This window comes from Cavia porcellus, unplaced genomic scaffold, assembly GCF_034190915.1.
Source record: "Cavia porcellus strain 051 isolate PalLab524CR breed Dunkin Hartley unplaced genomic scaffold, mCavPor4.1 scaffold_8, whole genome shotgun sequence".
Lineage (NCBI taxonomy): Eukaryota > Metazoa > Chordata > Mammalia > Rodentia > Caviidae > Cavia > Cavia porcellus.
Window position 1 is genome coordinate 20738926 of NW_026947491.1, and position 72089 is coordinate 20811014.

The 72089-nt window shown below is 39.0% G+C and overlaps 1 pseudogene; it reads right to left on the reverse strand.

Annotated features, from left to right (window-relative positions):
- Positions 1–41417: 41417 nt before the first annotated feature.
- Positions 41418–47420, reverse strand: LOC134477450 (UDP-N-acetylhexosamine pyrophosphorylase-like; annotated as a pseudogene).
- Positions 47421–72089: the final 24669 nt, after the last annotated feature.

Here is a 72089-nt window from a genome sequence, read left to right on the forward strand (position 1 = left end):
TGGGAACAAGAAGGGAGCAGAACTGGCAGAATCTGGGGTGGAATCAGGAAAGAGAGGTCATGGCTCTGTTTCCTCCACTCCAGGGAACACAGCTTCCCACCTCTCACAGACATGGATGCTATGCGATGGCAAAACAGGAGATTCCTTTCTGCAGCATGAGGATCAGAAACAACTTGGCCTGTGCCTCACCATCCTAAAGGAAAGGGACCTCCCTCACACAAATCTGTCTCCCAAATCCAGACTCAAATTCCTCTCTTGGGATGTTGGAGCTGAAAACTCCTTCCTCAAACACCTCTAAGATCGCTGCAGAAGGTAAAGATGTGGCATAGAACATAAAATTTCTGGGTCTTCTCCTGTGCCTGGTTACAGGTCCAAACGGTGAGTGTCCTCAATGTCAGACATGGGTCCATGAGAAGGTTAAGAAAGCAGTTGGATGATAGGAATTTCAGCCTTGTTTCCAGGTGTCCTGTCCCAGGTACAGCTCCTGGAGTTGGGTCCTGGCTTGGTGAATCCCTTGCAAACCCTGTCCCTCACCTGCACAGTCACTATAGCACAACCAACAACTATGTATGGAGCTGGATCCATCATCTCCAGGAAAGACCCTGGAATGGAGAGGGGTCATTGGAAGGAGTGGTGACACTGGCTACAGCCTTTCCCTCCAGAGCTGCATCTCCATCTCCAGAATCACAGTTGAAAACAAGTTTTCTATTTCGTTGAACTCTGTCACTGAGGAAGACACAGCCACTTATTACTGCACAAGAGAAACAGTGCATTGATGCAAGTGTGAAGCCATACATAATCTCGCTGCAGGGAAACTCAGGACCACTGGTGGTGCATAGAACAGATTGCTTTAAGGAGCCAGCTTCCCAGCAAGTGAGGAGAAAATGTTTGAGTTTTCTCTCCAGTTGATTCAAATGCCCATCAGAGGCCCCAGGCACAGAGCTCCTAAGAATCTTTTGACGTGCTCCATTTCCAACCTGAGCCAGTTCACCCCACCATAGGTAACCTGGTGGGCCCCAGCTCCATGTAGTTCACCATACTGGTGCTGAACTTAGTGAGGACACCTGATAGAGCAATGCAGCCCAGAACTCCTGCACTCACGCCAGCCTCCCACCTCAGCCTCCCAAATAGCTGGGACTATAGGTACGCACCACCACACCTGGCTCCCAAGAATCTCTTATATCTCTGGTCAGACGGTGTTATGTTTACATGGACTGAGGTTTCTTTCTTCCTTTTTTTTTCTGACATCTATGTCCTAATGGATTGCACAGTAATTTTTTTTCAATAAAACTATTGATTATAACTTAATGGCAGGTACATTCTCTTTAATTTTTAAGGTAAGTTTATTTTAGCTGTTAAATTATTTTTTAAAGAGTTTAATGCTTGATAAAATAAAACAAGCTTTTAGTATACTAGAAAAGTTCTAGCGAGTACAATGCATATGGTTACTATGTACAAGTTCACAATGAAAAGCTTCGACTTCCAAGGAAAATATTGTTGGACATCCTGACTATCTATTAACCTCTAAGAAATTTCCTAGATGTCAAATGTTTTCCTTGACTTGGAAATAAATCAGACAATTGAAAAATATAAATCAAACTTTCAGTGTGCTGAGAAACATGAAAATACTGTCAGAAGCTCAGTCATCTGGACTTTGGGAGTCATTAGTAGCTGTAAGAGTTCAACAAGCAGCATGAAACATTGTGGCTATTTACACTTCAGTCTTCCAGGACAGGTGCTGTAGGTTCCTAGTTGATCTTTCAATAAAAAGCTGTCCCTTGTAGTGTCAGAACATGGTAAGTGACTCACAAGGCACTTTTCACCAGCTCATGGTCTCCATTCCCAAAAATGATTAAAGCAGCATGGAATTCTTTACCTGCCACATAAATTTCCAGTCCTCTTCCAGGATAAGAAATAAGAGGAGAGGTTTCACACTGGATCAGTGCATCACTGGCATCCTTCAAGCAGGTACTCACTGGAAGGCAAAAACCATCTCCACCTTTGAGCACTTCACACCCAGCAATGGTGCAGGGCACCAAAGCACACGTGAGGTTGTTCTTCCCACTCTGACTGTCTGCATCCTTTAGCAGGGAAAATCTATCTTGCTGTAATCCTTCATACACTGCAAGCTTCTCTGTAATCTGGAATATATCAGTGGCTACTTTTGCATCTTTATTCCACTTGACTGGTCTGACATAATTAACTCCCTCCAGGAACCCACATACAGAATCTTCCTGTGAGCCAGATGGCATTGCAGCTGAGGGTCATCAACATCGATAGAATTTGTCAGACACTGCAGAGTGAAGACATGATTGGCAGTGCTGTGCACATGAAACATCACTCATCCATCTGAGCTTCGTATCTGAGCTGTTGCCAGGGGTATTTTGTTGTGCTCTACCATCCGGTATCTTTCATACAACAAGTAAACCGCTGGACCTGGCTGTGTAGTGTTCTCTCCTCTATCACTTTTGTTTCACAGTCTGCCCTGTCTGAGTGCGTAATCCAATGAACCATGGTGCCACTTTAACCAGTTCATTATCCACAGAGCAGACACTACTGTACCAGTGTACCTCTTTGTCCCACATCCCCCACTAATTTCTGAGCTGCAAGGGCCAGAGAAAGAGCCCCATTTCCATCTAGGACCACAGAAATTTTATGCTTCTCTTCCAAAATAATTTTCCCATCAAAACTCATAGCAGACAGCATGTTGTGATCAAAGTAGATTACATTTTCTTTCTTTTTTTTTTTTTTTTTACAGAAGTGCTTGTGCTTTGTGAATAATTCCTTTGTCTCTTCTATTGTTCTACTGCTAGCCCTTATATAGCATGGACTGATTCATTTGAGGCCATAACAGTTTCAGCTAACAGTTGTAGCTACAGGACATTCTCTGCTGGAATCCAAAAATGTGTCTTATGAGACGGTGAACTCACATCACACTTCCCCCAGGGATATGCAATTCCAGGTCTTTCCCTCTGCCCATTTGATAGAAAGAGAACTGCTCCTTTGTTCTGAGAAATCTGGAAAATTCCTTCACTGTCCCAGGCCTAGTGCTGGTCTTGGTCCCTGGTGGCACTTCCCATGCACCTCTCCAGGGACAGTTTTTATTGGTGCATCTGCTTTCTGTTGCTGAGAAGACCGGTTAAATCCTACAATTTGCATTTCATACATCTGTGCCACCCTGCCTCACCCAAACTGACTCAAGGCTGCCCCCAGACTACCAATAGCCTTCCTCAAAGCAGTGTGACCCAGATATGCACAGGGTGATATATCCCTGAAGCACAGGTAATTTGCAGGTAGAGAAATAGGAGCAAATTTCATTTTTATTGTTTTTTTTTAATTTAAAGAGCAAACAAAACCAAACAGTAAAAGGATACAAGTAATACAGAATTTCAAAAAATAAATAGTAAGTAATCACTAGTTAACAGATTACATATTGTCATCTTAGAAATAGTTGTTCAAGTTACAAATTTAAAGCATACAAAGTGGACATTCAAACAGTTGGATTGCAAACAGATCCAACAAAAACTTAGTAATATGGTTTTCTATCTTACACACTTAAATATACATGCAGTTATATCCTTTAGAGCAATTTCTTTTCCACTGTTTTTTACAATAACAATTACACATTTTGGGTTTTATTACTCCCATAGTTCTTACTACTTTTTTTTTTGAGGAGAGTAAAACCAAATGTGACAAAACACAATGGAGTCAGTCAAAAGAAAAGGATGGACAAAGTACATCAGTACTTTGGACGGTACATCAGGACATCAGCACAAAGTAAAAACAGAATACCAGGTGATCAACAACGGTTACCATAATGTTTCTTGTTGTCTTAAAAAGAGTTGCCTATACCATCAGGTATAACAAAATTGAACAAAACAGTACATAACAAAGGCAATAAAACCTAAACATTGGAAACCTGACAGGACTTCAAAAGAAGATAATAGTCAAACCAGAATGGGAATCATAGTGAATCTTATTGCCTTCAAAGTAGTTGCCTATCCCCTCAAACGTGAGACTATCAAACAAAAGAGAATACAGTAAAATCAGTCAAAACAAGATGGTGAGAGCAATACAGGGTTTCAAATCATGTTAATAGGAAAACAAAAAGTTACTATAATATAGCCTGCTATTTTTGATTTATTTTTCATTAAATTAAAAAAATAACAAATTAATTTAAGAAAAAAGGGGTAAAAAGGGGAGATTGAGATAAAAAAGGACATAACACCATAACAACACAGATCGTAATAAAACAGTTTAAGCAACACAGTGTTTCACCACCAGATAAAGTGACATAACAGTAGTTAACATAGTGTTTCTTTCCTTGAAATATTTGAGTATAACTTCATAAAGTATGGCATCAAAACATATCAAGAAATTGTGAATCCATTCAAGTGGATGAAAGTATTACAGTGTATTTAGAACCAGCTAATGGAAAACGAACAAGGGTTTCTATATTATCTCCTTGCCTATAAAAATTTTGTTTACACCATCACGTGTAATAAAGTCCAATAAGATACAACATGATAAAACCAATGGAGACAGAGGAACAACAGCTTTATGCGACTTCAAAACAAGATGATATTAAATCAGCACTAGCTATTATGATGTCTTGTTTTCTTCAAAATATCTGTTCATACTATCACAGAAAATAAAATCAAATAACCCATAATAAAAGCATTCCAATTAGTGAATGAAAACATAATAAAGATTCAAACCAATATAATGGGAATCCTGATTGCCATATACTTTTATGTATTTTCGTTTCTTATACTAGTGAAACTACTCAGTATTGATACATGTGAATTTGATTTATTTCACTTATGAGTATGGTCTCAAGCTGCGCCCATTTATTTATAACTATCTCAATGTGATCCTTATTTATAGCTGAGCAGTACTCCATTGTATAAAAATACTACAATTTTTTATCCATTCCTTAGTTGATGGACACTTAGGTTGTTTCCAAATCTGGCTATTACAAATTGTGCTGCTATAAACATGGGTGCACATATATCACTGTGGTATGATGTTTTCAGTTCTTCTGGAAATATGCCTAGAAGTGGAATAGCTGGGACAAATGAGACTTACAATCCAAGCCTTTGAGAAATCTCCAGACTGACCTCCACAATGGTTGCACCAGTCTACACTCCCACCAACAGTGCAGGAGAGTTCCTTTTTCCCCACAGACTCTCCAGCATTTGTTGTTGATGGTTTTCTTGATCCTGGCCATTCTTTCAGGAGTGAGATGAAATCTCAGTGTGGTTTTAATTTGCATTTCTCTAATGATTAATGATCATACTATCACAGAAAATAAACATTTTTTCACATATTTTTTTGCTATTTGTATTTCTTCATCTGAGAATTGTGTATTCATTTCAGATTCATTTCAGATGCCCATTTTTGAGTGAATCTTTGAATTTTGGAGTCTGAGATTTAAATCATCTATATATTTTAGACAGAAGTCCTTTGTCTGAGGGACAGTTCACTAAGATTTTTTCCAAGGCTTTCTTTTCACTATCGTGGAGAATTCTCTTGTCATGCAGAAACTTTTTAATAAGAGGTTATCTCAGTTATTGATTCTGGGAAGTATTTCCCATGCAGTTTGATTCCTGTTCAGGAATTATCTATCTACTCCTATGTCTTCAAGGTTTTTACTCAATTTGTCTTCAAATAGATTTAGCGTTTCTGTTTTAATATTCAGATCTTTGATTCATTTAGATTTTAATTTAGTACATGGTGATAGGCGTGGGGCTAGTTTTAGTTTTCGGCATACGGAGAGCCAGTTTTTCCAACACCATTTATTAGAGAGACTGTCGTTCTAACAGTGAACCTCTTTGGCCTCATTATCAAAGATAAGGTGGTTGAGTGCGTTTGTAGTTGTAGTTTTATGTTCTAATCTATTCCACTGATCTTTGGCTCTGTTTTGGTTTCAGTACCATGTTGATTTTACTACAGTTGCCTTGTAGTATAACTTCAAGTCAGGGATTGTGATGCCTCCTGCCTTGCCTTTGCTGCTTAGAACTGTCTTTGTTATTATTCTGGGTGTCTTCTCACTACAGATGAATTTTAGGAGTGATTTCTTGAGATCTATGATGTATGTTGATGGTATTTTTATTGGGATTGCATTGAAAATGTATAAGTTTTGGGAGAATGGCCATTTTCACAAAATTTATTCTTCCATGAGCAAGGGATGTCTTTACATTTTTTGAGATCATCTTCAATTTCTTTTTTCAGTGTATTATAATTTTCCTTATGGGTCTTTCACTTCTGTTGTGAGAGTAATGCCTAAATATTTATATTTTGGTTGCTAGTGTGATGGGTGTGGCTTCTCTTATTTCTCTCTCGGTGAATTTCTGGTTAATGTATAGAAATGCTCTTGAATTTTGAGTATTGATTTGGTATCCAGCTACACTGCTGAATTTATTATATCTAAAAGTCTTTCAATGAAGTTTGGGGTTCTTCTACATAGAATATCATGTCATCTGCAAATAATGATAATTTAGATTCTTCGTTTCCTATCTTTACCCCTTTTATTTCTCTCTCTTGTATAATTGTTCTGATAGTACTTCCAATACTATATTAAATAGGAATGGTAATAAGGGACATTCTTGTCTTGTGCCTGATTTTAAAGTAAAGGCCTTCAATTTTTGGCCATTTAGTATGATAATGGCTGTTGTTTTCCCATAGATGGCCTTTATTATAGTGTGGTAAAGACTATCTATTCCAATTTTCTGTAAGGTTCTTATCATAAATAAATGTTGGATCTTATCAAAAGCTTTTTCTGCATCTAAAGAAATGATCCTGTGATTCTTACTTTTGGCTTTTTTGATGTGGTGGATTACATTTATTGATTTACCCTATGTTGAAACATCCTTGCATGCCTGGGATGACTCCCACTTGGTCATGGTGAAAAATCTTCTTGATGATTTGCTACATCCTATTTGCCAATATTTTAGTGAAGATTTTTGCATCTGTGTTCATTAGGGAGATAGGTCTGTAGTTCTATTTTCTAATTGGGTCTTTCTCAGGTTTTGGTACTAGAGCAATATTTGCTTCCAGGACTGACTTAGGAAGGATTGCTTCCCTTTCAATTTCATTGAAGAGTTTGAAGAGTGTCAGCATTAGGTCTCCTTTGAATTTCTTGTAGAATTCTGCAGTGAACTGTCTAGGCCAGGGCTCTTCTTTGTAGGTCAGGACTTAATTACAGTTTCAATTACATTAATAGAAATTGGGTTATTCAGCAGTTTTACATCTTCTTGATCTAGCTTTGGTACTTCATATGCTTCTAGGAATCTGTCTATTTCTTCTGGGTTATCCAGCCTTTGAGAGTAGAGGTTTACAAAATAGGTGTTGATGAACTTCTGTATTTCTATAGAGTCTGTAGTGATTTCACCTTTTTCATTCCTTATTGCATGAATTTGATCTTTTTCTTCCCTTTTTTAAATAATGTTTGCTAGGGGCTTATCAATTTGATTTATTCTTTCAAAGAACCAAATCTTTGAATCATTGATTATTTGGATTATTTTCTTAGTCCCTATTGCATTGATTTATGCTCTGACATTTATAATTTCCTCTCTTCTTTTGGCTTTGGGCTTGACTCATTCTTCTTTTTCTAGATGTTTGAGGTGTAACATCAGGTTATTTATTTGCATTCACTCTGATTTCTTGATGTGGGAACTCAGTGCAATAAATTTTCCTCTGAGGACAGCTTTCATTGCATCTGACAGATTCCAGTATGTTGTATTTGTATTTTCAACTTCTTGTAGGTATTGCTTAATTTCTTCTTTAATTGCCCCTGTGAGTCACTGATTACTCAAGAGTGTGTTATTCAGTTTCTATGCGTTTGTGAGATTTTTGCAGTATCTTTTATCATTAATTTTTATTTCAAAATGCTATGATCCAAGAACATGCAAGGGATAATTTCAACTGTTTTGCATTTATTTAAATATGTTCAGTGAGCTAATATATGGTCTATTTTAGAAAATGACCCATGTACTGCTGAGAAGAATGTGTATTCCAATGATGTTGGATGGAACACTATGTATATGTCTATCAAGTACATTTTTTCACATGTGTGATTCAGTTCTGTTATTTCTTTGCTGATTTTCTGTCTGGTTGATCTGTCCCTTGGTGTCAATGGTGACTTTCTATTACAATTGGGTTACTGATAATTTGATTTTTCATTTCTCTTAATGCTTATTTTATAAAGCTGAGTGTCCTGGATTTTGAGGCAGATATATTTAAGATAGTAATCTCTTCCTCTTGAAGTTTTCCCCTAACAAGTATGTAATGACCTTATTTATCTCCTGTGATCATTATTGGCTTGAATTTCACATTGTCTGAAAACAGAATGGCAACTTCTGCTTTTTTACTGTTCCTGTTGCATGAAGTGTCATTTTCCATCCTTTAACTTTCAGTCTGTGAGTATCCTTTTGGGTTAGATGGGTTTCTTATAGACAGCATACAGTTGGATTTTGTTTCTCGACCCAGTCTGCAAGTCTGTTTCCTTTAATTGTTTTATTGATACTATTTACATTAATGGTTATAACTGTAATATGTTGGTTTATTGGTGACCTGTTATCTTTCTGCTGTTGCATCTTTATCTTTCTGTTCTCTTTAATTATCTGCTTCGCTTAGTGTTTTTTTTTCCTAAGTGTATCTAAACTGTCTTTCAATATTTTTTGCATGGGTGGCTTATTGATCATGTAGTTGTTCAGCTGTTCTTTGTTATGGAAGTATCTTATTCTATTTTGAAGGACAGTGTTTCAGGGTACATCAGTAGAGGTTGAAAATCATTTTCTTTTTAGATCTGGACTACTTCACCCCAAGCTCTTCTTGACTTTATTGTTTGTGCTGAGAAAGCTGCTGTGATTTTGATAGGTTTTCCTTTATAAACAATCTGTCTTTTCTCTTTGACAGCTTTTAATAATCTATTCTTGTATTGGATTTCTGGGATGGTGATTATTATATGTCTGGGTGTAGTTTTATTTTGGTTATGACTATTTGGAATTCTGTATGCTTCACTGAACCTGATGTAGGTTACGGATCTCATGTTTGGGAAATTTTCAGCTATTACTTCTCTAAATATTCTCTTGACGTCCTTTATGTCACCCCTTCTTTTTCATTAATCCCTATTAATATTATGTTGGGTTTCTTTGCAACATCTTGCAATTGCTGAATTGTTGTTTCCTGATTTTTTGTTGTTTTTAAAAATTTTTCCTTTCCTTTTCACTGGTTGCAATCTTGTCTTCGAAGTCTGAAATTCTATCTTCACTTTCATTGAGGCGATTTTTACAACTTTCAATGGAATTTTTTATTTCCTGTGTATCTGTTTGCATCTACTTTATGTATTCTGTTTGTTTCTTATATTGTTCATCTAGTGATTCTATCTATATTTTAGTTCCTGCAACTTTTTAAGTGTGTCTTTAGATATATTCAGCATCTCCTTCATTTCTTTTATCATTTCTTCTTTTACCTGGTAGATTATCTATAATTTGAATTCCTTTAAAGCTTCCTGGAGTTGCTTCTTTATTTTGGTTACTATTATTTCAAGCATATGGAATGTGTTTTCTTCCATGTACATGGCTCCTAGGTTTCCTTGGGATGGGATGGATGTTTGAGATTGCATTTTGGTTTTTATTTTGTCATTTTCCCATATTTCTGTGTTTCAGGTGTTGTTCCAAAGCTTCTCCTGGACACGTTTGAAATTGTCTCCTATGTCCTGGGCTCCTGGGATTTCTCTGGTAGCATAGCGCCCTCTTTGGGCAGAGAGATCCCCACATTAAAAAAAAGGTTCCCAGGCTCCTCTCAGGTAGGTCTAAAACCTCCTCAAGCTGCACAGCTCTCCCCTCTGCCAGAAAAGCTCCCCTAATGGAAAGAAGGCCACCCAGCATGGTCCAGGCAGGCCCAAATCCTGATAAGCCTAATCTAGTGTGGCCACAAGCCCAGCAGGCCCTCAACCCCCTACAGCAATGATCTCATACTCTCCCCAGGCTTGGAGGTTGTGTAACCATCCACCTCCTTTGATGGCAAAACTCCCTGCGTTGATTGAAGGTCACCCCTATGGCCTAGGTAGGCATCTGTCTTGGTCACTTTTTATTCATTGCTGAGACAAAATACCTGGAACCCAAAACTGGGAAAGGAAAAGTTTATTTCTTACAGTTTTTGGAGGTTTCAGTTCACACTCAGTTGGCTCCAAGACAGGCATGCATGGCTGGGCGGCCTTTCATGTTGGCTGCAAACAGCAAACAGGAACCGGCAAAGAGCAAGACACACCTTCTTCCTGCCATTACATCACACCCTGGCTCCACCCCTATGTGGGTGGAGCACTGACACCATCAATGCAAGCACTAGACAATGAAGCATCACAAATGCACAATGCAAACTCATGAGGCCAGGAGCACACAGACATAAACCATGACATTCCACCCCTGGCCCCAGGATTCATGTACATTGTTTATACAAAAGACATTTAGTCCACCTCTAAAAGTTGCCAAAGTCCAAAGTTTCAACATTGCTGAAAAATCTCCTCAAAGATTTATGGAAAAATCTTAACTGTAACCCCTGTACAAATGAAACAAGGTTAAACATTTCTGAAATGCAAAGGCACAAGATAAACATTACCATTCCAAAAGTTACAAACAGGGGAATATAAAGTATTGGAAATAAAACAAGTCCAACATCCAGCAGGGCAAACATTAAGTCCTAGAGTTCCACACTCAGCATCTGAAGCAATCTGGTTGCAAGTTCCAAAAGGCTTGGGGGATTCCACCCCTATGGCACTTCTGGCAATTTCAACTCCAGGAGCCTTTTTCTTAACTTCTCTCTGCTCACTTTTTGCAGCCTTCCTTGGATCATCTGCATTCCTGGCTTTTCCAAACTTCTGGGGCCTCCATTGCACCTTTGGTTTCATACTTACATCTTCACAAATTGCCCTCTCAGGAGCACACTGCTTGGCCAGCCAGGCCTTTTGCAATCAGGGTGGAAGCCATCTTGCCCTCAGAATTTGTGCATTTCCCTTGCACCTAAAATCAGCACCTTGTGGATACAACCAAGGTTTGCTGCTAGCTGAAGCAGTAGCCAGGCTTTTCTCTCTCTTGGCTGTAGGGGTCAGTTCCCTGGATCAAAGGGTTCTTTTTCCTGATTGTGAGAAAAAGCTACTCCACATTGCCACCATTCTGCAACCTCATGTGGCCGGTGTCACCATTCTAGAACATGGCGCTCTGGCACCTTTTCCCTCTGAGAAAATATTTTCACCTTTGCTGTGAGGCTGCAAAGGGTGGGAACCCGCTTCCTGGAATGCCCCAGGGCCATCTTTCTTATCTCTCTGTTTCTCTTCAGGAATCAAAATCTCAACTCTGTCTTTACAATCCATGGCCTTCCTGGAATTTTCCTTCCGGCCAAACTCACAGCATTGTGAATTATCCTGCTGGGCTCTTTGCTCTTGATTTGAAACACAAAGCTGACTGAAAGCCCCCAACAATAGCCATGCCACAGCCTCAATGTTTGATTGCTTTTTAATTTCTTTTTCAAGATTAATCAGTCCATTGCCCTTTGTCTAAGTCTCAGGCAAAGTCTCTGGACAGGAGCAAAATGCAGACAAACTTTCTGCCAAGCCATAAAGCACATCATGTGAAGGCCAATGACCAATGTAGTCCTTCCCAGTAGAAACCTCCCAAGCCTGGTCTTTACCATCCAGCTTTCTATCAGCCTTCTGGTCTGCTGAGCTCTGACCAGAATCTCCTCTACAGAACAGCCTTAGATGCTCTAGCTCTATGCATACAGGCAACATGTCCGAACCTTTCCAAATTCGGCCCACAAGATATTTCCAAAGCCCCTCGAGAAACATGGTCAGGTATAGTCACAGCAAACGACCCCACTCTTGGCACCAAATTCTGTCTTAGTCACTTTTTACTCATTGCTGAGACAAAGTACCTGGAGCCAAAAGTTGGTAAAGGAAAGGTTATTTCTTACAGTTTTTGGAGGTTTCAGTCCACACTCAATTGGCTCCAAGACAGGTGCGCGTGGCTGGGCTGCCTTTAATGTTGGCTGCAAACAGCAAACAGGAACCGGCAAAGAGCAAGACACACCTTCTTCCTGCCATTACATCACATCCTGCCTCCACCCCTATGTGGGTGGAGCACTGACACCATCAATCCAAGCACTAGACAATGAAGCATCACAAATGCACAATGCAAACTCATGAGGCCTGAGGGACACAGACATAAAATATGACAGCATCAAACTTCCTCAGCGGGCCTGCTCCCTCCTCCAGGCAGTGGCAGTAGTTCTGGTGCTCTCCAGGCCAAAAGAAGGTCACAGGCTAGGCTGGAGCAGGTTCCTGTGTCTCATTCCAGCTCCATTCTCTAGGCAGGGCAGCTGCAGTGTGCCCTGTGGGTAAGAGAAGGCAGTCAGCAAGGTCGGAGCAGGTTTCTGCATAGCTCTGACCCCAAATTTTAAGTACAGTAAAGAGGCTCTGTGAATCTCATTGCAGATGTCCAACAGTATCCTGCTGATCTCAAGGGAGTACCTGGGTCAACTAGATTTCTCTCACCGTGTATCAACTCTTGGTCACACTGAATTATTCACTTGTGCTGCAGTAAGGAATTCAGTATTTGTACAATGGAGTAAATAATGCCACCTGTATCATGTAAAGCTTAAATATGTAAAAATAAGTTAAAGCTATGAGTTACAAGTGCATATTTTATCACAGTTACATAAAATTCTTATTTTACATATTATTTTCATCAGACTTGACCTACAGACTCACATGTAATCTGCTGTTTAAGTTTTTCTGCTTCCTGGCCACGCAGCTCTATATATAGCAGGAGGCCATGCAAATAGGGCCTCCCTTTCCCAATCTAAAATAGCCCAGTACCCACCCTGAAGCTCTGCAGAGGAGCCCAGCCCTGGACACCCATGTGATTCCTCCTGGGAATTGGGACTGAGCACAGGCAGCGCACCATGGTATTTGTGCTGAACTATGTTTTCAGTGTTGCTGTTTTAAAATGCAATTAGTGAAGCATAAGAGATACGTAGTTGAAGAGAGTGGGATAAATGGAAGACATATATGACAGTTTCCTGAGCAGAATGTCTCTGTGTTTTCAGGTGTCCAAGCCGAGGTGCAGCTGCTGGAGTCCAGGGGAGGCTTGGTACAGCCTGAAGGATCCTGAGATCCTGTGTGACCTCGGGATTCACCTTCAGTGATTACCACATCAACTGAATCCAATAGGCTACAAAAAAGGGCCTAGAGCGTGTTGCTCTTATCAGAAACAAGCCTAATAGTTACACAACAGAGCATGCTACATCCGTCAAAGGCAGATTCACCATCTCCGGGGATGACTCCAAAACCACAATGTATGTGCAAATGAACAAACTGAAACCCAAGTACAGGGCCCTGTACTACTATGCAAGAGACACAATGAGTGGACATCAGGGTGATCCCAGACACAAATCTCTCTGCTGTGGTACTCAGAACCAGCAGGTGGCACAAAGAACAAAGGGAGTTCACTTCTGCCCAGTACATGTGAAGTGGGTGGCAGTCTGATTTCCTGTGGGGATGTGCAGCTTCTGGTCCCTGAAGAATCTGCACTTATGAGTTTGTGCTTACCCTTCATGCTCCTAAAGAGAAATTTGACTCAATAGTAAGATATATTCTCACCTGGATCCATGTTCAAGTGTCATTTTTGAAGACAAATACTTCTCTATTGTCACCAGGACTGGAACCTGAGGACATACAGATACAGGCAACATGTCAAAATTTTTTCCAATGTAGAAGACATCTTTGTAATATTCCCTTTTCACCACCAGTTCTGGTATTTATAACACAGGCACAAATGAGATAACCCTGCCTTGGTAATGAATAAAAATTTAAAAAATTCAATCTTGCATCACTTCCATGGATTATAACATTACTCAAACTCAGAACTCATATCATTATCATTGAAAATATTTTATGTACTTTTCCTTACTTTTTATTCTCCTATCTATTGTTTAAATCTCCTTCTTAAGTGGAAGACAAGGTCTCTGATTTTAATTCTGTGTTTTGGTTCCATTCACTGGAGTTCAAAAGAGGATCAGAAATGACTCCCATATATCCACTTAAGAGTTGAAGAGTCCTTCTGACTCATTCTTGTGCACAACACACACTTTATCCTCTCAATTTATAGTTATTTTAAATTATACATATTTAGCTTTTATTTTCAAATTTAAGGACAATAAAAAAGAAGATTAGTGGTGAAAAAGTAAAATAGATTTGTTATTACGGGATGTGACATCAGAACTGATTGTGCTCATCTGACTGTCACACAGTTCCCTACATCCTGAGTGTCCTAGGGAGTCACCAGGTGCACCACTGTGACAGGATATCTCAAAAAGGGAGATGGGGACTATGGTATCCAAGGCACATAGAGCAGGACATCAGAAATAGTAGACAGGAAATACCTGATGGAAGCCAAAGTTGCATCCACCACAGGATTTTGCCATTTCAAATTTTGGTATCTATGTATCAAATACATCCTCTTTGTCTGAGAAAATGATCCTGACAGCATAAACAGAGGAAATTATACTCTAACACCATGTACGCAATGTATCCACTGCATTACCATAACTTAAAACAGATCCATGCACACATGTGCAATTATTTGTTACTTTTTGGAAGAGAGTAGTTCACAAAGGATGTTTATTTCAACAAATAATGTCGTGATATCTGCTGCAATGACAAGATGAATAACAGCAAATGTTGTAAAGCATGTTGCAGAAATGGATTTCTAGTGCACTGTTGAAGGAATGTAAATTATTGTAGATAAAACTATATTTATATTATCTGTAAGGAGTTTCCTCCTGAAACTCCTGTGGAAATACTATGTGACACAGCTGCCTTAATTTCTTTCGTGCAGCTATGTTTTAACGTCAGCCTACAAAAATGGACAAACTCTTGAAATTAATCTGCCAACCATGGACCAAAAACAAGGAAAATCTTAACAGAGCTATGACTATTTGTGATAAAGACTTCAACATAAAGGCACACTGTCAAAAAAATGAAATAAATACTGAAATTTATCAAATAAATACAGAAAAAATAATTTCATTTCTTATCCATATATTACAAAAAATTGATTTTTTAAAACATTCATGTATGCATATTAATTTGAAATACAATATGCATATATATGAATTGTTTAGTAGATAAAAATTTGCATTTATTTTCTTAAACATATTTATAAGTGGAATAAAAATATTCCTTCCACACTCATTTTATGAAGCTATGATCCAGCTAATAAAAGGAATAACAAAAGAATTCTAGGCATAATATCTCTCATTAACATGGATGCAAAATTTCTCAAAACCTGATTTTAAAACAGAAAAAAATTTAAATATTTAAACACAATTAAGCCTGACCTGCTGCCACCTCTCACAGAATAGAAAGGAGACGTTTCTTGGGCTTTCACTTTCACAAAACTGTTACACATTTGGATATTATTTAATATTTTGTTTTCGTACACTTGGTCGACTATAAGACATCAATATATGTGACTTTGATTTAGTTCATTTATAAGTATGTTTTCAAGTTGCAAAAAAAATGAAAAACAAAAAGGAGTTCTCTGTGGGCAAATAATTAAAGATTTTTAAAAACACAAGTAGAATGCATAACAAAAAATATAGAATCATACCAAATAATGCTGAATAAAACATGGTTAAATCTAACATCTGTGGGTGATAAAATCTCTCAAAGAGATTTCTGTGAAAAAAAAAATATAACATTAATTATACTGAACCAAAAATCAGGTAACACAATATTGAATGGACAAAAGGGACACTTTTCTTTCCCAAAAATGAAGAACAGGAAAGGATGGCCAATTCTGTGACTTATATTAAATGTTCTCCTGCAAGTTCTCATCTGAAAAGTAAGGAAACACACAGTAACTTAAAGCCATGCACAATAGCGCCTGTTTCACTTCTCTCTACACTGACATCTCAGGAAAAAGTACACAAAAACCTTTATAATGAAATATAAAATTCTGCTATTGCAGATGAAGAGTTTTAGATTGCAAAGTAGCATGCTATACAGAGGGAAAAAAGTTGTAAAGAAATATACATGTGGGGGCTGGGGATTTAGCTCAGCGGCATAAGCGCCTGCTTTGCAAGCAGGCAGTCATGAGTTCGATCCCTGGTACCGATAAAAAGGAAAAAGACAAAAAAAAAATTATACATGTAGGCCATTTCTGGACCAGTGGGGTGGTTGGCAGTAGAGAGAAGACCACACCAGGAAGCAAGCCCACTCTGGTAAACAGGGCCAGTCTTCCACTGGACTAGAACAGCCACATCACAGCCCTACTAGCCCATGGGCTGATAAACAAGAAGTACCAAAACCCTCTCCTGCCCCCCCACTGTAAGCGACTGGCTGATCTGGAAGAACAGAGGCTGTAATGATTGCTATGGAGGTAAAATGCAGTTGGGTGCCTGTGATATTTGGTGCTTCAGTAACACTGCAGGTCTAGGGTCAGTGGTCTGATCATAGCTTCAGAGGATAGTGGTATGCAGTGTGGCATCTAGAGGGTATCTCCTTTTGAGGGTTGTAGCAATCATTGATTCCCTATGGTCTTGTTTTTAGGTCCAGTAATGTTTAGGTCCAGTAATGCTATTGTTTTGTTGGGTTGAGTTTTATTCTCTTTGTTTTGTTTGATTAGGTCAAATCCAAAGAAAGGGGAAAGGTTTCAAAGACAGCAAGATATATTATGGCAACAACTTTGGATTTACTGTAGGCTTGTTTAGATCCTTTATTGCAATCATTGTTTTGTTTTTATTGTTTCTATTCTATTCTCTTCTTTTTCATTTTCACTATGTCAGAAGTTATCTGCAAGTATTTTGAAGACATCAGAAAGCATTATGATAAATATTGGTGATTTTGTCATGTTTGGAATCCCTGTATCTTTAACTGGCTTGTTATGATTGGTTTTATTCTGCTTTATTCTCTTTAAAATAAAATTTAAAAAAAATTAAAGCCATACACATTGGGAAGATAGAATTCAAGCTTTGCATTTACACACGACATAAATATATATCCAGAAACTTTAAAGGGTCCACCACAAAAAAATAAAACTTGAAACAAATTCAGAAAAAATAAATAACATATAATCAAACTACAAAAATAAGCATTTCTGGATGCCATTAGTGAACATTTTGAAATAAATTAGAAGAGAATAAATCCAGGTGTGATGGTGTATGGCAGTAATCCCTGCATTCAAGAAGCTAAGGCAGGAGAATAGTTGCAAGTTGGAGACCAGCTTGCCCTACAGAGATATTTAGGCCAGGCTGAACTACATAGTGAGACCCTTACTCAAAAAGACAAGAAAACAGTAATAGAATTAAATTTCAATAACTGCATAAAATAAACTAGAAAAAATTTAATCAAAAAGTTGAAATATTGTTGCAATGAACAGTATAAAACATTGTTTAAATAAATGAAAACTTACACAAAATTAAAAGTAGATGCTCTTTTCAGTGAATGGAAAGCATAATATTGTCACATGTGAACACCTATTAAATCAGCCAGGTCTGTCTTGCTGAAAGAAATACAGTGATAAATCAGTTTCAAAGGAGAGTAGGTTTGTTAGTTCAGCATTCTGTAGTCTTTGTTCTGTTTTTACATTGTGTTGTTGCCTTGATCCTGTGGCAGCTCAGAGCATCATGGTGGGGTTAGTGGTGGAGTAAACATGATCATACCTTGATGTCTGTCTGTGAATCAAAGAGTGAGAAATAAAGTACTGAGGCCCAAATATTCTCATTGGCACCCCCTTCAAAACCTAAAATCCTTCCAACTTTTAGCTAAAATGACTTGTGCTGCTATATGGATATGTGTCAGTCAATGTGGTGTGATATTTTTAAACCTGGGGTGGGAATATCTGCATCAAATGGAATTTCTAGTTTCATGTTTTTGAGACATCACTACAACAGCTTCCACACTGGCTCTAGGTCCATTGCTATCAACATTGCAGAAACTTGTCTTTTGACCTGAACCCCTCAATGTCATTGTTTAAGTCCCAAATCTCCTCGGATGTGTAAACCTTGTACAAATAAAAAGTTAAATGCTTCTAACATCCAATGGAACAAGATAAACATTTTCATTCAAAGAGTTATAAACATAAGGATACAGAGGATTGGCTCCAAAGAAAGTCCAAAATCCACTATGGCAAATGTTAAGTCCTATAGTTGCATGTCCAGCATCTGAAGAAATCTGTGACAGTGAGCTCCAAAGGGCTTGAATGACTCCACCCCTGTGGCTCTTCTGGAGGTTGTAGCTTCCATGGTTTCTCTCTTAGTCCTGCTTTGTTCCATCCTTGCAGCTTTCCATAGATAATTCACCTCTCAGGCTTTTCCAAACTTCTGGGGTCTCCACTGCACCTTCAGCTTCATACTCACAGCTTCACACACTGACCTCTCGGGGCACACTTTCTGGCTCTGGGCCTTCAGAAATTGAGGTTCAAGCCTTGTTACCCATATAATTCTTGCATTCTGCCTGTGCCTAATGCCTGCAGTCCCACCATCTCAGTGCCCTACTCTTGCACAAGATGAGAATGTTTTCAAAGTGAAGATCCTGGCCCCTTGCTGAGATTTTGGCCCCCTACTGAGCCTCCTAGTTAACCTTCTAAGCCTATGAAATTAATATGGGGTATCCATCACTACTTATGCCATTACTGAACACAATGGATCACCATGGAGCTTGCACTGAGCTGGGTTTTCCTTGTTGCTCATTTATTTTAAAAATAATTAAATAAAATAAGCAATAAAATGATACAGAAGTTCTTGTTGCTCTTTTAAAATGTGATTTATGGAGAACAAGATATAAAAGGAAAAAGACAATAAAAAAGAAATGAGTAGAATAAACCATGGCATGTGTGACAGTTTCTTGAGCAGGATGTCTCTGTGTTTGAAGGTGTCCAAGCTGAGATACAGGGACTGGAGTTGAAGGAGGGTTGGTGCATGTTGCATGAGACCTGAGACTCTCCTGTACATCCTCTAGCTTCACCATCTATGATCACTATGTGTACTGGATTCAGTTCCATCGAAGGAGCTAGAGTGGATGCCATCTATTAATCTTGATAGTAGTTATCCATACTATGTTGACTCCACCCAGGGCCAAATCATAATATCAGAGACAATGCCAAGTACACAGTGTATCTGCAAATAAACAACCTGACAACCTGGGAATAGCCTTGTTATACTGTGCAAGAGAAACAATGTGGTACCCTTAAGGAATGCCTATACACAAACTTTCTGCAGAGGTACATGGAAAGAATAGAGAACAATCAGAGCATAGAGAGCTTGGTGTGCAGTACAGAGGCAGACTGAGAAGCAGGGAATTATAAAGGTTGGCTTTCCTCTCAGTGTGTGAAACTTCCTGCACATATAATAGAACTGTTTAGTGACTGTGTTCATGATTCTGCCCTTCTTTAAATTGTCCTGCCAGGCTCTTTGCATCTGACTGGCAACACATGTCTGGCAAAAAAGCCTCTACAGTAGCCATGCTATCTCATCAACATTCAATTGCCTTCAAATTTCTTTGGCCTGATTCATTAGTCCACCACACTTAACCTTAGTCTCAGGCAAAATCTCTGGACAATAGTAAAATGCACACTAACTTTTTGAAAATCTATAACACACATCATCTAGATTTCAAAAACCACTGCAATCCTTTTTCCTAGCAGAAATCTCCCAAGCCTGGTCTTTCCTGGCAGGATTTCTAGCAGCTTTCTGGTCTTCTGCCCCGAATTTCCCAACAGAAGTGTATAAGGGATTTCCGCGCTCCTCTTTCAGGTGACATCACTGAATCTTTCAACCTCTTCCAACAAGCCATTCATTCTCAAGGCTTGAACCACATAGTCAGATGCAGTCACAACAATGACCCACCTGTCTGGTACCAATTCAGTCTTCCTTGCTTTTCTCTCGTTGCTGGTGCAAAATATGCAACACTAGAAATGAAGCAAGGAAAGGTTTATGTAGCTTACCATTTATTGAAGTTTCAGTACATACTCAGCTGACTGCAAGGCAGGCTGGCCTGTTTTAAGGTGACCATGGTATCTTTAGTGGATACTAAAAGCAGCAAGCATGAAAAGGGTGGATCATGTCTCTTTCCCTCCCTTGTATTGTAAGCCATTTTCCAACCCAGGACCAGTGTAGCATTCACATCACCAAGCTCAGTATTAGATAATGAGTCAATCACAAATACTAAATTCAGCCACCTTTAAAGACCCACCCGCCATGATCACATGAAGCTTGGAGGCATATCAAGACACAAAGTATAACACTCTCACTTGTTCAGTCTCTGGATTTTCCATCAGCATTGGATACTGGTAGGATTGGATCTTCTAGGCCTAAAAAAGAGGCTGGAGTAGGTGTGATAAATAGGCTGTATCAGTAAAACCCATGTATCACTACCCACTTCTCCATCTACCCAGATGTGATCAAAAACCAGGTTTTCCTAAGATTGAACACAGTGACTCCTGAGGACAGGAACTTCTATTACTGTGTGACACACAGCGAGGTGTCCTCCATGTGAGGCCACCCAGAAAGATCCCAGCAGAAATGCTCCAGACCAGCAGGGTATGCCAGGGACACATGGAGAACAAAGGATCAACTTTAGAGCAACTGAGAACAATTGAATGATTCTCTTTCCACTAGACTGTCACCCCTCATAAGACACTGGAGCATGCAGTATCCACGAAACTCTCTTGCCTCTAATCCTAAAATATTTTGTGTTTGTGGAGGAAGATTTCTTATTTTATAACTTCTAGCTCATTGAAAGTTGCACTTAGTATTTTTCAATGAGACCTTACTGAAACCCAGGTAATTATGCAATGTACCTCATTGCTTGGTCTAGAAATCCTTGATGATTTATCACCCCCTGTTAGGTACTCATCTGGCATCCTCCATTGATTGCATTTCCATGTCATTCAGTCTTGTTTCATGCAAAATCCTTTTGTTCAGAATGTGTGGGTAATATTCTACATGTGGATATGTTTGTCTACATATTCCTGTAAGTAATTTATCTTACCCTGAGTACTTCAGAGAAGACACAGACCCCTGCTTCTGAAACAGTTCAGCTGCTGTCTCAAGAGCATATTTCCCAAATCTGCACTGGCACTACCTCCCTCCCCCACTCCACCTCCTCATCTTGCTGTTCACCGGGGAGAATGTGGGGCTCTGTCCATCTGCTCCTGGCCACACTGCCCTGTGACCATGTTCAACACTGGGTAGAGATCATGCAGACCCTCCCTCCAACAGCACATGCATGGGAGAGGACTGCTGTCTTTTTAAGCTGACTCAAAAGGTAAGACTTACATCAATCATGTATGTTCAATTAAATTTTATTTAAAAAATAATAAAATATAGCAATTCAAGAGCCATGAAGAGGGTCTGGCCTAATTTGTGACCTCAGAACCAATGTGAATATGCAGATGCTGTTTTGAGATGTTGAAAGATCAAGACCATGCACAGAGGACCTGGGTAGCAAGCACTGTGTATCAAAGGGGACAATGAGTAAAAGGATTCATTTGACAATAGTGCATAGTTCCACACTAGCACCTTGAGGTCTGGTCATCCTTGATGACCATAATTATACTTATGCTAGTGTCACAAGACTGCATGAGATGGGCACAAAAGCAGGAGCATCAGCAGCATCTTCTCTGTCCCATTAAAAAAGCAGATCAGGCCGTGTGTGTTTCCTTGTGAGGATCCTACCCAGTGCCTGTCTGGGGAGAGCTGCAGGACTCAGACCCTCAGTAGGACATCTATGCATTAATACTTTCTCAGTTTTTCATTTTCCCTAGGAGTCCCTGAGAAGGTCTTAACTCACAGAAATATTATGGCACAAATATATTAGATCCATAATTTCTTATATTTATTACCTGTAATGAAAGAGTATAAATAACTCAATAAATTGATGCAGTTCACAAATGTCTCCCATGCAGACCTGAAAAATCCAAGTTATGTTACTATACAGACATAGCCCTACCCAGAGTAGCTGGATTAGCCTCCTGTCTACCCCATTTATTATTCAGGCAGAGGAAATATTAAAATATTCCCTGTGTTGTAGAGATGTGCCACAAACACAAACAAGGTAACATTTAAGGTGTAGAGCGGGATGTGACCCATGGTTATGTCTGTTGGAGAGGATACAGAGTAACCAATTGCTAAAGGATCATTTCCATTGGTCAAACATGCTCTCCCATACTGTGAATAGCCTTCTATTTTTGCTATAGCATTAAATGAACACATAGGTTAGTGAGCTAGAAAAACAGTACCCCATGGTTTCAAGGAAAACCACTAAGGACACAAGGCTCCAGGTCAAGCACAGGAAAGGAGCAGACATGGATGCTACAGATGCAGGTCTCACACAGGGCGCCACAGCATGAACACAGAGGATCTGTGAAAATGCATAAGCTCCAGAGATTACACTTGAGCAAAGGCCCTGTGGTTTCACCCCACTCAGATCCCCATGCTCACTCCCAGAGACAAATGTCTGCCTGAATGGGTCACAAATACTGGTGTTTGACACGATGAGGGGAAACTCCCTCATTTTTGTGTAATTCCCCAAGAGAAATTTCTAGACATTTCCTCCAGTGAGCCAGCACATATCCTAGGTGGTGTCTGTATAGAAGGACAGGAACTCAAGGACCCACACTATTTATGTCTGCCGTGCTTTGAATTGGCTATGCAAGGATATTTTGAGCACTCCTCACATATCTTCCCAAGGAAAGATCAAAGACTTGCATGAGAATTTGCTGGAATAAGGCAATATGTTACCATCATACTTTTGTTTAGAAGTTATGTGAATCTAAATTGTGGTTGGTTTTTTCCTCAAAATTGTTGAAAGTGGTGAGCTTTTATCAATTTGCAATCAAGGAATTCATTAAATGGAACTCAACTTTCCAACCACAGAGAAGAATATCATTATAAGGTTGGTTATCTATCTAGAAGATGTTAAAATAAAACAACTAAGAACAGAGGGAACTCAGTGTGGTCTGAAACTATGTTTCTATGTATGGTTAGAAAAAAGAAAAATTGTATCACAAAGCAGAAATGCTGGTACATATGCATACGGCCAGAAAATGAAGGTCTGAAGAAGTAGAATCAGAAGATCAAGACTAAGGTGAACTTGTAATAAAATTCATTCTCACAAAACAAAGCAAAGCAAATATATGTTTTGCACCAGACATGGTGTCACAACCCTGAATTTCTGACCCTCAGTTGGATGAGGCACGAAGATCACAACACAATTCAGTCCGCCCTTTGTCAAATAGTGAGTTAATCGTCAACCTCATATCCTAGAAAATAAATGACACTGATTTTCAGAAAACCATACAAAAAGAAAATGGATACAACATAATGAGCAAGTGTTCACACTCAATATAAGGGACATTGCTAATGTGCAACATGGCATCCGTAATATATAATTGTTCAAAACAGAAAATTAACATGAATTAAATATTTGTAATATAGAAATACCACCCAGAGAACAAGAGCAGAAGCTGACTCTGGAAAGGTTGTGATCAACTAATTGTTCTACAAGCCCCTTTAGGGACAGGAAACCTAACACAGATGTCCTCTTTCTCTTCCCAAAGGATCAGAAATTTCTCTATGAGGTAAGAGCAGAACCCACATACTAATTTCCAGTTTCTGTTGGCTCTGCTCAGGTGGGACTTGGATCACAGGATGTCTTTGAGCAGGAGGCAGGTGCTACTGACAACAGAAATGACAGTGAAGCAAGATCTCAGGCATCATGGATGAAACCATAGGAGACAGACCAGAGTGTCACAGAGGGAGCTGTGCTCAGTTTGGTCCTGAGAGCCAGTACCAGAGCCTGGTTTGGTAGAGTGCCCGACAGAAAGGGAGAAGGGCCAGGAAGAATCAATTCCTGAGATCAAGAATCATATACCCGGGGTCATCATATACCTGCTTCCACCATTCCCCTAAATTAAGCTTCCCACTTATCACAGATTCATACTCAGGTGAAATTCAGAATAGCAAGTTACTCTCAGTAGCACCAAAGGAGCAGACATAGCCTGGTTTTAATGTGCTTCTCATATAAGAAGTGTTCAACCTATATGCAAATATATGCTGCAATTTAGATTCGTAATCTACTCACAGTTTGTGTGAGCTCACAGCTCCACCCATAAACGGGGTTGCCATCTCCCAGAAAGGCAGCAGTGTAGTTTACAAGATGAGACTGTAGATTCCTCTCCTGTGCCTGGTGATAGCCCCTCATGTTGAGTGTCCTCAGTGTCAGACATGGGTCCATGGAAAGGTTACCAAAGCAGGTGACTGGCTGGATAGTTTTTATTGTTTCCAGGTATCCTGTTTGCCCAAGTGCAGCTGCAGGAGTCAGGGCCTGGCCTGGTGAAGCTTTTGCAGACCTGACCTTCACCTGCTCAGTCTCTAGATTCTTCATCACAACCAGTTATTACTATTGGCACTGGATCTGTCAGCCCCAATGAAAGAGCCTGTAGTGAATGGGACACATAAGCTATGATGGTAGCACTAGTTACAACCCGGCCTTCCACAGCCGCATCTCCATCTCCAGAGACACATGCAAGAACCAGTTCTCTCTGCAGGTGAAGTCTGTCACTGCAGAGGACACAGCCACCTATTACTGTGCTAGAAAAACAGTGCTGTGATGCAAGTGTGAGCCCAGATATAAACCTTCCTGCCGGGATATTTGGGATCAGCAGGGGGCAAGGTGTGCAAACTGCTCTAGGGAGCCAGCTTCATAGTAGTAGTGTTGCAAAGTTTGGAGGGTTTTGTCACTACTCAAGGGACAGAGATTCTAGGGACCTTCTATGTCTCTGATCTTACAGTGTTATATTTTCACAGAATCAAGCTGTTATTTTTTTACCCATCCATTTCATGGTTCACTGCACAATGCATTTGCAGTGAAGCCATCATTTTCAGCACAAGTGATTACACTTTTCAGTAGTTTTTAGGTGTAGAATTATTTAACTATGAAGATTATTTCCCTGTTGACCGGGAGTCTTCCCACTATCGTTGAATGCATTTGCAAGGCATTTCATTCTGAAGGTCACTTTCCAAATCTGTTCATGCAGAGGCTTTTACTCTGAATGGCTGGACATCCCTTTGTGTTGATCTGAGTGATCACCTGTTATTGGAGATGTTCATTTCCTCATCCTTGACATTGTAGGGCAATTGTGAGAGCTGTGGTAGATTCCACTGTGGAAGAGCCTCTCAGTATTTCATTGATAGAGACCATTGCACTGTCACAAATCCTGCAGTCATAGGGAACTGCCCAAGCAGTATTTATAAGAACCTAGCATCAGTAGCACTGAGTTTTAGAAACTGTTATGAATGTCTTGTATATCATGTCTGTTTGTATTACAACATGAATTTACTAAATTTACATTATCCTCCATAAAATTTGAACATTTCTGCAAGCATCTGTCAGCATGTTTGGAAACACTGCTGTCTTCATCTGGCAGTTGACTTCGGAACCTGACCATGGATTTGTGAAAGAACAAGGTGCCCATAGTAAAGTCAAGACCAGAGAGGAGGCCAGGACCTACCCAAAGAGGAATCTGGACTAAAGCTCTCTCTGCACTCTCCTGAGTCCCGGAGAACAAGGTGGGTTCAGGACTGGACTCTGACTCCTCTCTCCTATATAATGGTTAGGAGAAAGATTTGGGATCATAGGGATTTGGGGACATGGGATAATGCTGCTAAGTTGATTATTTAATATGCAAATGATGGTTGCTGTATGTCTAGAGGTTCAGATAAATAACCAGTCATTTATTCAAAATTTCAAAATTATGAACAAAATAAAAATTACAGAAGGAACCAAGGCAATGATTTTAATATAATTACCTATTCATCTGTTTATCATCTATCTATCAAACTATGTCTCTACTTTCTTTCATCTATCGTTGTGTCCATTTATGCTCTGTCATATTTGTTTTGACCCATCAACTCTCTATGCATTTGCCTTTTATTTATGTATCTAATGTAAATGTAGTATTTCACATACTTGTTATCTATCTTTTAAGTTTGTGCCTTGCTATTTTCTGTTCTTTGTGCCTGTATCATTCAATTTAACTATTTTGTTTCACTCTGTCCATGCACATCTTAACTATTTCATCAACTTTCACCTACCTATCTTGATGAATATATCGTCTGCTTATATTAACTGCTTTATTAATATAGGTGAGACACAAAGCTTTCCATACATAGTATGTAAAGATTTATACACTTGAGAAAATTGCCTAAGAGGCTGACAAAGAGGCATCGCCAATGAGAAGAGTTTCCCTTGCTTTACTTCCTCATGTAAAAAAATGGACAGCTGTGTACTGAAGGAGACTGCATTTTCTTAAAAGTTATGCTTCCCCTGAATGTAGCAGTCCTTTTTTGCATATTTGCTATAGCCAAATGAAATCTGACTGCTCTCCTCTCTCTCCCTGGACACAGTCCATGACTAAGAGACTGAGTTTCATACTACGCCCAGCACTGCCATTAGGTGGGAGCTGTCCCAGTGCTTGGTCCACACATCTGCTGTCTCCTCTCATTCTGGATCCACTTGGTGCTGCCCACTCTTTGACCATGTGAAAACCAATAGCTCCCAGGGCAGCACATGTATCCAGGGACCCTCCTGTCTACTGCCCCTGCACTTCAGCATGCACTTGCTCATGTAGAAAGCAGTTTAGGGGTGGGTTTTTCACACCATTGTGCATGCAGTTCATTCTCCTAGGCACCAACTCCAGATGCTGCCTCAGTGCCTTCTTCCATCTCCTCCTTGGCACGGGAACCACTTTGAACTGAGGTTCTGTAGCTGCAGCTGGAGACAGAGGCAGTCTCACGGCTTCCTCAGGCTGGTTTCCTGCGCTCAGGAGAGGGGTGAGCAGCTTGTCTCTCACTACTTCCTCTGTCTGCTGCTTTGTGTGAAAGGTGGTGAAACCATGGGTCTCCCAAGCCCCAGTTCTGCTCCGTGGAACAGCTTAGTGCACAATGCAACTGAAAAGAAGCCTCTGTCTCTCTGAATCAAGTGCTCAGGCCCTGCTCAGCACTGGGGAGCACGGCCACAGTGCTTATATCTTGAATCCTGAGGTTGAGGTTACTGACAGAAACTGGTTAGAAGCAGTTGGGTACTTGGCTGCTTCCTGTGAACAAATTAAATTTGGTTTTCTTGAAATAGATCAAGTACAGTTTGAATTCCCATTCAATGTGATTTGATTTCCTTGTACTGTGTCCCTTTGAGGCTTTGCAGATGTAATTCTAGATACTGTTTAATAGTGCATTCAGGAGTGGTTCCTAGAACTTTATGCTCTGTCACAGAGCAGTGGGACTTGTGTCTTCCCTTGTGTAGGAAACATCTGCAACACAGAGAGCACTAGCAATCAGCTCTCCACTTACCCTTCTGGTCCATACACACAACCAAGATCACTCAGTTTCTTTTTTGCTTTGAGATCAACTATTTAATGACCCCCAGTGTCAGAGACCTCTTTTAGTATTTGCCTTTCTCTCCTTTCTGTACTTTTCTCTTAACTTTAAAATTCTCTAGTGTGTTGTTGTACTTTATTTAAATGCAAAAAAAAAAACCCTGCGATAATAAATTTAAGAAGAAAAATGAGTTGTTTTGGCTTACAGTTTCATGCCCTCAAATCCCTTTTCAGAAGTTTTCATAGTATCTAGAACTTTCCTAAGTGCAATGGATGATAACTGGATGCACATTCTGTACAAATAAACTGTCCAAATTCCCAAAAATCCCACAGGAGAGAAGAACCTGGATCTGATAATCCCTATGGAGATCTGCTCTGGGAATCTAAATATATTCCACCAGCCACATCTTCCAAAACTCTTCCATCTTGTAATGCTCCATGGCCAAGGCCTGAACATACAGCCTTCTGTGGGTGACTATTCACACCACAACACCAAATCTGTCCATGTTGTCTCAAATGCCAGGCTTTTACACATTTCTTTGATTGAAAACTTCATGGCATTTTTTATCCATTCATTTCTTGAAGGACACTTTGCCTAACTCAGTAACTTAGCTATTGAAAATAACGCTGCAATAAACATGATAGTATAAGATTTACTTTGATATACCAATTTCAAAAACTTTCAATATATCCTAGAAAGGGGATTTATGGATTATACAGAATTGTACAGATTATACAGAATGTGCTTTAATGTTTACAGAAAATTCATGCCACATTCTACAGGGGATGAATAAATTCACATATTTTGCAGAATTGTTACCTACCCGGCTTGGGAAGGTTTGTCTGTGAATCTCATGACCTGGAACAGAGCTCTGTGGGCCTCCAATCTTCTGAAGCTGATGCAGAATTTCTGGCTGTGGAATCTCACATTACAATAGCTTTGAAATGGTTCCTAGATGTGTGGTATTGTGCTAACCATGCTTACACTGTATCAAATTGATTTTCTTCTGAAATGAAAGCCATTGCTTGCAGACTTACAGAGAAATGTCCCTAAGCTGTCTACAGTTTGTTCTTCCTGTGCCTCAAACAGGAGGATGGAAAATCAGTGCTTTCATTGGGAGGCTCAGTTGCATTAAGAACACTTGATAAACTTAGTACTTTATTCCATCTATCACCAAAGCTGCTTTTAGAATTTGGCTGTATATTTTCTCTTCTTTTTCGAGATAGTGAATAGAAAGGTAAAGTACAGAAGAGAATATTTCATTCTCAGTGGACAGGAAGGGATGATGGCTTTGAAGTTTTAGCAATATTTTTATATTTAGATGGTATAAATAGTGATAAAAATAAAACAATTTAAATAGTATTAAATAATACATTTCTCCCAGGATTTGCACTCTGTCATTAGGTAACAGTTTTGATTTTATTATTACATTTTTTGTTTTCAAAAATGTCTTAACTTTCACAAGGTCCTTTTGGAAAAAAAATCTCCAGGAACAAACATCTGATGTCTTTTGTGCAGCCAGTATGTTTAGGTTGGGCCTTATAAGTGATTTTGTAGCATTTAAATCAGCCTGAACATTCGGGAATTTGACATATCTTGATAACATGAGTCTTCAGGGTCCCAGGAAGGAGGTGCAGATTGAGTGGTTATTGAGGATTCCCAGCATTCCCAGACAGCAGGACTGAGACCCCTTTGATAGGGCTGAGAATTGGGATCAATAAAGATGTAAGGTTATGAATTTTCAGGATGAGTCAATGGAGAATGAAAATGGATTTCAGTGAAGACCCCAACATGGATCCTGGCACTGACACGTCCATATACAGTGAAGTTTTGTTGTGTGTTGAGCACATGTGCACACACACACCTGTGACGCAGGTAACTCTCACCCCATTATGTCTGGGAACTCCATGCTAGTTTCCATCTCCTCAAAGCTACCCTTCATCTGAGAGCGCACCCTTCTCCCGATCCAGCTCCTCCCACCCCCAATGTCCTGTCCTCGAGTGACAAGACCTTTGCCTGAGCTATGGACTCCACAAAGAGTTCTAGGCTCTTTGATGTCTCAGGCAACATCTTCCACCCAGGAGCAGTAACCTACAGGGACCTCCCCTTTCTTCCTCAGGTCTTTATAGGAGTGCATTCCACATGCGCATGCACCATGGAGCACCTAGATACTTGTTTAAATTCCAGTTCTTTGTCAGATTTTAAGACATTGTGAAATATTTGTTGACCTGTCCTTTAAGATCACTAAGCAGTGTCCATCCGCGCTCTGTGGTGGTGGCTCCTACATGTAAACACCACAGCAACTCAGCTAGGATAATGTGGGGAAGCTGCACCTGAGCTCAGCACTCCCTGTGGTTCTTTCAGTTGCAGCTTCCGGAGTCAGGATTTGGCCTAGCGAAGTCCTCATAGATCTTGTTCTTCACTAGTCCTTGTCTGATCACTCCCTCATTCGTGATGTCTCTGGGGCTGGATCCATCAGCACAGAGAGAAAGAGACGGAACAGAAAGGGAAGAATGATAAGAACTGAGGTCCAGCTGATTACTCATTGCTGATTTGACAAGTTAACAACACCTCAGACCAGAAGGGAGTGCTGGGGTGAAAAAAGAAACCAGTAGAGGATCAGAGGGCCCTGGGAATCCAAAGAGAAGTAGCAAGTGTCAAAGGAACAGGCGCAAAGAAGGAAGTTGGGGAGCAGGCTTCCTGTCAGACACTGGGGTATCTTTTCTGGCTTAGCCTTATGTAAACTGAGCAGATCCCACCATACATCCACCCCAGGTTACATAAGAGGTTTCCATGCTTCAAACTGCAAAGAATGCAAAGGATTTGTTGATAATCAATTGCAACACAACCATACAAGTATGTTACATATTAATTTATTATTCATCTTCATCTTAAATTATGTGGAAGGGCAATTACGATTTTCTTATACTGTGAAGGACTCTTAACTTTTAGCAGCTTAACTATTTTGGAAAATCCAGCCATCACAATCATCACCATCTGTATCTGCTAATCCTATGAGGAAATATTGTCTCATGTATGGCTAAATATTTCAGTTCAGGAAAATATGGCCTATAAGAAGTCACAGGCAGGACAATTTATAGAAAACTGCACGAGAATTTAAAGGTACTGCTTCATTACCTATCTTGACCATGAAAATGATTGTGTCAGTACTCGACCCGTGATATATGTGTCAAAATGTGTTAATCTATCCATAATTAAAGTTACTATGTATAGTTATAAATGTATTAGGATAAATTAAGCCAGACATGAACAATAAACCATGATATGCTACACTCTTGAACGTATGCTTGAAGGAATATTGGATTTCTATTTATTATAAAAAATAGGAATAAACAAAAATCATGCATTATTCTCTCTCACTTGAGGAAGAGGTTGTGTAATCATCGCTAAGCATGACTACTCTGTCTTACAGTTCTTCAAGTACAGGTTCAGTACCGTGGGAAGATTTCTAGGCCCAAATATATGAGAGGTTCTCACTACATGCATACTTGCATACTCATAGGTCTGTTTTGCTTCTTTTTTTTTTCATTATTCTTATTTTATTTTGTTCTTCAATTTCCATTCTTAAAGCCCCCCCGCCCCGACTTGGTTCAGATCTTTAATTCATCTTTATAGTTACCATCATGTCCAGTCTTTTTTATCACAGACATAGGTCAAATATTCCTACCTGAGCCACAATGGTGACCCTGTCATTATAGTCACTCTCCAGCAGTTCACAAGGAACCTTAAACTCTTCAACAAACATGCCACATTCCTTCAATTGGGTATCATCTTGTACTATTCATCTTGTTCTCTTCATCCCAAATATTAAACTAGTGTGATAATGAGCTAGCCAGAATTCAGCTTAGCAGGATTTGTAAGCACAAGGACTACACACCAAGAGGATGCTGTGAGGTTGTGGGGGTCTGGCAGCTGTCATTGCGGACATCTGGCCTGCAAGTGGCCTGGAGCAGCTGGAGAGACCTTGCCAAAGCATCGATACCAGACGCAGCTCCCACATCCTCTATCTGCTGAAAACCATTGATTCCCAGGACTTGGGAACAGCAGACAGGATGCATTTCAGACAGAGGTGAATAAGACAGAAACACAGACTGAAATTGTCTTTCAAGGAGGGAGGTGAAGCACAAAAAGCCAGGTAAGAGCCCAGACTTTCAAACAAGGATACCATGGCAGAACAGAAACTGTCAAGAAGATGAGAGATATTAAACAGCTTGTCTGGATAGTTCTAACTTCTTAAGTATTAATGTGTTTATAGTTTTTAACTCTGTATTTTAATTAATCAAATTTATTGAAATAAATCACTGGCATATTTAACATCTTCTCCCTTACATTTGTAAGCAAAGGATGAGCTGAAATACCAGAGGTAGATTTTCTCTACCATATATACATAGCATCATTTATAATGACTTTTGTTTCTACCATAATACAGTGTTTGACAATTTTGCAAAATCTCTGAGAAAAACAGAACTGAAATACAAGTTTCACATTCATAATAAGTGTAGATAATTTCACATACTGTTTTGTTTCATGATTTCTGAGGTTCCTGGCAATTATGCTTTCAGGATATGACATGTTGATATGGAGGGGGGTGAGTGAATTATAAACTAAAGATACTGGGTTATTTATATGGCTCATCTCCCCCACAAAACTATACAAGTGATCCAATACTTATTCTTCTGTAAAATTGGGTTTCAGGTACTCTCAACACATTCTTTTGTCATTGTCATTAACATCAGAATCACAGAACTCTGCCAGCATTGCTATAAACAAATTCTGGATTTGGCTATCAGAATTGACTCTGGTTTGGCAGTCTGCTGTGTAAAACCTGCAAAGCAGGGCAAGGTGACAGAGGCAAAGCCATCTCTAACATAACTAATGCCATAAAAAGATGTGATTCTGAATGTAACATAGGCATCCCACTACTACCACAAAAAAAGGAGATAGTCTCCAAGAAGCTTTTTACAGAATCAGTATTAATTAGAATATTTCCTAAGACAGATCAGCCCAGAGTAATTTTCCAGTTGACTTGTCATATAACCAGGGGACAAGCTCCCACAGCACAATGCATTGCAGATGAAAACGCCTTGTAATTTCTCTTGGGTTTTCACATTTGCTTGTTTATGGTGTGGAAAATCATCAGAGTATGGCCCAGTGTTCAAGTGGGCTGGTGGGAATCCTTTCAAACCTAAATTAGGCACGTAGTGGGTGTTTCAGAAATATCTGTTAGTGACCACTGTGAAAATGGGCATGTCCTTTTGGTCACTTTGCCCTTAAACTGCCAGCAGATGCTTCATATATTTCAGCCACTCTGACAGCTCTGGGATTCCCTAATGCATAGATCTTCCTGACAAACTGGCACAGATCTAAAACTACTGCTTCAACTCATTCAAGAGAAATTCGAAAAAATAAGTGAAGATTTTTATTTCATACCTGAAATATAAACGTATCTGGTTGTGTGGCAAATAAGCATCCTTTATTTGTGACCTTTTCAATTCTCTTCCAATGTCATCTGAAAGTCCATCTCAATTTGGTACAGGTCTGTCTTTAATGGCTCCCTAACAGCTGATAATTACTCTTTCTAACAAAACAGTCAGTCCTAAACTCAGCACATCCACCAGCAAAACCAACTGATCAACAAGGAGATAATAATATTGTTTTGTGTTTATTATATCCGTGCAGCAGATACAATGGTGTATATACTTTATATATTATTACTTATTTACATTTATGGTAGCTATTATTATCATTATTACCTATTTACATTTATGGTTGCCATACTTTCATATTTCATATATTGTTAAAAATAACTGAATGCTAGTTAAGAAAAAGTGAGTAAAATGTTTAAAAGCCATAATAAGGACAATGATAGGCAGAAATAACTGAAGTTGAGGTAAGATACTCTAAGATTCAGATTGCCTCCTGTTCTTATCATGCAGGCTCATTCCTGAGGTGTCCTATCTGGGGAGCCAGCCAAAGTCTGACCTAAGACACTGGTATTTGATTCATTGATATCAGATTTTCTTTTTTAACTGTTTTCATTAACGTTTGTCTTTCACTCCTCTTCCCCATTCTAGGAAAGCTCCTTAAAGACAAACATGATGTCTCTGCTTTCTTTCCAACTTGCTTGCAGCTGCCAGTCTTGGTATTAGGCATACAGAGGGTGTTCAGCAAACATGACATTCAACACTCTGGCAGCCCCAGCAGCCCTGCTACTACAGACCTAGATCATCTGCTTGGCAAAAGTAACGTGGCTCATCAGGACAGAATCTGTGAACGGTGTAAATTAATCACACACACATACACACATACTCAGTCTTTTGGAAAAACTACAGCTCGGTTGCAAAGATGCCAAAATGTCTGGAGTGGGCTAAAAGCTAGGGATTTCCCCTAGATTAGTCATGTAGCTTAAATAATTAGAAATGAAGGCCCATGGTGAAATTGTCTTTAGTGAAATGGGAACAGGGTCCAGGATAAGTTTAACAACAGTTTAAAGGACAATAGGGAGTTAGATGAAGAAAGAAATCAAGAAGCAACCTGTAACCTAGAGAAAAGAGATTGCTCATATCCTTCTGGGTTGGGCCTCAAGAGATTTGTGCGAAAATCTAAACTACCATAGTGAATATATTTCCAATTTTATAGAAAGGACCGAATCTCAGTTACAGACATTTGGGGTATTTGTTTTAATAACATTCTAAGTGAGAGCCTTCTCTCTGGTGGTAGAATTTCTTTCCATTTTTTATGAAGTCAAAAATGAAAAATAAGCTAAGGCAAAAGAATCTAATTTCCTACAATAAGGTTTTGTTTTTAGTCACTTATAAATGCAAAATCATGGGGCCTTAGACACCAAAAGGCATATGTTGATTGTGGAAATGAAATAAGAAAAATAAAATAAAATCTTAGAAACCTACTCATAAATATTGACCTTCCTCTTCCACCACCTCCAACTCCCACCAAAAACTGCACATGTGTGTGCCCACACACACAACTCACACCCCAGAGGAGAAATAACAACACTGGCTTTCAGAGGCTGTGTGAAATGAGCTGTGAGCTGACCTGTTCTTGAGATAGAACACATTTGTTCAATAAATTCATCACCTCTGGTGGAAGTCCACAAAATCTGACACTACTGTCAGCATGCCAAGGCTTAGAAGTGGTCAGGAATGCCACATGGTTCCCAAGTAGCCCTCTGGATGCTGACAGTCATCAGGGCTCCTTGAGTAAGCCCATCAGTATTCTCAAATACCAGGTCACTTCTTATGAAGCTCAAGTTCATCTTTTGTCAGCAAAAGGCTGTGATTCTATTGAAGGCTGTGAAGACCATAGCACAACTTCTCAAAGTCTATTCTGTTTTATAACTCACCCTAGCCCATGTACCTTGTAGACTTTTTAGCAGGTCTTTTGTTTATAATGTTGCTAAAAAATGCTTGTGAATATTTTCTTTCATTAATTCTTCCCAAACTTTGTTGTTCCTGAAATAGTGAAGATATGACTCCCATTTTCCCTCCTTATTTGAAATTGTTGCCCTGAGCCAATAACAATGGCCCCCTATGCTCCTTTCAGTTATGCATTTCTTTAAGATCTCCTGGTTACCCAAAAAGATTTGGACCCCCATCCAATGAAGTCTCATACTTTTTCTATATTATCCGCCAGTCAGTTCTCCCGGTACCAACAACAGGTACCAGTGTAGAACAAATCAGGGTGTGGGCATTGTCACCACAGCATGTTTCAAGTTTGCTCAGTATCCTTCTCACACCTATTCTCCCCGCTGCCTGGATTTTTCCAACTTCTTTTTTTTTTTTTTTTTTTTTTTTTATTTAAGAGGAAAAAGAGAAAAACACAAAACAAACCAAAGCGGCGTAAGGGTACACGCAATACAGAACTACAAAACAAAACAAAACAAAACAAAAAACCATAACAGTAAGAAATTACCTGCTAGTAGATTACACACTATTTTCTTGAAAATAGTTCCTCAAATCACAGTATCAAAGAACACAAGGTGGACATTCAAACAGGGAGACTGCAAACAGCTGTGTTCAATGTTCCAAAAACATTGATAAAGTCAGCTATTTAACACCCCCAAACACACTTGCTGTTATATCCGTTAGAGCTCTTTTTCTTTTTTTTTTCCCTCTCTTTTTTACAACAAAATTTACACATCTTGGATTTTATTACTCCTTAGTGCTTATTACTTTCTTGGGGGGGGGGGAAGAATACAGTCAAATATGGCAAAACAAAGCTGTCAGTCAATACCAAGGATAGACATAGCACATGGTGTAGAACAGAGTACAAGTTTATCAACAATGGTTATCAACGTTGTCCCTTGTTTCCTTAAAAAGAATTGTCTATCTTATTAGATATTATAAAGTTGGACAAAACAGTAGAGAACAAGACCAATAAAACTTAGGCATTGTAAACATTACAGGACTTCCAAAGAAGACAATAGTCAAACCAGAATGGGTATCTTAGTGAATCTTATTGTCTTCAAAGTAGTTGCCTATGTCTTCAAACTTGATACTATCATATAGAATGGAACAGAGTCTAATCAGTCAAAACAAGATCGTGGGAGTACTACAGGACTTCAAAACAAGTTAATAGGAAATCGAAAAGAGTTACTATTTATATATCCTAATTTTTTTGAATTTTTTCTTTAATTAAGACAAACATAAGAAATGACTAAATAATTTTTTTGAAACAATAAGGGGGAGATTGAGATAAAACAGGACATAACAATATAACAATAGAGGTCACATGACTGTTTCAATAACCTAGTACTTCACCACCTTATAACCTGACTTAATAGTAGTTACCATAGTGTCTTTTTCCTTGAAATATTTGGGTAAAACTTCATATACTCTAGCTTCAAATATTTTCATATCAAGAAGCCCAGAATAAAGCCCTTGCTTCTGTATGCACATCTGTAAAACTCAGAAATTGACCGAAACCATTAATTGCAAACATACATAACTATGATAAAACTCAAACATGTTTTTCATAACATAAACATGCAATGAGAAATTGTATTCCCTCTGCCCTCCTGCTCTCCCTCGTGTGTTGCTGTAGTTCAAGGACTGGACAGCAGATGAGGAGCTGTTCCCCCTCTGCTGCTCATGCCTTCTCCCTCCTCCTTTTTTCCTCACCTCTCAGTTTTCAGTCTACCAGGAAACAATGGAGTATAAGTGAGGTGAAACCCTCAATTCTCATAGTTTGCATTGTTTTTCCTACATAGATCCCCATGATTCTGCCTTGATATATTTTATTTTATCTCAAAAAATCTATACTTAACAGTGACACATATATTTGTAAATTTTTCTAAAACAATCATATATACCACTATGGTTACTACTATCACTCTTATTAGTTTTCTGTGACCAGTGCCATAGTGAACAGCACAAAATCACTTGTGCACACATCCATGGCTCCTGAATGCAGAGCAGAGCTGACATTCTCACACACAGACACGATCTCTTAGATGTGACCAAGGACCTTTCCCTCATACTCATCCACAGAGGCTAATGCACCTCTACTTCCTCATCCTGCTCTGCCACTCACATGGTCCAGCATCCTGACTGTTATGTCTTGTGGTTAGGGACTGATAATTCATTCTCTTGTGATGTCTCAGGGGCATCTGTTGTTTCCCTCCAAGGACGTGGATATCTTTGAGAATATACCCTTCCTTGAGATGGAGTCAGATCCTCGCCAGTGCATCTTCTGAGCTATAGCTTCCTACAGATCCTAGATAATCTGAAATATTTTTGTGTTTTCTTCTGTTTCATTATATTCTATTACACAGAGTTCAGTCATAATTGTGCATATATCAATTTCAAATTGAGGCCTAAGAAACTCGGCTGAAGTAAGAGTTCAAATTTAGCACTAATGTTGTAACTTATATTTCAAAGAAAAGTAGTGAATGGAATTGGGAGGAACATGAAGCTCCTGGGTGTTGATCTCACCACACACCTCAGCTGAGATTTATTCAGCAACACTGTCACTCTTCTGTGTCACTGTGTCTCCGCATGCCTTACCTGACAGTTCTGAATAGCATCATTTCTTCTCAGATGTGTTGCCCAAAGTTTATCTCCCACCCTTAGTTTATGCTCTCTTCTCTTCATGGAAGAGAAAGATCCATCAATGAAACATCTGCACTTCCTAAGCATGAAATCCACCACCATCTTAGTCCCTGGTCATTAACTTCTTCCTCACTGATACTTTCCAGGTACTTTCCTCTTCTTCTTCATGTGTCAGTGTCTGTTAATGGTTGGATCTTCCCAGCAGACCTGTAACACGATGTAGAGTACAGACAATGATTGTCAATAATAAAACCCACAAAGCAAACATGCACTTTCCTTCCCTTAGTGGCCAAATCCTAGCTGACATTCCAGGGTTTCATCAGAGCCTGTGAAACCCTGTCCACCCGAAGAGCTTATGCATAACTGAACCTTTATTCTTCTCTCTGTGTAATACATCTGAGTCTTCCTATGAATCTATCAAATTGTGTAATTCATACCAGAGAACAGAACTATGAATGCAGGAGTAACTGTATTAGTGACCACAGAGCTTGAAGATGTGGGGTCTGGAACCAAAGATCAGAACCAATGCCCACTCAGAGAGTAACCGACTCTCCTGATTCTTAAAGTCAGGGTCAGTGCTCTGCTGCTTGGACTCAGAACGGCTCCAACTGCCTGTCCAAATCCAGCACTGAGGATCCACCTACCACCTGTTCATCTATTTCACCTTAGTACTGTGGACTCGACTGCTACCTGCATTCAGGCCACCTGAGTATAAGTAGATTTTAGGAGGGAGAGAAAAAGGGTAGAAATTGTGTATCTAATTATGATGAATGCAATCGTGATATTCTGCAAATATGCACTAATTCAAAAATCTGAAATAAATAATTTTGAAAAAAAGTGCACTATGCTACATTGAAGTCTCTGTCCACGAAATGACAATGAGAAATAAGAATTTCAGAGGACATGGATACAGACCAGTCAATGCACTGAAAGGACAGTGCACTGAAAGGCAGGGAACCATCCCAGGCACAAGAATGACACAGTAGCACAGCAGACTGAGTTCTTGTGGATCACAATTGAGGGTTATACAAGGCTTTTCCACCTCAAAACTAGACAGACAGCACTAATGATAGTGGGGACAATTTTGGACACTTGTGACTCCCTGCAGAAGAGGTCACATACAGAGTATCCCCTGCATCCAGCATTTGTGACTCTTCACAGTGAAGGTCAAAATGTGCAGTCCCGGGGCTGGGGATTTAGCTCAGCGGCATAAGCGCCTGACTTGCAAGCAGGCAGTTGTGAGTTCAATCCCTGGTACCGATAAAAAGGAAAAAGACAAAAAAAAAAAAAAATGTGCAGTCCCCATGCTCAGAGTTTCCCAGTGAGGAGAGATGGATCTGAGCCCTGCTCTCCATCATGACTCACTCAGTAATCCTCAGTCCCTCTTTACTGGCTCAGACTTGAATTGATAAGGATGTGAGCTCACATGGGAATTCTTCAAGGAGATCTAATTAATGGAATCAGTAAATTACATCTGTTTGTGTGACCTTAAAAAATCTGTAAAGCATTTCTATGGAACTGAGTGGCAGGAAATCATGAGAGTCCTTGCTGCATTGTACTGGAAAACATTTCACTGAATCCACAGTGCACCAGTAGTGACCAAGAACTGCACACTTTTGGCTAAATAAAAACTTGGAAAGGGATAAGTTTTAGTTTTAGTGATATTGTCATTATGAGCACAGTGTTTATAATGTATGATTGTTCACAAAGGACAGCTGTAATTAGGCAAGCATTTGGAATTCAGGAATCATCTTCAGGAAACTAGAGGATCAGGGGAACCTGGAAAGGATACCCAGCACCTACACAAGGTCAGAGGGAGAGGGACACTTAGCATAGACAGCCTCCTTCCCTCCCCCAGTGAAGCTTCTCTGTGAGGGAGCACAGGACACACATGCTCATCACCACTCAATGTGGCCTTTGTTCAGTGGGACCTGGATCCCAGCACTTTCAGAGCAGGAAGCAGGAGGAACTTTCCTGACAGAGTTAATGGTGGTGAAGTGAGCTCTCCAGCAACATGGAAGGCAGCAGATGTGAGAGATCAGGAGAGGAAGAGGAAGCTGTGCTCCTCTTCAACCTGTGGAAGCAACACCAGAAGCCTTTTGGTAGAGCAGAGTCAGGCTGGAAACAAAGGAAGCAAGACTGGAGGAAGCTGGAGTGGGGTAAGAAAGGAAGGGTCATGGCTCTGCTTCCTCCACATCAGGGAAGGTATCTTCCTGACTATCACAGATGCAGACACCAGGCGAGTGCAGGGAAGGAGATTTATTTCTGCAGCAGGAGGACCAGAGAAACTCTGTCCTGTGTCTCATCATCATAAAGAAAAGGGGCCTCCCTCATGGAAATTTATCTCCCAAATCTAGACTCAAATTCCCCTCATGGGCTGATGGAGCTGACAGCTCCTTCCTCAGAAACATCTAAGATCTCTTCAGACGAGGAGCGTTTGTCCTAGATTATGATATTGCTGGCTCTTCTTTGGTGCATGGTGACAGGCCTACATGGTGAGTGTCCTCAGTGTCAGACATGGATCCATGGGGAGATTTAGGAAAGCAGTTGGCTGATAGGAATTTTAAACTTGTTTCAAGGTGGCTCTCACAGATCCTGCTTCAGGTGTTTCCGACCTTGCCTGGTGAAGCTGTCAAAGACCCAGTCCATCACATACATGATCTCCAGCTTCTCCATTAAAACCTATGGTTATGAGTGGAGATGGATCTGGCAGCCTGCTGGAAAGAGCCTGGCGTGGATGGAGTGTACATATTCAGGTAGCAGCAGTAACTAAAGCCCTTTCCCCAAGAGCCTTATCTCCATCTCCAGAGACACAGGCAAGAACCAGTTTTCTCTGCAGCTGGACGATGTCATGGAGAAACCCTCAGCCACCTATTATTCTTCAAGACACCGTAGTTTGATGTTCCTGTGAGCCAGCCACAAACATCCCTGCAGAGAAACTCACGACCCGCAGGAGATGCGCAGAACACACTGATGTAAGGAACCAACTTCCCAGAAAACGAGGAGAAAAAGTTGAGAGGGTTTTCTCTCCAGTTGATTCTCATGCCCATCAGTGGTCCCAGGCACAGAGCTCCCAATGATATTTTATATCTCTGGTCAGGCTGTGTAATGCTTATTTGAAGTGTGGTTTCTTTCTTTTTTTCTTTTCCATGTCTATATTGCAATCTGTTCTACAGTAATTTTTTTAAAAAGAGACCACTGATTAGAAGTCACTGACTTTAGTTTCTTTAGTTATTTTAAGCTGTTTGTTTTGCTGTCCAATTATTTTCTTAAGAAAGTTTAATGCTTGATAAAATAAAACTAGTGTTTTCACTATAAAACATTCTAATAAGCAAAATAATGCATTGTTACTATGTACAGAAACAAAAATTCCACTTCTAAGGAAAGTATGGTTGAACATCCTGGCTGTCCTTAAGCTGTAAGAGATTTTCTAGATGGCCAGTGTTTTCCTTGACTTGAAAATAAATCAGACTATATAAAAATATAATTGAAACTTTCAGTGAGCTCAGAATCATGAAAATGCTTTCGGAAGCAAAATCATGTGGACCTTGGGAGTCTGTAGTAGCTGTAAGTGTTCAACATGCAGCATGAAACCTTGTGACTGTTTACACTTCAGTCTGCTGGGGCAGGTCCTGTAGGTTTCCAGTTGGTCTCTTAATAATAGAAAGCTGTGGCCTGTGGTGTTAGAACCTGATGAGTGACTAGAAAGACATTTTTCTGCAGCCCATGTATTCCAATCAAATCAGTGATTAAAGCCACATGTAATTCATTAGCTGCTACATCACTTTCCACTCCTGATTGAGGATAAGAAATAAGGGAAGAGGATAAACACTGCTCGGTGCATCACTGGCATCCTTCAATACATGGAATTGTTGGAAGGTGAGAACCATCTCACCTTTGAGCACTGAGCACCCAGCAATGCCGCAGGGTGGGGTTATCTTTCCCACTTTGATCCTTTGAATCCATTAGAGGGGAAAATCTATCGTCCCATAATCCCTCAAACACCACAAGCTTCTTTGCAATCCAAAAGATATTAGAGGCTACTTTTGGCACCTTTATTACACTTTACTTGTCTGGCGTAATTAACTCCCCCTAGGAATCCACATACAGAATCTTCCTGTGAGGCAGGTGGTGTTGCAGCTGAACTTCATCAACACTGACAGCATCTCTCAGAAATGGGACAGTGAACATGTGATTGGTGGGACTGGAGGTGATACCCACATGGAACAGCACTCATCCATCTGTGCTTCATTTCTTTACTGTTGCCAGAGAACTATACTGTGTTTTACCACCCAATATCCACCAAGTACCAGGCAAACCATTCCACTTGGCTCTATTGGATTATCCACTCTATCACCTTTGTTCTAGAGTCCATATTTCTCAATGTGGAATCCAGTGAAATTTAACCAATGCACCATCCACACAGCAGACATGAATGCACCAGGTGCCACATTGTCCCACATCCTCCACCATATTCTGGGATGCAAGGGCTGGAGAAAGACACAAATTTACATCTGGGGTCATAAAATTTTGTGTTTCTCTTCCAAAATAGTGTACCCATCAAAACATAAGATTGATAGGAATAAATGAAAAAGAATGGGACAACATGAAGAATGTCAAGAGGATATTTAGAGAAGTAATAGCTAAAAATTTCACAAACATGAGAACGTAAACCAACATGAGGATCAGTGAAGCATATAGAACTCCAAATAGTCATAACAAAAATAAAACTACACCCGGACATATAATAATCGCCATCCCAGATATCCAACAAAAGGATAGAATATTATAACCTGTAAGAGAGAAAAGACAGATTATCTATAAAGGAAAACCTATCAGAATCACAGCAGACTTCTCAACACAAACAATAAAGTCAAGAAGAGTATGGAGTGAAGTATTTTAGATGCTAAAGGAAAGTGATTTCCAACCTAGGCTGATGCACCCTGCAAAACTGTCCTTCAAAATTGATGGAGAAATAAGATACTTTCATGACAAAGAACAGCAGAAGACCTCATGATCACCAGCCAACCCTGCAAAGAATACTGAAAGACAGTTAAGATACACTTAGGAAAAAACCACTAAACAAAGCAGACAATTAAGCAGAACTAAAAGATAAAGATGCAACAGCAGAAAGATAACATGTTAACAATAAACCAACATATAACAGTTATAACCATTAATGTAAAGGGCGCAATGCACCAATTAAAAGAAACAGACTGGCAGAATAGATCAAGAAACAAAATCCAAACATATGCTGTCTACAAGAAAACCATCTAACCCAAAATGATACTCACAGACTAAAAGTCAAATGATGGAAATCAATGCTTCATGCAACAGGAACCCCACCCCCCAAAAAAAGCAATGGTAACTATTCTGTTTGCAGACAATGTGAACTTCAAGCCAATAATGATCAGAACAGATACAGAAGGTCACCATACTGATTTGGGGAAAACTTCAAGAAGAAGAGATAACTATCTTAAACATATATGCTCCAAATTCCAGAACACCCAGTTATATAAAACAAGTATTAACCGAAGTCAAAAACCAAATTAGCAGTAACAATTCTAACAGGAGAACGTAAAACACCATTCACACCAAGGGCCACATCAACCAGACAGAAAATCAGCAAAGAAGTAACAGAACTGAATCACATATGTGAATAAATGGACTTGATAGACATTTACAGAGTGTACCACCCAACAACAACAGAATACACAATCTTCTCAGCAGTAAATCAGTCATTCGCTAAAATAGACCATATATTAACTCACAGAACATATTTAAATAAATGCAAAAGAGTTGAAATTATCTCTCTCATGTTATTGGATCATAGCGCTATAAAATTAAAAATTAATGATAAAAGATACTGCAAAAACCCCACAAATATATGTAAACTGAATAACACACTCTTGAGTAATCAGTGGGTCACAGAGTAAGTTAAAGAAAGTTAAAAAATACCTAAAAGCAAATGGAAAAACAAATACAACTTACCAGAATCTGTAGGATGCAATGAAAGCCGTCCTCAGAGGAAAATTTATTGCAGAGTTCACACATCGGGAAAACAGAACAAATACAAAAAAAAAAAATATGCTGCACCTCAGACATCCACAAAAGAAAGAACATGTCAAGCCCAAAGACAAAAGAAGAGACAAAACTGTAAAAGTCAGAGGTGAAATCAATGCACTACAGACTAAGAAAACTATCCTAAGAATCAATGAATCAAAGAGTTGGGTCTTTGAAAGTATAAATAAAATCCATAAGCACCTAGACAACTTTAATTAAAAAAGTAAAGAAAAGCTCAAATTCAGGCAATAGGGAATGAAAAAGGTGAAATCGCTACAGACTCTACAGGAATACAGAAGACCATCAACATTTATTTTGAAAACCTCTACTCTTAAAGGTTTGATAACACAGAAGAAATAGACAGACACATAGAAGCATATGAAGTACTAAAGCTAAGTCAAGAACACTTAAAACTGCTAAATAACCCAAGTTCTATTAATGAAATTGAAAATGTAATTAAGTCCTTACCTACAAAGAAGAGCCCAGGCCCAGACGGATTCACTGCAGAATTCTATGAGAAATACAAAGAAGACCTGATGCCAACACTCCTCAAACCCTTCAATAAAATTGAAAGGGAAGAAATCCTTTCTAAGTCATTGCTGGAAGCAAATATTATTCTAGTACCAAAACCTGAGAAAGACCCAACTAAAACAGAGAACTACAGACAAATCTCCCTAATGAATACAGATTCAAAAATCGTCAATAAAATATTGGCAAAAAAATACAGCAAATTATCAAGAAGATTTTACACCATGATCAAGTGGGATTCATCCCAGCCATGGAGGGATGAATCAACATACATAAATCAATAAAAGTAATCCACCACATCAATAAAGCCAAAGTAAGAATCACATGAACATTTCTAAAGATGCAGAAAAAGCTTTTGATAAGGTCCAACATTCATGTATAATAAGAACATTACAAAAAATGGAATAGATGGTCTTTATCTCAATATAACGAAGGCCATCTATGACAAACCAACAAACAGTATCATACTAAATGGTCAAAACTTGAAGGCCTTTACTTTAAAATCAGGCACAAGACAAGGATGTCCCTTATCACAGCTCCTGTTTAACATATTATTAGAAATACTAGCCAGAGAAATTAGACAAGAAAGAAAAATAAAAGGGGCTAAAGATAGGAAAAGAAAAAGTTAAATTATCATTATTTGCAGATGACATGATACTCTACATATAAGATCCCCAAAACTCCAATGAAAGACTTTTAGATATAATAAATAAATTCAGCAATGTAGCTGGATACAAAATCAATACTCAAAAATCTATAGCATTCCTATACACTAACAAGAAAATCACAGAGAAAGAAATAAGCGAAGCCACAAGCTTCACACTAGCAATGCAAAAAAATGAAAGATTTAGGAATTAATCTCATGAAAGAAGTGAAAGACATATAAAGGGAAAATTATAATACACCGAAAAAAGAAACTGAAGACGGTCTCAGGAAATGGAAAGACATCCCTTCCTCATGGATAGGAAGAATAAATTTTGTGAAAATGGCCGTTCTTCGAAAACTGTTATACAGATTCAATGTAATCCCAATAAAAATACCATCAACATATCTCATAGATCTAGACAAATCAATCCTAAAATTCATCTGGAGTGAGAAGCAACCCAGAATAACAAAGACAGTTTTAAGCAGCAAAGGCAAGGCAGGAGGCATGACAATCCCAGATTTGAAGTTAGACTACAAAGAACAGTAATAAATTCAACATGATACTGGAACCAAAGCAGAGCAGAAGATCAATGGAATATAATAGAAGATACAACCACAATTACAAACACACTCAACCACCTTATCTTTGATAAAGGGGCCGAACACTTTCACTGCAAGAATGACAGTCAAACTCTTTAATAAATGGTGTTGGAAAAACTGGCTCTGCATATGCCAAAAACTAAAACAAGATCCATGCTTATCACCATGTACTAAATTAAAATCTAAATGGATCAAAGATCTGAGTATTAAAACAAAAACACTAAATCTGTTGGAAGGCAAATTGGCTAAAAGCCTTGAAGACACAGGAATAGGTAGAGAATTCCTGAACAGGAATCAAACCAAATGGGAAATACTTCCCAGAATCAGTAACTGGGATCATGTCTTATAAAAAAGTTTCTGCACGTCAAAAGAAATCTCCAGCATAGTGACAAGAAAATCCACAAACTGGGAAAAAATCTTAGTTAACTGTTCCTCAGACAAAGGACTTCTTTCAAAAACATATAAAGAATTAAAAAAATCAGGCCCCCAAATTTCAAGACCCAATCCAAAAATGGGCAATTGAGAGGAATACCTACTTCTCAGATGAAGAAATACAAATAGCAAATAAATACATGAAAAAATGTTCATCACCATTATTCATTAGAGAAATGCAAATTAAAACCACATTGAGATTTCAGCTCACTCCTGAAATAATGGCCAGGATCAAGAAAACTACCAAGAACAAATGCTGGAGAGGCTGTGGGGAGAAAGGAACTCTCCTGCATTGTTGGTGGGAGCGTACACTGGTAAAACCATTGTGAAGGTCAGTCTGGAGATTTCTCAAAAAGCTGGGATTTGAAATCCCATTTTTTCCAGCTATTCCACTTCTTGGCATATTCCCAGAAGAACTGAAAGCATCATACCACAGTGAAATATGTGCACCCATGTTTATAGCTGCACAATTTGTAATAGCCAGATCTTGGAAACAACCTAAGTGTCAATCAACTGAGGAATGGATAAAAAAGTTGTGGTATTTATATATATATATATATATATATATATATATATATATATATATATAAAAGTGGAGCACTACTAAGCTATAAAGAAGGATCATGTTGAGATATTTATAAATAAATGGGCACAGCTTGAAACCATACTCATAAGTGAAATGAATCAAACTCGCATATATAAATACCGAATAGTTTACCTAGTGTAAGAAATGATAAAAATACATAAAAGTATGTGGTAATCATGAATTCCCATTATATTTCTTTGAAGCCTTATAATGTTTTCACTCATTAATTGGAATGATTTTATTCTGGTTGTTTGATTTTATTGTCTGTGATTGCATGAACAGGTATTTTGAATAAAACAAGTCATCATAATAGCTAGTGCTGATTCAATATCATCTTGTTTTGAAGTCCCATCAAGCTGTTGTTCTTTTGTCTTCATTGGTTTTATCATGTTGTTTCTTATTGGACTTTATTATATGTGATGGTATAAATAAAAATTTTATAGGCAAAGAAATAATATAGAAACCATTATTCAATACCTTTTAGCTGACTCTAAATACACTATAATACTTTCATTCTCTTGAATGATTTCACATTGTCTTGATACATTTGATGCTATAGTACATGAAGTTACACTCAAATATTTCAAGGAAAGAGACACTATGGTAACTACTATTATGTCAGGTTATCTGGTAGTGAAGCACTACGTTGCTTAAATTGTTCTGTTCTAACCGGTGTTTTATGTTGTTATGTCCTTTTTCATCTCAATTTCCCCCTTTTCTAAATAATTTTTATTTAATAACATGTATATTGATGTGTGTAAGACAGAAAACCCTATTACTAAGTTTTTGTTGGATCGTTGAACACAAATGTTTGCAGTCTCACTGTTTGAATGTTTTAAATTTTGTAACTTGAACAACTATTTCTAAGACGAAAACGTGTAATCTGATAACTAGTGATTTCTTATTGGTTTTTGCTTTTTTTTTGAAATTCTGTATTACTGGTAGCCTTTTACTGTTTTGTTTTGTTTTCTCTTTAAATAAAAAAAAATAAAACTCATAGCAGGCAGTGTGCCATGATCAAAATAGGGTACATTTTCTTTTTTTTTAATTTTATTTTGAAAGTATACAATAAAACAAGACAGAATAAAGCCAACTATGATTGTACAGTGAAATTGGTACAGAACTTCACAGCAGGTTACTGGGATAACAGTAATAGGTATCACAGTATATTTTGTCATCTTTATAATAGTTATTCTTTCAATCACATATATCAAAATGAGAGGAAATATAGAACACTATAGAACTTATTAAAACAGAATACTAAATAGAACAATATCATTAATCAGAAAAGAGCAAAACAGTAATAAAAATATTTGCCTTCAAAGAGATGGTAGAAGGAAGTCCCCCTTATTTTCTATGTCAACCTCCCAGGAGACACTCAGATTTCTGGTTCCCATTTGCTAATGGGCAGTGATGCGGGGAGAGAAGGGAGATAGGGGAATGGGATATTTGGCTCTAGGCTGTGCATTGCATCAGTAGGTTCACTATTGCTTAGCAAGGAGGCAGACTGGTTGTTTGGTTTCACAGCATCCTAAGTTCCAACATGGTGTGGATCTCAGGAGCTGCCATTGGTTCTTCCCCTGGAAGGGCTGCAGTTTGCCAGACCACCACCGCTTACCAGGGAGGGAAGGTGCTTGCTTGGCTTCCCAGTGTTCTACGTTCCAACATGGCATGGATTTCAGGAGCTGCTGCTGGTTCTCCCCCTGGAAGGGCCGCAGTTTCCCAGACCACCACTGCTTACCAGGGAGGGGAGGTGCTTGCTTGGATTCCCAGCATCCTAAGTTCCAACATGGCGTGGATCTCAGGAGACACTGCTGGTTCTCCCGCTGGAAGGGCTGCAGTCTGCCACACTGCCACTGCTTGCCAGAGAGGGGAGGTGTTTGCTTGGCTTACCAGTGTCCTAAGTTTCAACATGGTGCAGATCTCAGCAGACACTGCTTGTTCTCCCCCTGGAAGGGCTGCAGTTTGCCAGACCACCATGGCTTACCAGGGAGGGGAGGTGCTTGCTTGGATTTCCAGTGTCCTCATAGATTACATTTTCTTTTCTTTTTTTTTTTTTTTTTTTGCTATCCAATGTGTTACTGTTCAAGAACACGTTTCTCTTTTCTATTGTTCTACAACTGGTCCTTGTATACCATTGACTGACCCATTTGAGGCCAGGGTAGTTTTCAGCTAACAGTTGTAGCTTCAGAACAAGCTCTGCTGGAATCTGAAAATAGTTCTTATGGGATGGTGAACCCACATCACTCTTCCTCCCGGCATATGCAGTTCTAAGTCTGTCCTATGCCTGTCAGTTAGAAGGATAACTTCTCCTTGTTTCTGAGAAATCTGAAAAAAGTCCTTCAGTGTCCTAGGCCTGGCGCTGATTGTGGTCCCTATTGGCACTGCCCAGCCACCTTTCCAGTGACAGTTTTTTTTTTGTGTGTATGTATCTGCTTTCTCTTGCTGACAAAACTGGTTACATCCTTTAATTTTTGTTTGATATATCTGTGCAAACCTATTTCACCTAAATTGAGTTAAGGCTGCCTCCCAAGTGACCAACAGCCTTTCTCAATGCAGTGTGAACCGGATATGCACAGGGCAATGCAGCACTGAAGCACAGGTAACTGCAGGCAGACAAATAGTAGCATATTTTAAATACAGGAATGAGGCATTTTGAATCTCACTGTGAATGGCCACCTCTGTCCTGCAGATCGCGAGGGAAGCCTTGGGTCCACTGGACTTCTCACATGATACAGCAACACTTCGCCACACTGAACCACTCACTTGTGTTTCTCTAAGGAATTCACAGTTCATAAAGTGGAGCAAATACTGACACCTGCATCATGTGGAGTTTAAATATGTAAAAATAAATTTAGGCTATGAATTAGAAGTGAATATCATAAGAGAGTTACATGAAATTCTTATTTTACATAGCGATATTAATTTCACCAAGCTTGACCTGCAGACTTACATGTAATCTGCTAAGGAAGATTTTCTGTTTTCTGACCACAGAGTTTGAAGCCATACAGCTGGAGGCCATGCAAATAGGGTCTCCCTCTCAGGATGTGAACTAGCCCATCCCTCACCTGCATCTTGGCAGAGGAGGCCAGATGGTTCCTATTGGAAGATCAGTGTTGAGCACAGAAGTCTCACCATAGAGCTTTCACTGAGCTGGGTATTTCTTGTTGCTGTTTTGAAAGGTAATTAGTGAAGGACAAGAGATACTTAAAAGAAAAGGTAGGATAAATAGGAGACATATGTGACTCTTTCCTGAGCAGGATGTTTCTGTGTTTGCAGGTGTGCAGACTGAGGTGAAGCTGGTGGAGTTTGGGGGAGGCGTGGTGCAGCCTGAGGGTTCTCTGATACTTCCCTCCATGACCTGGGGATTCACCTTCAGTGATTACCACAGGAACTGGATGAGCCAGGCTACAGAAAAGGGCTCATAGTGGGTTGCTCTTATCAGAAACAAGGCTGATAGTCACACAATAGAATATGCTACATCTGTGAAAGGCAGATTCACTATTCCCTGGGATGATTCTAAAAGCACACTGTATCTGCAAACATTAAACCTGAAACCCAAGGACAACACTGTACTACCATTGTGCAAGGACATCAGTGAGAGGACATATCTGTGAGCCTGGACACAAACCTCCCTCCTGTGGTGCACAGGACCAGGAGGGGGCATAGAGGACACACAGAGTTAAGGTCTTCCCAGGGCAGTAACAGAGGCTGGAGCAGTCTGATTTCCTGTGATAATGTGAGGCTTCCGGTCCACGTGACATATTCCACAGGAGACTGTGCATTCAAGAGTCTATGCTTATCTTTCATGCTCCTGAAGGAGACATTTGACTCAATAATAAGGTATATTCTCACCTGTACACATGTTCATGTGTCATTTTCGAAGGCAAAAACTATTGCTTTCTGGTGATTAGGACTGGAACCTGAGGACACACAGATAATATTCGAAAAGTTTTTCCAATGCATAAGTCATCTTTGTGATTGTTATGAGTTCAGAAACTCAAAATGTGCTGAACTTATTACTTAATGTGCCTTTATAACATGTTCTCCTTGTGGTAAACTTGTGTAATTGCCAGTTAAGTTACTGTCTTACAATATACCCACCATGGACCTCCCTCCTTGACTTCCTGGTTCCTGTAACTGATTCTTCCACCTCCCTGGTTCCTGTAAAAATAAATAAAATGAACTTTTATGTTGACAAACTGATCCTAAGATCCTGACCCCTCCACTAGCAGTTTGCTACTTTATAACTCCCTGCAGCCCCTTGCTTTAGGCAGAATTCCCTGGATGTTTTCTGGGACAGTGTCTCTGCTGAGCTCAGCTAATAAAGTGATTCCTTTTTGATTTTTTGGAGTCTGCTGTTTTTCTGCCCATATCATTGATGCTCCGTTTTCACCACCACTTTTGGTATTTAGAACACAGGCACAAAATGTGATAGGCAGCCATGTTAACAAATAAAACTTTTAAAAACTTAAATCTTGCAATCCTTCCATAGATAACAACATTAGTCAAACTCAGAAGTCATCTCAGTTTTTAAATAATTTATGTATCTTTCCTTACATTGTATTGTCTTATCTGATTTTTAAATCTATTTCTTAGAATAGAAGACAAGTTCTCTGGTTTTAATCCTATGATTTGTGTCCATTACCTGGAGCTCACAAGAGGATGAGAAATGACTTCCGCACATTCAGGTCATAGCTGAAGACTCCTCACTCATTCTTATCACATCACACACTCTATCCTCTATACATACATGTTTTTAAATTATACATACTTAACTTTTATTTTCATGTATATATATATATATATATATATGTATGTATGTATACAATAAAAAAGAGTATTACTGATGCAAAAGTAAAATTTCTTTCTTGATATGGGATGTGATGTCAGAACTGATTGAGCTCATCTGACTGTCTCAGAGTCCTCTTCTTCCCATGTCTCCTAGGAAGTCACCAGTGTGCACCATTGTTACATTTTCTCTCAGGAAGTGAGATATAAGACCTTGGTATTCAAGGCACATAGAGCAGGGCATCACAAAGAACAATCAGGAAATATCTGACAGGAGCTAAATTGTATCCACCACAGGATTTTGTGATGTTAAATTTTGGTATCTATGTATCAAATTTGTCCTCTTTGTCTAAGAAAACCATCCTGACAGTGTAAATAGAGGAAGATATACCCTAACACCATGCATAAAATGCCTTCACTACATTTTACCATAACTCAAAACAGACACACACACACACACATGTGCAAATTATTTTTTACATTGTGTAAGACAGTAGTTGGCAAAAGTGTTTGTTCCAGCAAATAACATTGTGACATCTGTTGCAATGACCATTAACAAGATAAATAATAACAAATGCTGTAAAGTGTGTTGAAGAAATGGAGCCCCAGTGCATTGTTGAGGGAACGTTTATTACTGCATACAAAACTCTCTTTCTACTATCTATAAGGAGTTTCCTCATGAAACTCCAGATGAAAATACTGTATGATCCAGCTGTGTAAGTGTCTTTAATGTAGCTACATCTAAATATAAGTCTACAAAAACGGATATTTCCTGAACTTAATCTGCAACACATGAACCAAAAAGCAAGGAAAATCTAAGCAGAGATTATGGATTAATGATAAAGAATTTAAATTAAAGCACTCTCTCAAATTAAATAACCATAATGTGACAAAGTAAGTGCTGAATTTTTTCAAATAAATAAAGAAGAAATAATTTCACTTATAATCCATCTATTCCAAAACATTTGATTCTTGAATGATTCAGGTATGCACATTGATTTGATATCATGTGATGTGCATATATACGTATTGTTTAGTAGATAAACATTTGCATTTGCTTTTTAAAGCAAATTTATAAATGAATTGAAAAACATTACTTCCACACTCATTTATGAAACTACTATCCAGCTAATAAAAGGGAGAAGAATAAAAGAATGTTAAGGGACAATATCTCTGATGAATATAGATACAAAATTCCTCAAAACTTTATTTTACAACAGAAAAAAAATTTAAAATGGGTAAATACAATGAATCCTGACATTCTGCCACATATGGGATCCTCTCACAGAATAAAAAGGAGCATTTCCTTCGCCTTGCAAATTCACAAACATTTTTACTTTTGGATCTTATTTAATCTTTTTGTTTCTCACACTAGAGAGACTCTGTGTTGTGTACATATGTGAGTCTGATGTATTTCATTAGGAGTATGTGCTCAAGTTGCAAAATAAAGTAAATGAAAAACAAAAAGGAGTTCACTCTGGGTAAGTAATTAAATATTTTAAATGCCACAAAGATAATACTTAAAAAAATCATAGTTTTTTTGTTTGTTTGTTTGTTTGTTTGTCTTTTTCGTTTTTATCGGTACCAGAGATCGAACTCACAATTGCTTGCTTGCAAGGCAGGCGCTTATGCTGCTAAGGTAAATTCCCAACCCCCAAAAAATCATAGTTTAATGTCAAATAATGTTTAATAAATCATGGTTAAATTCAGCATCTATCAGTGATAAAATCTGTCACAGAGATTTCTGTGAAAAGCCTGGCATGATGGCTAAAGCCTATAATCCCAGCACTACAGAGGCTGAGTTGGGAGGATCATTGCAAGTTTCAGACCAGCCTGAGCTACAAAGTGAACTCAAGGCCAGCCTGAACTGGATAGTAAGATCCCATTTCAAAAAAAAAAAAAAAAAAAAAAAAAAAAAAAAAGGACAAAAAATAGATTTTTGTGAAAAAACTTACCATTAATTATATTGAACTGAAATCAGGTAACACCATAGTGAATGGACAAAAGGGAAACTTTTCTTTCCAAACAATGAAGAACAGGAAAGGATGACCAATTATACAACCTCTATTAAACGTTCTCCTGGAAGTTCTCAACTGAAAAGTAAGGAAACAAACAGTAACTTAAAATCGTACACATTTGCACTGCTTCACTTCTCTACCCTGCGACATCTCAGGCAAAGACACACAAGACACCACATAATGAAATATAAAATTCTACTATTGCAAATGAAGTGTTTTAGTTTGCCAAGTAACGTGCTATAAAGGAAAAAAAAAGAGCTAGAATATAAAGAATTAAACATGTAGGCCATTCATGCACCAGTGGGGGATTGGGCAGTAGAAAGAAGGCCATACCAGGAAGCAAGCTCACTCTGGGAACCAGTGCCATTAATGGGATGCCGCCGGACTAGAACAGCCAGACTGCAGCCCTTCGAGGGTGTGGGCTGGCAAACAAGAAGCACTGAATCCCCTGGCCTCCGCTTTAAGTGATGGGCTGATCTGGAGAAACACAGGCTGTGATGATAGCTATGGAAGTGAAATGCAGTGGGATTCCTGTGGTGTTTGGTGTTTCACTATCAGTGCTATGCCACAGACAGTGGTCTATTAATAGGTTCAGAGGATAGCACTATGCAGTGTGGCAGCTAGGGGGATCTCCTTCTGAGAGTTCTAGCCATTGTTGATTACATATGGTCTTGTTTTTAGGTCTTATAACATTTCCATTGTTTTGTTGGATTAAGTTTTATTTTCTTTTGTTTTGGTTATTTCAAATCCAATGCTAGGTGAAGCTATTTCAATGACAACAAGATATATTATGGTAGCAACTTTGGATTTGTTATTGGCTTGTTTTGAAATCCATTATTGCATTCACTGTTTTGTTTTTGTTGTTTATATTCTATTTTGTTTCGTTTGATTTAACTATGTCAGAAGTTATCTGCAAATATTTTGAAGACATCAAAAGGCACTATGTTAAGTAACGGAGATATTTTCATATTTGGAAGTCCTGTATCCTTACACTGGATTGTTTTGATTGGTTTTATTCTGTTTTAACCTTTTAAACATAAAATTTAATTTGTTTTTAAAAAGGCTTTCACATTGGAAAGATAGGGTTCAAGCTTCACATTTACAAGTGATATAAATATATGTCTAGAAATTTTAAAGGATGCACCACAAAAGATAAAACTCAAAGGAAATTCAGGAAAAATAACACACTATCAAACTAAAAAAAATGAACACTTCTGGATGCCTTTAGTGAAGTTTTGATATAAATTGCAAGACAATTAAGCTGGGCATGATAGTGCAAGCCAGTAACCCCAGCATGCAAGAAGCCAAGGCAGAAAATTGTTACAAGTTGGAGACTAGCTTGACCTAAAAAGCGAGTTTTAGACCAGGCTTAACTGCAGAGGGAGACTCTGCCTGAAAACGACAAAAGGTAAGAGAATTAAATCACAGTAGTTACATAAAATCGCTAGAAAGCAATTTAACAAAAAATGACACATTGATGTAATAAAAGATGTAAAACATTAATGAAATAAATGAAAAATCATACAAAATTAAAAAGAAATGTTCTGTCAATATATGGAAAGCATAATATTGTCCTATGTGCACAAGTATTTAATCAGTCAGCTTTATCTTCCTGAAAGTAATATAGTGATAAATCACCTTTAAGAGTGAGCAGGTTTGTTAGCCTAGGATTCTGTAAGCTAAATTCTGTTTTCCCATTGTGTCATTTCCTTGAATCTGTGGCCACTCAGTGCTCAGTGGGAGTAGTAGTAGAGAAGGCATGATCACCCATACTGTTTGGCTGTGAAGCAAAGAGTTGAGAAATACAGTGCTGGGTCCCAAATCTTCTCATGGATATCCCCTTCATAACATAACATCCTTCTGTTATTTAGTATATATATCAGGTGGTGGAGCAGGGTGTGACCCATGGTTATGTCTGTTGAAGTAAGATGGAGAAATATGTTCTCAGATATATTTTCTCTGGCCTAACATCCACCCTTATAGTGTCAATAGCATTCTATTCTATTTCTATTCTATTTGGGGTAGAGCAGTAAAATCAAAGCATAGATGAATGGACTATGCAAGCTTTACTACAGGATTTCAAGGGAAACTGCCTAGGACAAAGAGCACTGGCAAAGTTTAGGAAAGGGACCAAAAGTGATGTCCAAGCTGCAGATCTCACACAGGGAGCTCCAGCCTGACCACAGAGGCCCTGTGTACGTGAACAATGTCCAGAGTTTGCAGTTGAGAAACAATCTTTTCTTTTCAGTTCATTCACATATTCCATGCTCAGACACATGGACAAATATCTGCCTGAATGGGGCACAAACACTGCTACTTGACAATAGGTGGGGAGGTTCCCTCACTGTTTCTGTAATTCCCTATGAGAAATCACTAGAGGTTTCCCACGGTGACACAGCACATATCTTATGTGGTGTCTACGCAGAAGGACAGGGACGTATGTGCCTCACTGACCATGTCTGTTGTGCTCTGAACATATGAAAATGACACTGTAAATATTCTTCATGTTGTCTGGAAGGAAACGTCAGAGATATCCATGAAAAGTTACTAGAATAAATCAAGTTCTGAGCACATTGATCTGGTTAAAAATTAGGTGACTCTTAAATCTTAGTGCTTTTTCTTCAAAACTCTAGAATGTGATGACCATTGTTAGTCGTGAAGGCAAGGACTTCATTGAAAGAACCTTAACGCTCTCCTGATGAAGAATGTTCTTGTCATGGAATGTTCTTGTCATGGAATGTTCTTGTCATGGCGTGTTATGGATCCTGAAGATGTTACAATTCGCATAAAATTGTTGAAGACATTTCAGCCTGAACTAAATTTATAAGCATAATTTGGAAGAAAAAATGTTTGAGGCCACCAAATAGGAGTGCTAGCAAAGTGTGCACGGCCAGAAAATGAAAGTCTGAGGAAACAGAATCCCAAGATCTAAACTAAGATAAACTTAGACTTGAAACAAATTTTCAAAATCAAAAGAAAGAAATATGTCTTTTGAGTCAGGCATGGTTTCAAAGTTCTGTAACTCTGTCATACAGGAGTATGAAGCAGGCAAATCACCAGATACGCATGGCCAACTTTGCCACCCAGTTAAGTAAAGGGAAACCTCATGACCTGCACTATAAAGTGATGCTTGCCTTCAAGAAACAACCATTAAAAGGAATATGGGTACAGTCTGATGTGTAAGAGTTCAAGTTGGACTTTAGAGACATTATTATCATGGGCATGGTGCTCATAACACATAATTATTCAAAAATAAAAAGTATAATTGATAAATGTTTTTCAGTTGAAGAATGACTTTCAGTGAACAAGAGTAAAAGCTGAATCTGGGAAGGGAATGAACTCCAAATAGTAACATACAGTCATGCTGGCGTGGGAAAACAAATTCATATAGCCTCCTTCTCTACCCAGAGGATTAGAAAGTTCTCTGTGAGGTAAGCACAGAACTCACAGCTTATTTCCAGGTTCTGCTGGCTCTACTTAGGTCGCACTTGGATCACAGGATGTCTTAGAGCAGGAGGAAGGTAGACTTCTCCTGACAACAGAAATGACAGTGAAACATGCTCTGAAGAAACAGTAATGCAACAAAAGGGGAAAAAAAACCTGAATGCCATAAAGGAAGGTGTACTCAATTGGTTCCTGAAACCAGCACCACAGCTTGGAAGTGCAGAGAGTTGGACTGGGGTACAGGAAGGGAGAAGGACCAGAAGGAATCCATTTCTGGGATGAGGATATGAGGTCATCAGTGTCCTGCTTCCGACTCTCCTCTAAATTTGTCTTCTCACTTATCACAGAGTCAAACACAGCTGAAATTCAGAACAGGAGGTTCCTCAAAGCATCACAAAAGGACTAGACTCAGCTTGAGCTCAGTGTCACCTTGATATAGGAAATGTGTTCAGTATATGCAAATATATGCTCCAACTTTAGATTCATTATCTGTTCACAGTTTGTGGAACTCACAGCTCCTTCCCCACACAAGGCTGAGGTCTCTCTGAAATGCAGGGCTGTGGTCTACAACATGAGACTACTGGGTCTTCTCCTGTGCCTAGGGACAGTTTCCCATGGTGAGTGTCCTCAATACCAGACATGGTTCCATGGAAAGTTTACCAAAGTATGTGACTGAAAAAATTGTTTTAATTATTTTCAGGTGTCCTGTCCCAGGTGCAGCTGTAGGAGTCAGGAGCTGACCTGGTGAAGCCCACTCACACCCTGCCCCTCACGCGCTCAGTCTCTGGATTCTCCATCACAACCAGTGGTTATGCTTGCAGCTGGACCCGTCAGCCTTCAGGAAACAGCCTGTAGTGGATGGTGGTTTTAACCTACAATGGTGGCACTAGCTACACCCCGTCAATGAAGAGCCGCATCTTCATCTCCAGAGAAACAGGCACGAACTAGTTCTCTCTCCAACTCAACTCTGTCACTGAGGAAGACACAGCCACCTATTACTGTGCAAGAGACACAGTGATTTGATGCAAGTGTGAGCCCTGACATAAATCTCATTGCAGGGAAACTCATGACCAGCAGGTGACGCGCTGCACTCACTACTCTATAGAACCAACTTCTCAGCTCTGAGCTGACAGCCTGGAGTTTTTCAGTAGTCAAGGGACACAGATTCTTGGCACCCGCTATGTGCCTGATCCTACAGTGTTATGTTTGCATGGAGCCAGGCTTTCATTCGTTTCCTCCTCAATTTCATTATTGATTGCACAGCGCATTTTCAATGAACCTGTTTTGCACAAGTAATTACAATCTCAATAGTTTTTAGATTTAGAAATATTTAATCATGAAAATTATTTGTCTGTTGACTAAAAATCTGCTCTCCACCTGCAGGGTATCTCATCCTGAAGGGCACATTCCAGTTCTGTTAGTGGAGAATTTTACTCTGAATGACTGGATAACTGAGTGTTCATTTGTAACTGGAGCTGTTGATTTCCCCACTTTTGTCGAAGTAGAGCGATGTCTTAGAGAGTTGTGGTGAATTCCATCTCAGTGGGAGAGACCATCCCACTGTCACACATCTTGCAGTCATAGTACACTGCCTGAGCAGTATTGATTAGGATCTAGCATTAGTAATAGTAAGTCTCAGAAACTCTTACTCAGTGTCTTAAATATCGTGTCTATTTGTATTAAAAATTGAATTTTCTATGTTAACAATAGCCTCAAAAATCTGGACATCTATGCAAGTTGACATCAGCATATTTGTAAAAGCTTTCGTCTAATTTTTCCTCATCTGTCACTTGACCAGGGGAGAGTAAGCGACCTGACCATGAATCTATGAAAGAACAAGGTACCCAAAGCAAAGTCCAGACCAGAGAGGAGACCAGGGCCTGCCCACAAAGAAACCTTGATCCAGCTATCTCTGGTCTCTCCTGAGTGTCTGAAGACAATACTGAGCCAGGACTGGATACTGACTCCTAATGATTAAGAGAGAGCTTTGGGATCACCTGGATTTGGGGATATGGGAAAATATTGTTGAGTCGATTCCATAAGATGCAAATCATTTCTCTGCAGGTTCTGATATATAGCCAGTTGTTTAATACATAGTTTCAAATTATGAACAGATTTAAGTATTATGGAGGGAATCTGGACAAGTATTTTAATATATTTATCTATACATGATCCTATCATCTATGAAACTATTTGTCTATGTTTCAATCTATCCTCATTGCGTCCATCCTCTGCTCTGTCATATTTCTATTGATGACCCATTAACTGTGTATTTGCCTTTCATTTATGTATCTACTCTAAATGTATTATATATTAACATACTTGTAATCTAATGTATAACTTTGTGCCTTGCTATTTTCAGTCCTTCCTGCTTGTATCAACCAAAATTTCACTATTTTGTATCACTCTGCCCATCCATGTCTTGAGTTTCATCATCTATCATCTACCCATCATTGATGAATATATCATCTTCTTATCTTCACTGCTTTATTAACATAGGTGAGACACAAAACTGTTGATATATAGCCTGTAAAGATTGATATTCTTAAGAAGATTGCCTAAGAGGCTAAAAAAAGTGGTATAACCACTGAGAACAGTTTCACATGATATACTTCATCTTGTAAAATATTTTGAAAGCACTATACTGGAGGAGAGGACATTTTCTTAAAAAAAGTTTGCATGCCCTAAACATATTAGTCCCCATCCTGCATATTTGCTATTGAAGAGTAAAATTTGATATTCATTCTTGAATAGCAATTGTGCAACAATGTTAGTGCAATGTGTGTATTGAAATTAAAAATGTGTTTTAAATTTTGAACAGGTTTTCAAACTAGAAAGCATCTTTAGACTAACTGACTCTCTCTGTCTTCCTCTCTCTCTCTGTCTCCTTCTCTCTCACACACACAAACAATTTCCAATGCATTTGATATAAAACTTGATATAAAACCCATCCATTTCCATTTTTTTTATTTTGAACGTAGTAAAATACAATAGAGCAAGACAGAACAAAGCCAATAGAGATAATGCAGTGAAATTGGTACCGAAACTTCACATCAGATTACTGTAATAACAGTAATATGTACCATAGTATATCTCCTTACCTTAATAATAGTTGTCCTTTCAACCAGGTATAGCAAAATATAAACTAATACAGAATATCATAAAAAAATATCAAAACAGAGTATTAAATACAGCAATACAATTAATCATAATAATAAAAACAGAGATAATAATGTTTGCCTTCAAAGAGATGGTGGAAGGAAATTCCCTATATTTGCTCTATTGCACATGGTCATCCTCCCAAGAGATTCTCAGTCCTCTGGCTACCCCTTGCCAATGGGAGAAGTGGGAAGCTTTATTTTCAGCCCATGCACTGGTAGGTGCACCATCGCTTACCAGGGAGGCAAGTGGTTTCTTTGTTGTCCAGCGCCCTAACTTCCAACATGGTGTGCATCTCAGGAGATGCTGGCTGGCTGATTCTTTGTGGTTCCCTCACTGCTTACTCAAGCCATTGCTGCTAACTGAGGTGAGTTCATGCACAACAACATAGGAATCCAAGCAGCCAATCTGATAAGTTTGTAATTTCATTAACTGAGGACCACTGCTTTACAGACTCATCCAATCCAGGGTCCAAAAAGTGGAACCCAACTGGAAACACAGGGTTTTTAAAAGACAGAATCACAAAAGACATCCTTTTGGAAACAATTTAGTTCGAATTTTTCATTAATTTTCAACTGACACTTGTATTCTGTTTTTGTTGTTGTTGTTGTTGTTGTTGCTGTTGAGTAGCTTAATTTTTCTCCTGCAGATAGAGCTCATTTTTTTCGTTCATGGGACTAATACCCTGAGTAATATGTCATTTTCCTGAATGCAGGCAACTAGTTAAGTGAAGGGCTTAATATGGCCTAAGTTATGCCAAGCTATGAACTTCCCTACTGGTTTTAATGCATGAATAAAATCCTTGATTCCTGTCATCTTTTTAAAAGTTATCATTTTATCTACACTTTGTAGATCCTTGTATTGGGAATTATAACCATTAATTTTAATAGATTGGACTTGGCTTTGGATATAAAGCATTAAACAGTTTATCATGCAATAGTCAATAGTAATGGCCAGTAGAAGGAAAATTAGGAGTTCTGGCAGAGCCAAGAGCAGGTGATCAACCATGAGGTGGTGGTGAACAAGTTTTATATCAACTCTGTTGATAATGTCTTTCATTTTTTCTATATCAGCTAGGAACTTGCTGAGTTGAATAAGGCAGTTTTTAAAATTGAAAAGATTTACTAAGGTCTAGCCATAGACTCCTCTATGCAAGAATAGGAGGTCTAGACCTAACCAGTTCTTAAGGACCATCTCAGCCAGGGAGTTTAGAGACAGTGATGAACATTTTGTTCAAGTGTGCTAGATCACACTCTGTTTTTTCTTAGTATCTGACAATTTTGGTCTCCCAGTTTTAGCCAGTCTCAAGAGCCGGTAGTAGTAGTGAGTCTCAAAAACTCTTATGCAATGTTTTAAATATCATGTCTGTTTGTATTAAAATGTGAATTTCCTATATTTACAATAGCCTCAAAAATTTGGACATCTGTGCAAGCTGACATCAGCATATTTGTAAATATTTCTGTAGAATACTTCGTCATCTGTGAGTTGACATAGGGAGAATGAGTGACCTGACCATGGATCCATGGAATAGCAAGGTACCCACAGCAGAGTCAAGACCTGAGAGGATACCAGGGCCTGCCCACAGAGAAACCTGGATCCAGCTATCCCTGGGCTCTCCTGAGTGTCTGAGGACAAGATTGGGCATCAGACTGCTGACTCCTGTATCACTTAAAATTATTAGGAAACAGCTTTGGGATCACCTGGCTTTGGGGATATGAGAAAACATTGTTGAATCGATTCCATAAGATGCATATCATGTCTTTGCAGGTTCAGATATATCCTCTCTGTATTATAGGGAAAAACAGATCATAACAAGACAACAAAACCAATTCCTAGAAAAACATGCAATGAAAAAGACACATAAAACTACAATATTAGGTAATCTTCCATAGTTACTATGTTTTCTCTTGTTATTTTCAATGGACTTGTCCACATTATCAGGCTTAATATAGTTAAGCATAGTATTACATAGCTATTTTTATTAAAAAAAAACACCTTTGAAAACATTGTAGGACTTGAGAGCAGTTAATATTCAAAGCTGGTATAGATATCTTTTACATCTTGTCATCTTCAGAGTAGTCGCCTCTACTTTTAGACTTGACACTATCAAGCACACCAAATTCGAATAAAATCAGCCAAGGTAAAATCACGCTCTAACAAGCCAGCTTCAAATAAGATCAGTCATAGTAAGGCAATGTAAGTAATACAGGGTTTCAGTTTAAGTTAATAGGAAATTAAGGGTAGTTACCATGGTATAAACTGCTATTTTGGGGTTAAATGTCTGTGACCTCAAATCTGATATGAGTGATAGACAGGAACAAAATAAAATCAAACTAAACAGAGCGATAAGATTAGTGTGACTTTTCAATCCTTATACACTATTAACAATGACCTCTGCATTCCTTTTTTAGGCTATTTTTTACCTTTCCCCTTCTCAGGATGCTTTGTATATTTTGGGTCTTACTAGACCATTTAGCTTTTAGATTAGAGGCCAGTCCATTATCTGAGTGTTGATGTACCTTTCTACCCCTGAGCTTGACCTTAAGCTGTACTCCTTTACTCACTAAAGTCATAAGGTTTCCTTCCTTATATCTGTGTAGTTCTACACTGCCCAAAAGTGTCATATCTTTCCAATCTATCTGCAGCTGCTGGATGAGTTGTCTGTATTTCTCTCTGGTTTCCTGTCACATATTGCTTTGCTTTCTGATCTTTGACATTCAGTTTATTAACCATCCTTAGGGTTGACTGTTTTTCCCATTCAGAGCATCTCAATGGGTCCTGCCTCCTAATCTACTTTGCCTGTACTTTTACTGTATCAAAAATATCTATATTAAAGATTATAGCTTACCATCTTTGCCTTATGTCTGCTATTTTGCTGCTATAATTTGTCCACCTTACTCCCTCATTCCACTGTCTGCCCCATTCATTGAGGCCTCTCTGCAACTGTTGCTGGAATCCTGGTATCCCTTCCTCTCTCTCTCTCTCTCTCTCTCTCTCTCTCTCTCTCTCTCTCTGGAATGTCCTTCAGCATTCTTTATAGGGTTGGGTTGGTGGTCATGCGCTCCCACAGTTCCTCTTTGTCTTGCAAACATCTTAATTCCCCGTTAATTTTGAGAGAGGATTTTTCTGGGTACACCAGTCTTGGTTGCAGATTATTTTCTTTCAGGCCTTGGACTATTTCAACCCAAGCCCTTCTTGACTTGAGAGTTTGTGTTGATAAGTCTTTTCTTATTTTGATAATTTTTCCATTGTAGTAAATCTGCTTCTTTTCCCTGGCTGCTTTTAGTATTCTGATCTTTTGATGGATTTCTAGAATCTTGATTATTATATGTCTAGGTGTAGATCTGTTTTGGTTGTAGCTGGCTGGAGTTCTGTATGCTTCATTTATCTGGATATCACTTCTTTTTCGTATGCTTGGGAGGTTTTCCTTTAATATATCTGTGAATATTCTTTGTATTTCACTTTTGGTTATTCCTGTATCTTCACTCACCTGCTTTATTCTTTAGTTATGTATCCTGTTGTCATCTTCTAGCCTTTGAATTGTTTCTTTCTGCTTCCTTGTTATTTTTAAGAGATCTCTTATTTCACAGTCATATATCATATATCTCTCTTCAAATTTAAAAAGGCTAACTTCAGTTTCTGTCAAGACATTTTTGCCAGTTTTCAATGGAGATTTCAGTTTCCTGTTAATATCTTTGGATCTGTTTCATGTATTTTAGGTTATTTTTAAATTCTTCATCAGAGGTTTCTCTTTCTTTTCTGACTTCCTCCATTATTCCATCTGTGTTCTCTTGGGATGGGCTTATCATTTCTTTAATTAATTTTTATATCTTGCCTCATTTGGATAAGAAGTACAGTTTTAAATTAGTTTATGAGGTCATGAAGGTATTTCTTTATATATGCTGATGCTGTGTCTAGTATTAGATGGTTACTACACTGGTTCTCTTCTGTATATACTTCTCCTTGGCTTATTTTGACAGGTTTGGCAGCTGGAGATATTTTTAAATTTCTATCTCTTATCATGCTTCTGGTTTCTTTCAGACTGATGTGTCCTGGGGGTCTCTAGCCCTCTCTGTATTGCTTGGGGTCTTTCTGAAGCATGCTGACTGGAGTTTTTGGTGCCCTCCCCAATTTGCGGTTATCTGAGATACACTCAGGGATGCAGGGACAGTGCAGGCTAGCCTTGAATCTCTGTGCCAGTCATTCCACAAGTTAGGCTGTACTTTGTGGATGTCAAAGAGGTGTGACAATTTTGTATCTGCTTATTGGGTCCCAACCAGAGTGGTAGCTCGACCCCAGCTGACCCCTGACAGTTTTCTCTGCACCAGGGGCAGCTGATTGATATCACCATGGTGCCAGGCTCTGCTCAACTCCAGGATGTCATCCACCAGTCTTCTCTGTGTCACTGATGCCACCATGGTGCCAGGCGTTGCCCAGTTCCAAGAGTCCTCCAGCCAGCTACAGCAGCCACGAGATCCAGTCCCTAGCACTCACCGGGAATCATTGCAGATCTTCCTCTTGGGTCCTTTGCATACTGTGCCACGCACCTTGACTGCGTTCCCAGCACAGCATGGATCGATCAGAAAACTGCACAGTGTCTGGCTTTGGTGCCCAGGAGCTTCTCACAGTCTCCTGTAGTGTAGCCAGGTGGCTCTGGCTGCTTCGAGGGAATGCAGGTCCCAATTTTCAGCAGTTGCCAAGAGCCAATATAGCTCTTTCCCTTGGATCCACTGCTCACTGTGCCCTCCTATTAAGGGTCTGGGATTTGCTGACTCCTGTTATCAGCAGCCACGGTCTCAGTTCAACCTTAGATCCTCGGGGCACACCTAGTACAGCACAGAATAGATTTCAATGAGCACACCAGGCTTCGGCTTTCCAACCACACTTTTTCTTGCTCTTCCTAGTTTTATTTTTCTCTTCGTTACCACTTTGGTTAATAAGAATTGTTATACATTTGTCTGACCCACTCCATGTTTTCATACTCCAGCATCTGATCTGATTTCTCCACAGAGACTCTGCATCCAGCCCCCTAGCAAGCTGCCATTTTTTATCTCCCATTTAATCCTAGGCAAGCATTTTAATACAATTATTTATATATCATCCTATCATCTGTCTATTAAACTATTTGTCTTTGTTTCAGTCTATCCTCATTTCATCCATATCTGCTCTATCATATTTCTATTGATCCATCAACTACAGTATCCATCAAATACAGGCTCATCAAATACAGTATTTGCCTTTCATTTATGTATATACTATAAATGTATTATTTATTCACATACTTGTCTTCCAACATATAACTTTGTGCCTTGTGATTTTCTGTCCTTCCTGCCTATATCAACCAAAATTTCAATAGTTTGTACCACTCTGCCCATCCATGTCATAACAATTTCATATCCATCATCTACCTTCTCATTGATGAATGTATCATCTGCTTATTTTCACTGCTTTATTAACATAGGTGAGACACAAAACTGTCGATATGTAATCTGTAAAGATTGATGTACTTGAGAAGGTTTCCTGAGAGGCTAAAAAAGTGGTATAACCAGTGAGACCAGTTTTCATGATGTACTTCCTCTTGTAAAATATCTTGACAGCACTACACTGGAGGAGAGGACATTTTCTTTAAAAAAGCATGCATGACCTAAACATAGTGTTTGTCCTGAGTATTTGCTATAGCAGAGTAAAATTTGATGTTCACTCTTCAATAACTATCCTTGAACACAGTGTAATGTGTTTACTGAAAACTAGAAACAGTAAAAATGTGTTTTAAATTTTGAGCATGTTTACAAATTAGAAAGAATCCTTAGACAGACTCTCTCTCTCTCTCTCTCTCTCTCTCTCTCTCTCTCTCTCTCTCTTTCTCTTTCTCCTCCTCCCTCTCTCCCTGTCTCTCTGTCTGTCTCTCTCTCATACATACACGGACAGTTTTCCATACACCTATCAATTTGTTTTTATATTGAAGGTAGTAAAATACAATACAACCAGACAGAACAAAGCCAATAGAAACAATGCAATGAAATTGGTACAGAACTTAACAGCAGGTTACTGGCATAACAGTAATAGGTACCATAGTATATGCAATTATCTAAATAACAGTTGTCCTTTCAACCAGGTATCGCAAAATTTAATCTAATACAGAATATCATAAAACCTATCAAAAAGAGTATTTAACACAGCAACACAATTAATCAGAATAAAGAAATATGGTGATAATAATACTTACCTCAAAGTGATGGTAGAAGCAAATTCCCCATATTTGCTATATTGTACATGGTCATCCTCCCATAAGATGCTCAAACTTCTGGCTCCCATTTGCCACTGGGAAAGGTGGAATGTTTTATTTCAGCCCATGTACTGCTAGGTACATGACCACTTATCAGGGAGGCAAGTAGTTTCTTTGTTGCCCAGTGCCCTAAGTTCCCACATGGCATGGATCTCAGGACATGCTGGCTGGCTGATTCTCTCCATGGTTCCCTCACTGCTCATTTGAGCATGGCTGCTAACTGAGGTGAGTTCATGAACAACAATATAGGAATCCAAGCAGCCAATTTGAAAAATTTGGAATTTAAATAACTTAGCTCAGGACCACTCCTATGCAGACTCATCCAGTTCAGGGTCCAAACAAGTGGAACACAACTGGAAATTTAGGGTCTTTAAAAGACAGAATCATAAAAGACACCCTGTTGGAAACAATTTATCTCGAATCTTTCATTAATTTTCACCTGGAACCTATATCTTGTTTATTATTGTTGTTGAGTAGGTTAGTTTTTGTCCTGCAGATACAGCTCATTTTTTTTTCTCTTGGGACTAATATCCTGAATAATATTCCATTTTCCTGAATACAGGGAACTAGATAAGTGCAGAGCTTAAAGTGGCATCAGTTATGCCAAGATAAGAACTTCTGCACTGTTTTTACTGCATGAATGAAATCATTGATTCCTGTCATCTTTTAAAAGTCTTCTTTTTTTATACATTTCATAGATCCTTGTATTGGGAAGTATAACCATTAATTTTAATATATTGGACTTGGCTTTGGATATAATGCATTAAACAGCTTACCATGCAAAAGTTGAAAGTAATGGCCAGTAGAAGGAAAATTAAGGGTCCTGCCAGAGCCGAGAACAGGGTGATCAACCATGGGGTCATGGAGAACAATTTTTTATATCAACTCTGTTGATAATGTGTCTCAGTTGTTCTATAAACTAGGCACTTTCTGAGATGGATAAGACTGTTTTTAAAATTAAAAAGTTTTAAGGTCTAGACATAGACTCAACTTTTGCAAGAATAGGAGGCCTAGACCTCACCAGTTCTGAAGAACCATCTCAGCCAGGGAGTTTAGAGATGGTGATGAACATTTTGTCAAGTGTGTTAGATGACACTCTATTTTTGCATAGTATCTGATAATTTTGGTCTTCCATTATGAGTGCTGTGGTTCCTAGTGCTGTGGAATCAGTTAATTCTAATCCTGAAAGGACGGGAACTAGAATTTGGGGCTTCTTTTTTTCTCATGAGGTTAGGTAACTCCACATGATTCCTCCCTCCTCCAGAATACCAGTACACTTGGGGAAGAACATGAGTTAAGATACAGAATTTAGGGTTAGGTCCAGTGAAGACAGCCAGAAAAATACAAGGGCTGAGGCCATTTGTACAGGCAAACCAAGTTTCCAGCGGGGAGGCTAAATTTTGGTTGAGGAGGTAAGAGACATTTTGTACATATACAGTTGAGTTACATTTGATTCAAAATGGGGAGTGCTTCAAGGCGAAATTTACAGAATGAACACAAAGTCCAGAGCCTGAATGTTTCCCAAAGTGAGGGACTTAGCTCACTATACCCAACAGCATGAAGAACCAGAATCAAAATTTTGAGGTGTTTACAGTCTGGGTTTTATATTAGTTATATGTATTCCACTTAGCTGGTGTCTCTGGTCTAGTGGGCTCAAAGTGGGAGTGAGGAATCCAATGGCTCTCTCTGGCAACCTTGATCACCATGAGAGTACTCAAGGGGACTGTATAGGGTCCTTGCCCTGGGTGCCTAAGGATGTGAATACCGTGTTGAGCTTCCAGTGAGTCATCAGATATTTTGGGAACAGTCTGATGGCCCCAAAATAAGCAGTGGTCAAGTGCAGAAAGGGCTGAAGAGAATGTCAGGACTTAAAAAGTTTCCTATGAGTGACAGCAGCCAATTTATTATGCTGGACATGGGGGATCAAAGAGAGCAGTTGGAGGTCCATGGCCTTAAAAGAACTAATATCCTGGAGGTAGGGGGTACATCACACACACACAATGGCAAAATAAAGGAGACTTACCCAGTTTTAGCCAGTCTCAAGAGCCAGTATTCAATAAAAAGGCTTGGTATTGGATAATGTAATCATTTGAAAGGTGTGATCAGGAGGCAACTGCAGTAGTGTCTTAACAACATGTGGAGCCACTAATTATTCAAAAGTAAAGAGTCAAAAGTCAACGTAGTGGATTCTTGGGTTGTGGTAGCTGCAGTGGTCTGTAGAAAATTTGGCCACCTGCAGAAATTGGGTCTAACTACCAGAAGAGATAGGCAACACGCCTCTTTTAAGTTCTTGGGTACTGGTTAAGACATCTTTTATTATCCTATGACTCTCGGCCACATGTAGCTGAAAAGGTTTTGCTAAGTCATGGAGAGCAATGGCATTCACAAGAGCCTGTTTTAAATCATTGAAAGCTTGTTGTTCTAACTTAGTCCAGGTTAAAGATACAGATGTATCTCTTCCTGAAGAGGTGTAGAGTGGCTGGGCCATTTCAGCAAAACACAGGATCCACAAATGGCTGTAGCCCAAATCACCTAGCAATTTTCTAATCTGATGTGATTTTCCATCACAACTAGCAATTACTGGTGACATTGGTTTCATCAGCCCCAGGTAAGACTCTGGAGTCATTCAGGATTAAACCTACAGTGGCGGCACTAGCTTCAACCCATCCTACCTGAACCACATCTCCATCTCCAGAGACACAGGCAAGAACTAGTTCACCCTGCAGGTAAATACTTCACCACAGAAGACACAGCCACCTTTTACTGTGCAAGACACACTGTAATTTCTTACAACTGTGAGCCCAGACATAAACTTTCCTGCAAGGAAACTCAAAACCAACTGGGGTCCTGCTTCTCACACTGCTCTATGGAACCAACTTCTTAGTATTGTGGTGACAGCCTGGAAAGTTTTTCCAGGAGTGAAGGGACAAAGATTCTAAGGGCCTTATATCCCTGATCCTATAATGTTATATTTTCATTGCATTAGTTTTTTTTATTCACTTTCCCATCCATTTCATTATTGATTGTGCAACAATTTTTTCAATGAAGTCCTTCTTCACACCACAAGTGATTACACTGTCTCAATAATATTTAGTTGTAGAAATATGTAATATTTATTTGTCTGTTGACAGGAAGTTTGCTTTCCACCTTCAGAGGCATCGGCAGGGCATCTTACACTGAAGGAAACTTTCCAATTCTGTTCATGCAGAGAGATTTACTCTGAATGGCTGGACATCACTGTGTTTTGTTCTGAGTGTTCACCTGTTATTGGAGATGTTCATTTCTCTGACTCCTCATGATATTGTGTGATGCCTTGGGGAGCTGTGGTAGATTCCCTTTGGATGGGCCTGTCTCACTCATTTGTAGAGACCATCATATTGTCACACATCCCCTGCATTCATACAGTAATGCCCGAGCTGTATTTATTAGGATCTACCATCAGTACGCAACAACTCTTATGGAATGTCTTAAATATAGTATCTATTTTTACTGCAAAGTCAAGATGCTATAATTACATTACCCTCCATAAAATTGGGAAACCTCTGAAAGCTGCTGTCTGCATGTGTGAAAACATTGCTATTCTCATCTGCCAATTGACCTGAGAACATGACCTTGGATCCATGGGGAAAAAAAGGTGCCCAAAGCAGAGTCAATACCAGAGAGGAGGTCAGGATCTGTCCAAGGAGGAACCTGATTCCAGGTCTCTCTGTGCTCTCCTACTTCTCTGAGGACAAGCATGGGCTAAGCCTGGACTCTGCCCTACCTGGTAAGAAATCTTTGGAAGAGATCTTGGGATCAGAGGGATTTAGGGACATGGGAAAAATGTCATTGTTAAGATTCCCTAAAGTGCATATCATGGTGGCCATCTCTATAAATTCAGATGTGTAAACAGTCATTTATTCATAGTTTTAATATTTTGAATAGTATTAAATATTATGTAAAATATCTGAGCTAGGATTTCACATAATTATCAACTCTTTTATCCTCCATCCTTTAATCTACATGTATGTATCCATGATATTCTATCCATCTACACTTTGACATATTTCTATTTACCCAACTATGCATTCCACTTGCATTTATAAAATACAGCAAAATCATTCTTATCTTAATCTCTATTTCTCTCCCTTGCAGATCTTTGTTTCTCTATTTACTTTTTTATGTTGAAGAAGACAATCAGAATAATACAGTGAAACAAACCAAACTGATAAAACAGTAGGAAACTCACCATCATTACTGTATTGCCTAATCTCAACCTCTTATTAGTTGCTCATGCTCATGGTCCAAGACCTGCAAAGTCAATCAAACAATTTCATGTCAGATTTCTGCCTGATCTCAGTTAGTAACATCTTAGACTGGTTGTGTCCCAGTGCTTTTGTGTGTGTTACTCAGGAGTAGGAGCCAGAGGCTGTGTGACTTCCTTGCTGCTTCTCCCTGGCTGACAGGGCCTGCACCAGTGCCTGCTGTTTGGGGACTGCACTGCCTCCTGCTGTTTTTTGTTATCAGGCCAGGCTTCCACCCAGGCTCTCTTATTTTTGCAGGGTTCCTGAATTCTCTTTCTCTGTGGGTTTCCACCCATAAGTCCAACCCTTCCTTTTTTGTTGGCCCCACTTCTGTCCTGCTCTCCCTCCTGCTGCTGTAGCCCAGAATGAGGAGCAGTTCTTTTCCTACTGCTCACCACTTCTCTCTTATCCTGTAGGTATCCTTTCTTCCTTATTCTTCTCTCAGTTTTCGGTCTATCAGAAAAGCAATGCAGAATAGATGAGGTAAAGCCCTCCATTTTCATAATGTGCATGATTTTTCCTAAATGGATTCTCGTGATTCTGATGATACATTTTAATTTATCTCACTTACTTGTACATTTCATAGTCACACATGTACTTGTTAATTTTTTCTAAAAGAATCATATACACCCTAATGATTACTAATATCAGTCTTATCTTTATGGTCTTCTGTGACCAGGACAATGGTGAACAAAATCACATGCACACACATCCATGGCTCTTGAAGGTAGAGAAGAGCTAATGTTCTCACAGACAGTGCCCATCTCTCAGGTGTGATCAAGGGCCTCACACTCAAACTCAACCCCAGAGACTAAAGCATCTCCACCTCCTCACCTTGCTGTACACCTCACTTTGTCTAGCATCCTCACTGATGTGTCCTGTGTTTAGGGAATGTAAATTTATTTTTACTGATGTGATGTATCAGTGGCATCTGTTGTTTCCCACCCAAGTTTCGAACATTTGTGAGACTGTTCCCTTCCCTAATATGGAGTCTGATTCTCTCCATTGCACCTTCTAAGTTATAGCTTTCCACAGATTTCTGAAAATCTGATATATTTTATCTGTTTTCTTCTGTTTCATTCTTCACTGTTACTCAAAGTTCAGTCATGATTATGCATATATTGTTTTCAAATTGAGACCCTAGATAATCAGTTCAAGTAAGAGTTCAAATTTAGCTATGATGTTGTAAATTGTGTTTTAAAGAAAAGTAATGAATGGAACCGTGAGGAATGTAGATCTCCTGAGAGTTCATCTCACCATGCACCTCAGTTGAGCTTTATTCAGCAACAATGCCACTCCTCTGTGTCACTGTGTCTCCGCATTCTTGACCTGACAGTTAAGAAGAGCCTCATCTCTTCTCAGATGTGTTTCACAAAGTTCAGCTCCCACTCTTAGTTTATCCTCTCATGTCATCACAGAGAGAAAAATCCACCAGCTGAATTATCTCATGTCCAAAGCATGAAATCCACCGCTGTCTTCATCTCTGGTTATTAAGTTTCTCCTCACTGACACCTTCCAGGTATTTTCCTCTTCCTGTTTATGTTTCAGTGTCTCTTAATTATTAGATGTAGAGTATAGGCAATCCTTGTTAATATTGAAACCCGCAAAAGAAACATGCAATTTCCTAACCTTAGTGACTGAATCCTCACTTACCATCCAAAGATTTAGAAAGAGTCTTTGACACCCTTGCCACCACAAGAGTTCGAGCATAACTGAAATTTTATTTTT